The sequence below is a fragment of the Castor canadensis genome, chromosome 3 (genome assembly GCF_047511655.1).
Source record: "Castor canadensis chromosome 3, mCasCan1.hap1v2, whole genome shotgun sequence".
Taxonomy (NCBI): Eukaryota; Metazoa; Chordata; class Mammalia; order Rodentia; family Castoridae; genus Castor; species Castor canadensis.
The window spans coordinates 49,070,670-49,142,758 of record NC_133388.1 but is presented as its reverse complement, the minus strand read 5'-3'; the positions used below and the strand labels follow the sequence as shown (position 1 = coordinate 49,142,758).

Here is a 72,089-nt window from a genome sequence, read left to right as displayed (position 1 = left end):
TTATAAAGTAGAATACAGAGTAAGTAAAAGTTAGAAAACTCCTTGTTAAATAGTTTGCCCAGGGGAAAATAACTCCATGAGCAAGGACTACTAAAAGATAAATTTGGAGCCAGCAAAAATAATTTGTCTTTACTTAAATAGAAGGCCTTGGCCTAAAATATACATTTGTCTTCTGTCAGAGGTACCTGAAAGGGCTTGGATGTTTAGTAGCCCTGAGTAAGATCACTTCTTTAAAACCTTTTGGCTTTAGTAAACTTTGTGAGGTCTGACACAAAGATGAGTCCATCTGGATTGTGATATCTTTTCCCCTCTTGTTTTCAAACTGTCTCTGTAGAGTCTCCTCTGAAGATTTTGTCAATTAACCATTTTGGTTAATGAAAGTTCCTTGGTGCCAGAACAGCTCTTCCAGATGTTTTTGATGTTGGAAGGGAAGAACCAGGCAGGTCAGGTGAGAATCAGTGCCAATTAAGACCCAGTTGGCCAAATTATAAGCATCAAAAGAGGTTTAGAAGAAGTGGGCTTACCTGGGATCCATTTTTAGTTTTGTCTGGACTACAGATGATATTCTGACAACTTAAAAATGCTGCAGAACGACAACAGACAACAGTTAAAAGTTTTCCAAAAGCCAACAAAAGCAAATATTTAGAAGGCTAACTCAATTGAAAAATAGGTACTTGTTGGAATCATTTTGGGGAGTTTGATTGTAAATGCTCCAGAGAAGAACCCAGACTGCTAATGACAACACTTAGAATAGTCAGGGTTAAAATACTGAAAAGTAGTTTAGGAATTGTCAGAATATCTATTATTTTTATTGTAGACAACATTTCGACTGACAGCATTAAAGAGGCAACACTAAGTGCTCCTTGGAACAATAGGAAAACATGGACACGATATAGTTGGTTGATGAAGTTTTTTGGTTTTTTTGGAGTAAAATTTAGAATTTTGCCTAGTAAGATAATAGGTATATAGCACTGACAAAAGTCAATTTGTCTTACAAGTTAGGGGGACAGTGCCTATAATTTTAAATAGTCTTATTTTTTAATATACAAGTACATTTTATATATACATTACCACTTATTTGGCTAAGACAAATACAGGCCAGGTTTTAAATAGCTGGATTGCCCAAATGGCAGGTTTGTTTATGAATGTTACTGATTATAAACAGCAGAACTGTCAAAAGTTTCATTAGCCAGTTTATATGTCAAAGGTTTAGATGGAATGCTGTTTGGATAAAACAGAGCTTTAGCTGGTCATTTTACATGTATTAATCTGATACACTTTTAACTCCGCAAATGTAAAGGTAAAGTCTAGACATATAGCGAGCTCTACATACTTTTAGTCACAAATGTATAGCATGCCAATTGTGCCAGAATTACACAAAACAACAGTTGTTTTATCCTACAGATATAAGAAAAAGTCACTTAAGAGACTTTTTCATGAACAAATACTTAAATGAACTCTGATTTAGTTCAGGTTTAGTTTTTTAGGTATTTAAAAGTTTGACAAGATCAACAGAAAACATAAGTAATTATTTTGATAAAATCTTTCTTTATGATGGTTTTTTGCAGACCTTACTTAGAGCAGAATAATGTTAAGATGGCCTTGTTATTTTACAGACATACAGAATCAGTTCTAGTTTAACATGACCCTACAAAATCTTTTAGGTAACCCTTATAGTATAGTCAACTTTAACTTTATCATACACCAAAGCTTTTATTTTACATTTTTAAGACTTACTCAGAAACTTTATATAACATTTTGAAACTTCTGATGGTTTGTCCTTACCCCTCTTTTTCATTTTTGGAACAATCTTTAGGACAAACCTTTTTATAAAATCCCTTTTTATTTAATAGCACTTTTTAAAATTTCCCTTAACTTTTTCCCAAAAAAATATTCCTAATATCTTTTTATATACTTTAGAGACCATGAAGAAAGGCAATCTTAAACTGTTATTTATACAATAAGTAATTTATAAAGACCCATTTGTTAATAGATCTAATTATAAAAGAATTGAATATAAATTACATTTACACAGGATAAAACAGGTTAAGGTTACTGTCCATAAAATAATCCTGTATTCTAGTTAGACCTGATTGGCATAAAAACGTTAAAAAAACTGGTCTGTCCTAAAAGTAGCAGCAGAAGAGGTGGGAAGAGAAGAGAACAGAAGCCTTGTATTTAACATCCTAAACATGTTTAAACACATGTATATATAAAAGCTTTTAAATTAGGCATGCCATAAATATCAATTTAAGCATGCATAGATGTAAGAGCTCAAGAATGTGTAAAAATTAACTGAGTGGCCATAAATACATTGATCAGTTATTTTTTAAATTTTTAAGAGCAGATTGAAGTGTGTCCCATTCTGTTCTTTTGGACTCGTTTTGGGTAGCTTGATAGCTGATGTAAGAGACAATTTTAGGAAAGTGTTTTAAGTCAGTCTAAATTTTTAATAAGACTGTTGTCATAGCTATTAGATTTTTGTCTCTAATAAGTTAATCTTACAATAGACATACACAAAGTTTACACAATGACACACAAAACAATTACATTAATTTTAAGTGTACTCTTAGATATTGAAGTCTTTAGATTTATCTCTAGAGGGTGTTTTTTCTTCTTTTAACAATCTCTAATAATAGTTTACCTTGGGCTACTACTGTAGCCCAACTACTTTGTTATTAGCCAAATCTTTAAAATAAATTGAGGGAGCCTAGTCTTGGTATGGTGTTGGCATCCCATATCCTTGTCTGGACAAGTGACATGGGATACACGAGGGGGTGTACAAGTTCACCCTCTTATTTTATATTAAAAATTTGTTTTTAAGTTAGAATTTGTATGACAGACTGGGAAAAGGGCAGACTATTGTGGTGAAAAGGATTACATCTCCACTGAAACTGGTGATAGTAGGCATGGAAAAAGTTAGAATGAATTAGCCCCTCAAGACTTAATTTTAGGTAAGTGGCCTAATGAAAAAAAATCTAAATGCCTTATTGAATCCATAGCAGAACTCAGGAAGGCTGTCTTTTTGCCTTTTAGCTAATGTCATAACCTGGAAAACTGAAATTTAGTTTTAAATACATGGGGCATTTTAGACAGAGAATTGAAATTTTGTCTTTGGTCACTTTAGTCTGTGCACACATGAGGCTGAGGGTTTGGGTCCATAATTCCAACCGCATGGTGCCTTGGCCAGAGAGCGAATGGGCTGGCCCAGGGTTGCCAACTGCAGTGACCTGGATATGACCTGAACCCCCTCCTGGCCTTGACATGTCTGCAGTGGGAAAACTGCCCAGCTTAAAAGCAAGACTTAATGGAGAAAACTGTTAGTAAAGTGCTTAGGGAGACTTAGAGGCTTAGCATTAGGTAGGGAAAAAAATCCAGGAGGTTGAGACAGAAAGGTATCTCAAATCTTCAGCCATACGTCATTTAGATTTTTAATTAATTTTACGTTTGTAGTCCTGGGATCATGTGAGTCACTCCAAAGGCTAAGAAAATTGACAATGTAATTTGAGTAGGGCTTTTCTCTCTCTCTCTCTCTCTCTCTCTCTCTCTTTCTCTGTTTCCTTGTCTGTCTCTGTTGTCTTCACTTGGATGGCCTGTCCAGGAGAGGAGACAGGAGCAGGCTATGGAGTAGGAAGGAAACTCCATGATGGCTGAGACAGATTCAGAGAGAAGAGTTTTAAAGTTAAAGCTTTTTTTATATGTATTGTAAGATGAGGGAAGAAGAAAGGATTACATAGAGTTGGGTGCAGTCAGAGGAGGAGGGATTTTTTAATGGAAGACATGGAACCTCAGGCAGAGTTTTGTTTAGGAGGAGAATATGATGAGGTGAACAAGATTGACAGAGGGAGAGCCTAGAGGGGAGATAAGCAAAGGCCTAGACATAGGGGCACCTCAGATCATGTCCCATAGCATTGGAGGGAGTTTTTGAGATCATGCTGAATTTGGAAATTAAAAGTATCCTGTTTTTGTCAATAGTTATTATTGTCCAACTTATATTGGTGTCAGACTGTGTTACAGTAGAAAATCAGTTTAGGCTTAAGATTTCTGTAAGACTCAGGGTCTGGAGGTTTTGGAGGGGACATCCCAGCTGACTGTCCCTCAGTGGGTTTTGACCCATTTTTGTGGAAAAAGGTGGTAAGTAGTCCCCATAGTGGTCCTACCCAGTAGGACAGACATATCAGAAAGCAGGAAAATCTTTACTACCTACTGATAGTCTATGAGATGCCTCTGAGGCAGTGCACCTGTGTAGTTCTTAGGCATCCCCAGAAAATAATAGGTGAGTCCACCCAGTTGGTGGAAGGAGGGAGTCTCTTGCCTGGCTTGTGCTTCCTTGGTCCACAGTAGGTCATCCGCAGTAGGACTAGAGAGAAACCCAGATGCAGGGGAAAACTCACCAAAATTGAAGACCAGTGTTGGATGGAGGTTCCAGCGATGCGGAGTGGTCCCTGATATAGCCATCAAAGAAAGGAAAGGAAGGAAGGGGTGGGAGGGATAGAGCAGTGAAAATGGAGGGAGAGGCAGCAGGGAACGGGGGAGGAAGACTCCAGCTCCATTTAGGGCCCCAGAGTGAACCTGAAAAGAGCTGTTGCTGTTTATTGCTTTTCGGGTTATGACAGTGGAGAGCTGGAGTCAAACCTATATGCCTCAGCAGTTTGAACAAAGGGAGGGTTAGGATCTGAGGTAGAAGAAAGCCTGGAGATAGGCCATTTGTTGTTTCTCACGATAAAGTTGTTAAGGTCTCAAAGGACATTGGGATTAAAAGATTTAAATTTGAACCATTTAGAGGAATTATCTAACTTGTATTGAGGTCAAATTTTCATAGAAAAACCGATGAGGCTTTGGTTTTTAGATCACTGTTTAGGCCCAGTTTAGTAAGGTTGTATAAAAGACACCCCGAGGAGAGTCAGAGGGAATCTTCGAGTGAGTATTGCCTATGGCCGAGGTTAAGAAGTTTTTCCTGAAGTATCCCCAGGAGAAAACTTGAAAAATCAGAAAAGTGAGCCTGGGGCAGTAGGTAGACTTCTCTAACCTACATAGCCAGGGGCCAGACTCTCCAGGGGCCAAATGGCCAGAGGGTGAGAGGGGGAGGAGAGATAGGAACACTGAAGGCGAGAATGGCTGGAGACACACTGAGGCACAGGGAGTGGAAGATGGAGATACCAGGTCTCGAACCCGTCCCTACAGAAATTGGAGCCGGTGTTGAATGTGCAGAGTAGAACCGGTGAAAGGTGCTGCAGGAGGTCACAGAGGAATGGGCAGCGTAGAGTATTAGAGTCATATAGAGGGTAGTGAGGAGGGAAAGAAGGGAGCGATTAAGAGAAATTCAGAGAGAGGTCGGGTGGTTTGGTTTGCTAGAAACTCTCTTCTGGGTTTCAGCACGAAATATTAGAAAATAAGAGGCATGGAAGAGGCAGAGAGATGTTCAAACACCAGCACAGGGTTTAGTGTTCAGGCAGGAGCCCTGTGGAGGGGACCCCAGCAAGAGAGCTAGAGCCTATTGCCACACACAGGCTTGGGCTAGATATAGGGGGCTAGTGGAAAAGTACCAGGAAGGTCACTAAGGGATACCATTGCTGGGCAACCAAGAAAGATAAGTTGTGGTTAACTCACTGACTGCTCAACTGTCCTTGGCACCCACTCAGAGATAAAGGTTAACAACTGTGCCTTTGTTGGTCTTTGGGGTTGGGTGGGGAGTTTCTAGTAAGCCACCTGCAAGAGGGGAGGGGTCTGGTTCTAACATGGCTGTCCTCCCTGTTAACCCCAACATGTGCTTTAATTATTTTTCAAATAGGGACTCACATTTTGGTTTTTGCATGTTTTTTTGTTTTGTTTTTGGTGGCACTGGGGTTTGAACTCAGAGCCTCATACTTGCTAGGCAGGCCCTCTACTACTTGAGCCATTCTGCCAGTGCAAAGGAATTGTATTTTAAACTTAAGCTGTTCCACAATACTCAATAAATGCTTATTTCCATATTAAAGACCCTTTTTCTGAAATGAAGAATTTGAACACTTAATTTTGCTCTAACATATTTTGTGTGGAAACAATGTCAGGAAAATAATGATGTATTCTCAGAGAGCTGGGAACCTGCTCATTAAAAAGTATTTATTTTTAAGTAACTATTTGAAAATTGTATTGCTTTAGAAATCTTGAAATTTTGAAAGATGCCCTCTTTGAAATAGCTGTGGTAACAGGGAGTCTTTGTTATTTCAGGCTAGAGAACAGAGCATATGAACCAAGGTCATAGCAAAGTTAACTTCTTTAAACCAGAAAAGCCAGAGAGGTTAAAAAAAAGAATGGGATTGTTCCATGAAGAACAGTCTGGAAGGATTGCATACCTAGTCATGTGAGTGATATATAGACTTGTTAAAAGAACAGATAATTCTTGGGGTGTCCAAGGGATGTTTATAAGAGTCTGATTTCAGAGAAGTGAAATTATTGGACAATCCAAGAAAACAAAAACCATGAAGCTAAGAGGTTTGTCACCAGCTTGAGATTAGCCCTCTGAGCAGGTCGGGAAATGCTGCTACAAGAGAAACCATTTTTGTCCACACATGCATGCCTCGCTTATATAAGGTTGTCAGCAAATATGTGTTCAATTGAACACGACCTTAATCAGCCAACTTCTGCTCTTTGCTACACCACGGTTCAAGCCTTAGTGGTTTAATGATTCTAGTTGCTCAAATTTAAATGTCTGCTTTAAAACCATTATAAAACCATTATAGGGATGTCCAGAAAAATGTTTTAAAGTATAGACTTACATATAATCAAGACAACTAAATGAAGCAGGTGACCAGAAATTTGGATTCTTTTACATATAGGCACTATGTCAAGTGTGCATCTTGCCAATTTTTCTAAAATTACTGCTTATTTCCATGTGTGCACAAAGACATTCTGAGAATTGGATGTTGCCTTTGGTCCTTCTCATGGGCTAGTTGCAGTCACTACCTGACATGTTCACATTTGTATAGGAGGCTTTTCTAGTCCCTGCTGACCTGTATTTAAAGCACTGAGCAGTATCACCTCTTTGCTTCTCCTGCCTCTTGCAGGAAATAAGATACCCGCCAGCAATTTCTGGTGCTGACAGATTGGGAACAAAGACCCTGACCCAAAGAGAACTGGAGACCTGATCAAATCAGGCTGCTCCTCTGGGAAGACTACTGGATACCAGACACCTGCCTAACATCACCAGGTTATTTAAAAACTTCTGCAAAGTTCAATGATCTAAATGGGAATGTTGAGGACAAGGAACTATTCATCCCTTTCAGGCTTAGGTTTTCAGAACTGCCCGTAAAAGAGAGCGCCCCTCTATTTTGAGAGCACTAAATCCTCCTTGTGACTTTGGTGAAAGAGACATGAACTAACTGATGAGGTAAATGTAAAATAATGGCTGTTGTAAGGAATGCTTGGTGAACCTCTGGTGTCCCTTTACTCTGAACATCTGTCACCTTGGGTTAATAAGTTACACCTGTTGGTCCAATCAAACTCCTTACATCCCACTGAAGGTGAAAGTACTGGTGTAGAGCTCCCACCCCCAAAGATTCCAATGTAATTTCTTGGGTTTGGCTTAACCTTCAGGGTGGTTAAAGCTCCCCAGGTGATTTTAATACACAGCCAAGATTGGGAACCACTGTGTGAGCACAAGCAGACATGAATGGATTGGGGAATGTGATTAATGCAACATACTAAACTAAAGAGCCATGAATTGTCTATCAAACTTTATGATGTGCTTAAAACACTTCAAATAATTTTATTTACATTGCTTTTTTAAAAATCAGTTTAACACTTTTGTATCAGATGTATTGAGCCCTTGTCAATTTTAGAAACACATCATGAGGTGGATGATAACCATTATGTCAATTACAAGCAACTATTAACAAGCAGAAAAATAACAAATGTCCCTATTGCTCAAATATCTGCATGAGGAAGGATTCTTCCTCATGGGGCAATCCTATGACAGGTGACATGTAGTTCAAAACAGCCTTGGGAAGCCTTTGGGTGCTTCCTTACTTTTCTTATTTTATACAAGCTCACATTGTTAAATTTTTTGTCTTTTTCATCATTGAGTAAAAATGTCTGGGCAAATGGCTTGAAAGTCTTAGTCTAGCAGGAAACAATTGAATTTATATTTGTAGAAATGTGATTTTAGAGCAATCTACATGTTCAATGCAATTCCCATCAAAATCCCAATGACATTCATTACAGAGATTGAAAAACCTACCCTAAACTTCATTTGGAAACACAAGAGACCACGAATAGCCAAGGCAATACTCAGCAAAAAGAGCAATGCTGGAAGTTTCACAATGCCTGACTTCAAACTACACTACAAAGCCATAGCAATAAAAACAGCATGGTACTGGCACAAAAACAGATATGAAGACCAGTGGAATAGAATAGAGGACCTGGATATGAATCCACACAGCTATGCCCACCTTATTTTTGACAAAGGTGACAAAAACATATGATGGAAAATAGACAGCCTCTTCAACAAATGCTGCTGGGAAAAGTGGTTATCTGCCTGCAAAAAACTGAAACTAGATCCATGTTTATCACCCTGCACTAGTACCAACTAAAAATGGATCAAAGACCCTAATATCAGACCCAAAACTCTGAAGCTAGTACAGAACAGAGCAGGGAATACTCTGGAAGTAATAGGTATAGGCAAGGACTTCCTCAATAGAAACCCAGCAGCTCAGCAACTAAGAGAAAAGATGGACAAATGGGACTTCATAAAATTAAAAAACTTTGGCACAACAAAAGAAATGGTCTCTAAACTGAAGTGACCACCCACAGATTGGGAGAAAATATTTGCTAACTATACACCAAAGGACTGATAACCAGAATATACAGGGAGCTCAAAAATCTAAACTCCCCCCAAATCAATGAACAAATAAAGAAATGGGCAACTGAACTAAACAGAACTTTTTCAAAAGTAGAAATTCAAATGGCCAAAAAACACATGAAAAAATGCTCACCATCTCTGGCCATAGAGGAAATGCAAGTCAAAACCACACTAAGATTCCACCTCACCCCTGTTAGAATAGCTATCATCAAAAACACCACCACCAACAACTGTTGGCAAGGATGTGGGGAAAAAGGAACCCTCATACACTGCTGGTGGGAATGCAAGCTAGTGCAACCATTTTGGAAAAAAATTTGGAGGCTTCTTAAAAAACTAAACAGATCTGCCATATGATCCAGCAATCCTACTCCAAGGGATATACCCAAAGGAATGTGACTCAGGTTACTCCAGAGGCACCTGCACACCCATGTTTATTGAGGCACTATTCATAATAGCCAAGCTATGGAAACAGCCAAGATGCCCCAATACCAATGAATGGATTAAGAAAATGTGGTATTTCTCACAATGGAATTTTACTCAGCCATGAAGAATGAAATCTTATCATTTGCAAGTAAATGGATGGAACTGGAGAACATCACCTTAAGCAAAGCTAGCCAGGCTCAGAAGGCCAAAAATCGTTATGTTCTCCCTCATATGCAGACTTTAGACTTAAAATAAATGCAGTAATATTATTGGACATGGGTCACAGGCTAAGGGGAGAATACATACAGGAGGAATAGGGAAAGTTAGAAAACCCTAAACTTTTGGGTTACAGTGTTTGATGTGTCCACTGTAGAGGAGCTAATATAGCTCTAACAAAAACGCTATGTCTTTCTTATGTCTTCTCTTCAACAAAATTGGAGAAGAGGGCAGAACAGGTTCTGCCTGGAAGTGAAGGGGGTGAGGGGGAGAAGGTGGGGGCAGGGGTAGGGGGGAGAAATGACCCAAACAATGTATGCACATATGAATAAATGAATAAATTTTTAATGTGATTTTAGAAAATCTGTTGTCTTTATCCATTTGTGCTGCCATAACAAAAGACCTCAGACTGAGTAATTTATAAAAAATCGAAATTCATTGCTCACAGTTCTGGGGACTCAGAGGTCCAAGACCAAGTCTTCAGAAGATTCAGGTTTTGGCGAGGGCCCAATCTCTGCTTCCAAGGTGATGCCTTGTTGCCATCCCTCACCTAGTGGAAGTGACAGAAAGGAGTCAACGCCCTCCCTCAAGTCCTTTGTAAGGGTACTAAGCCCATGTTCTCAGGTGGAACTCTCATAATCTAATCATCTCCCAAGGTATTCACCTCTTAGTACCATCACCTTGGGAGTTAAATTCTAAGTTTTAGAGAGTTACCAATATTCAGACCATAACAGTCACCATGATGAGATTTCTTCTTAATTACTATCATAAATAGAAAATTTAATATAGCTCGAATATAGTGCAGTAAAGGTGTTCCTGATTCTGTTCCATGTGAAAGTAAATAGTTCCTGATGACCTTCTATTTTCGGGGTGGAAAAGAAGGCATTACCAGGGCAATATTAAGTTCAACCACTATATCTTATTCTTCTCCAGCTGACTGAACCTTCTTTTATTACAGTTATGGCACTCAGTCCAAGGTAAATTAATAGTTCCCAGCTAACATTTGCAGGGCCAAACTGAGCTAATGCACAAACAGTACTATCTACTAATACCCATTTCTTCATTTTATCTTTAACTGAGAGTCCCTACTTCATACTACTTCCTGAGAGTTTGAACTATTTTAAGTTTATCACATCTTTCAACCTTAGTAAATCCAGAGATTTGATAAATCCAAAGATTCCAGTTCAGCATGGCTAATTAAAATAGGGGAAAGGGCATATTTATTTTGGACCCTAATCACCTAGATGATAGTAGTGGCAAGAAGATTTCCTTTCACTCATGATAGCCACTCTAATTAAATATTTAGATATCAGTGTAATCACCACATAACAAAAGTGGTTTAGGTTTCTTGGGTTTTTTTTTTTTTTTTGAGACAGGTCTCCCTAAGTTGCCCAGGTAGAATTTAAACTTGGAATCCTCCTGCCTCGGCTTTCTGAATAGCTTGGATTACAGAATACACCACTATGCCTGGTTAGAATTCTTGTTACCAAATCTTCTATTGAGGCATGGAGATGTAGTTCAAGTGGTAGAGCACCTGCTTTGCAAGCATGAAGCCCTGAGTTCAAACCCCACTACCACCACCAAAAAAAGTTTCTATTGATTGATCTTATGCTTCTTTTCCACTGCATCCCCAAATTCCCTGAGATAAGCTTACTTTAAGCACTTCTCCAAGATTTGGGAATTTCTTTGCCTATTGCAAATGTATCCATCAGTCCCATTTGTGCTGCTTGAGCTCCCTCTATTGGCTCAATTATTTTTATCAGAGCAATAAACAACAGTAAGGCACTGCTAGTTTTGCACTCCTTAAAAAAATTTTTTTTCTCTATTTTACATTCGTGGGTCAGATCCAGAAATATAATCACAGCCACTTCATCCTGATACAGATAGCTCTCAGCTCTTCAATCCACAGATTTTCAGCTGATCAATCTAATGCTATGAAATCAGCCAGGTCCCTTTATCTGTAATGGTCTGGAGTAATACTAATCCTACCTCTGCTTCTAATCTGCGATGTAACTATATGGGCGATGTCAACAGCCAACTTGGATTGAATGGAAAGACATGGCTCAGACATCATTTGGACAAAGCAGACAATATTGCAGTTAGGATAAACAATTGAATTATCAGGCGGAAAGAGATTTAAATGTTCAGATCCCCAAATCCTCACAAAGGAGAATATATAGTTGGACTAAAAATATCCTCGTAACTGAGCATCACAGGAGGAGGAAATACCCTGCTGTACAAACCAGTCTAAATTCACACCAGTCACATGTATTCATCTGGGTCTGATGTGTCAACAATCTCAGGATTATTCAATATACTGTATGACTACAGAGATCATACCATGTGGTATGGCCCACTCAGACATGAACTCAGCTCTTGGTTTCTCAAGGATAACCATGGAGTTTCACTCCTAAACCACAGAGCTGCAATGAGTCAGTCACTTGAGCATCCCTGAATTATGTTATCAAGCCCTTGGATTTGCCACGGGATCTATTTTACAATTTTTGACCTCCTAGATTTCATTTTTGGAAAAGGCCTAACCTTCACCTGCTTTCTATGCTCAGCTTCACAGTCTTTAGCTCTGCTGATTTAATGGGGTATAACTGGCTACTCAAGACTGCCATGTGAATCCTCTCTAACGTTGTGGGGATATCTACTGTCTACCAGTCTCAGCTTCCAGCTTCACAAACAAATCTTCTGCTAGTTCACATATGCTTTTCCTTTTTCTTCTATTTTGTCCTTTAGTGTCATAGTACAATGTTATGCTAGGTATAAAAATGGTGACCCATTCTCTGTATCCCCAGGACTACAAGTGAGGTCATGCCTGTGTAAGCCATTGCCCTAATGTCCTAGTGAAGAGAAGCTAATAAAGGGGAACATGGACTTGGAGGGAAGGTAGATAGACAGGTGTCAGTATCTGTGCTTTTTCACTACAGAGATTAATGACGTGATCTTGGGCAAATCACTTAACTTTTCTATGTCTTAGTCTCATCTTAAAAATGGAAATAATAATAGATTACAAATTCATTGTGAGGATTAAGCCAGAGAATGTGTTTGAAACACTGGAAAACATTTAGTAAAGGTAGCTACATCATCGTCGTCATCATTGCCCCCATCATCACCATCTGTCATCATCATTACCGTCATCATTCCCAAAACTAGTTCTGCTTTACCAAGAGAATTTCCTTGGCTGCTTCATAGAAGCATTGCAATCTGGCTTGCCCCAGTGTGTCTGGGTGGGAGAACAGAATGTTAAAACTCTCAAAAAGAGTTGCTCAAATTAGCTTCATTTTCCCTCTCATTTTCAAAACTCTTTAGCACAACATTGTATGGATTCCAGAGCACTAGAACCTGAGACTTCTCAGTCTTCCCAGCTCTGCCACAGTTCATTTGTACGGCCTTTGGCTTCTCAGAGTTTCACCTTTCTTAGCTGGAAGATGGGGATTTTTTCATATTTTGCAAGATTGTGCAGAGAAATGGTGAGGTAAGGTGTGTGATGTTCCTCATATGGTGCCTGGCACATTGTGGGATTGCCACACATGATGGTGCCCCTTCCACTCCCAGGGCTTCACCTCCTTTACTGTGAAAGAAGGTAGTTGGACCCGTTTTTTCCTCCAGAGTCCTTAACCTCTGATATCTTATCACTCTCACACCACTCTGACATGGCACATGTTAGTCCCCACAACACAGAAAAGGAACTTGGAGAAAAGTAACTCAGAAGGTTTCAGTGCTCCGTGCTTTTAGACCATGCTGTTTTGGGTCACCTCACAGCCTCACACTGCAAGCTGGGAGCTACTCCTAATTCTTTTTTTTTTTTTTTTGGTGCTGGGATCAGACCCAGGGCCTCACACATGTTAGACAAGCAACTCAGTCCCTCCTAATTCTATTAAGCTCTAAGCCCTCTTGCATGACCTGATATGTATTTCTATTCATTAGTCCATCATCCCTGCCTAACACATTCTTCAAAATGTTGGTCTGCATTTTGTACTCAACCCATCAAGGGCATGACCTGATCTGCTCCCCAAACCCACTCCTCCTCAGCCATTCTTCTTTATCTTGGTATGCATTCAGCTACCCAATTAAAAATTGAGGGTCATTTTGTGTGTGTGTGATTGTAGTAGGACTGGGATTTGAGCTTATGTCTTCACACTTACAAAGCAGGTACTCTACCAGTTAAAAAACACCTCCAGTCCATTTTACTCTGGTTATTTTAGAGATGGGGGTCTCATGAACTATTTGCCTAGGCTGGCCTCAAACTGTGATCTTCTTGATCTCAGACTCCCAAGTAGCTAGGATTACAGGTGTAAGCCACCAGTGCTTGTAGCTTGAGTGTCATTCTTGAGTCCTCTCTTACTTAACCACCCATCCAAACCATTCAACAAATCTTGTCATTCTACTTCCAAAACATATCAAGATGTGTCACCTCTCTCAATTTCTACCAATGCTACACTAGGTCAAGCCTCCATCACTTCTGATGGAGGATTACTTATATCAGCCCATAACTAGCTTCCTCCGTTGTACCCCTATGGTTTGTTATCCACTCAGTAACCAGACTGAGCTTTTAAAGAATGTGAATCATATTTTTATTGAATCACATGTTGTTCCCCTGCTTGATATCCTCCAACTTTGTTTTCCCATGACTCTATATGATCTGACCATTGCCAGGCTTTCACCCTCATCTGTGTCATTCTCCCCGCTACTAAGCTCCAACCACTCTGACCATCTTCCTCATCCTAGTACACCCCAAACTCATTTCTGTCTTAATACTCTTACTCTGTTTCCTCTGCCTGTAATGTTCTTTCTCACGGTCCTCATGTGGCTGGTTGTCTTGGACTTCAGCTGTCAAGGTAAATATCACCTGCTTAGGGAGGCCATTCTAGACAGTCCAAAGCATAGTACCTGCTCAATCACTGTCACAGCACTATTTCAATCATCACGATCCGAGATCTCTTATTTAATTTTCTGCCTCTCCCACCACCCGCCGTAAGAGTATAATTCCTTAAAGTCAGGATCCTGGTTTATCTTCTTTGTTGATATATCTGCAGAGGCTAGAACTGTACATGGCACAGAGTAGGTGTTCAATAAATAATTGGCTAAATGGAGTCAAAATTAATCCAACTTTGCTTTACACCAAAATTTAGCCTATCACACCACTAGAGGGCAATGAATCACCTAATTAGAATGAGAAAATCAGTTGGTTTATATATATATATACACAAACATACATATACATATACATACATGTATATATCATATTATTGTACTGGGGTACATTGTGAAATTTACAAAAGTCCTTAAAATATATCATAGTTGAATTCACCCCCTCCATCATTCTCCTTTTTTTTTTTTAATTTTTATTCAATTCATATGTGCATACAATGATTGGGTCAATTCTCCCCCCTTCCCCCAACTCCCTCCCTTATACCCCATCCCCAGCTCCCTCCCTTACCCTCCCTTATCCCTCCCTACCCGGCAGAAACTATTTTGTCCTTATTTCTAATTTTGTTGAAGAGAGAGTATAAGCAATAATAGGAAGGAACAAGGGTTTTTGCTAGTTGAGATAAGGATACTACTATACAGGGAGTTGACTCGCATTGATTTCCTGTACATGTGTGTTACCTTCTAGGTTAATTCTTTTTGATCTAACCTTATCTCTAGTTCCTGGTCCCCTTCTCCTATTGGCCTCAGTTGCTTTAAAGTATCTGCTTTAGTTTCTCTGCGTTGAGGGCAACAAATGCTATCTAGTTTTTTAGGTGTCTTACCTATCCTCACACCTCCCTTGTGTGCTCTCACTTTATCATGTGCTCAAAGTCCAATCCCCTTGCTGTGTTTGCCCTGGATCTAATGTCCACATATGAGGGAGAACATACGACTTTTGGTCTTTTGGGCCAGGCTAACCTCGCTCAGAATGATGTTCTCCAATTCCATCCATTTACCAGTGAATGATAACATTTCGTTCTTCTTCATGGCTGCATAAAATTCCATTGTGTATAGATACCACATTTTCTTAATCCATTCATCAGCAGTGGGGCATCTTGGCTGTTTCCATAACTTGGCTATTGTGAATAGTGCTGCAATAAACATGGGTGCTCAGGTGCCTCTGGAGTAATCTGAGTCACATTCTTTTAGGTATATCCCCAAGAGTGGTATTGCTGGATCATATGGTAGATCAATGTTTAGCTTTTTAAGTAGCCTCCAAATTTTTTTCCAGAGTGGTTGTACTAGTTTATATTCCCACCAACAGTGTAAGAGGGTTCCTTTTTCCCGCATCCTCGCCAACACCTGTTGTTGGTGGTGTTGCTAAAGATGGCTATTCTAACAGGGTGAGGTGGAATCTTAGTGTGGTATTAATTTGCATTTCCTTTATTGCTAGAGATGGTGAGCATTTTTTCATGTGTTTTTCGGCTATTTAAATTTCTTCTTTTGAGAAAGTTCTGTTTAGTTCACTTGCCCATTTCTTTATTGGTTCATTAATTTTGGGAGAATTTAGTTTTTAAGTTCCCTGCATATTCTGGTTATCAGTTCTTTGTCTGATGTGTAGCTGGCAAATATTTTCTCCCACTCTGTGGGTGGTCTCTTCAGTTTAGAGCCCATTTCTTTTGTTGAGCTGAAGCTTTTTAGTTTTATGAAGTCCCATTTATCTATGCTATTTCTTAGTTGCTGTGCTACTGGGGTTCCATTGAGAAAGTTCTTGCCTATACCTATTAATTCCAGAGTAGTTCCTACTCTTTCCTCTACCAACTTTAGAGTTTGGGGTCTGATAGTAAGATCCTTGATCCACTGGTCTTCATGTCTGTTTTTGTGCCAGTACCATGCTGCTTTTATTGTTATTGCTTTGTAATATAGTTTGAAGTCAGGTATTGTGATGCCTCCAGCATTGTTCTTTTGACTGAGTATTGCCTTGGCTATTCGTGGCCTCTTGTGTTTCCATATAAATTTCACAGTAGATTTTTCAATCTCTTTAATGAATGTCATTGGAATTTTGATGGGAATTGCACTAAACATGTAGATTACTTTTGGGAGTATAGACATTTTTACTATGTTGATTCTACCAATCCATGAGCGTGGGAGATCTCTCCACTTTCTATAGTCTTCTTCAATCTCTTTCTTCAGAAGTTTATAGTTTTCCTTGTAGAGGTCATTCACATCTTTTGTTAGGTTTATACCTAGGTATTTGATTTTTTTTGAGGCCATTATAAATGGAATTGTTTTCATATATTGTTTCTCAGTTTTTCATTGTTAGTGTATAGAAATGCTAATGATTTTTCTATGTTGATTTTATATCCTGCTACCTTGCTATAGCTATTGATGGTGTCTAGACTTTTGAGTAGAGTTTTTTTGGTCTTTAAAGTACAGGATCATATCATCGGCAAATAGGGATATTTTGACAGTTTCTTTACCTATTTGTATTCTTTTTATTCCTTCTTCTTGCCTAATTGCTCTGGCTAGGAATTCCAGTACTATGTTGAATAGGAGTGGAGATAGTGGGCATCCTTGTCTGGTTCCTGATTTTAGAGGGAATGGTTTCAGTTTTTCTCCGTTAAGTATAATGCTGGTTGTAGGTTTGTCATATATAGCTTTTATAATGTTGAGGTACTTTCCTTCTATTCCTAGTTTTCTTAGAGCTTTATCATGAAATGGTGTTTGATCTTATCAAAGGCTTTTTCTGCATCTATTGAAATGATCAAGTGGTTTTTGTCTTTGCTTCTGTTAATGTGGTTTATTACATTTATTGATTTTCATATGTTGAATCACCCCTGCATTCTTGGGATGCAGACTACTTGGTCATGGTGAATGATCTTTTTGATGTGTTGTTGAATTCGGTTTGCCATTATTTTGTTGAGGATTTTTGCGTCAATGTTCATTAAGGAGATTGGCCTATAGTTCTCCTTTTTGGAGGTGTCTTTGCCTGGTTTTGGGATAAGTGCAATACTGGCTTCATAAAATGTGTTTGGCAGTTTTCCTTCCCTTTCTATTTCATGGAACAGTTGAAGGAGGGTTGGTATCAGTTCTTCTTTAAAGGTCTGATAGAATTCAGCAGAGAACCCATCAGGTCCTGGACTTTTCTTTTTGGGGAGACTCTTGATTGCTGCTTCAATTTCATTTTGTGTTATAGATCTATTCAGGTGATTAATTTCCTCTTGGTTCAGTTTTGGATGATCATATATATCTAGAAATCTGTCCATTTCTTTAAGATTTTTGAATTTATTTGAATATAGGTTCTCAAAGTAGTCTCTGATGATCTCCTGGACTTCCATGGTGTTTGTTGTTATCTCCCCTTTTGCATTCCTGATTCTACTAATTTGGGTTTTTTTCTCTCCTCATTTTAGTCAGATTTGCCAGGGGTGTGTCGAGCTTGTTTATTTTTTCAAAGAACCAACTTTTTTTTCAATAATTCTTTGTATGGTTTTTTTGGTATCCAGTTCATTGATTTCAGCTCTTATTTTTATTATTTCTCCTCTTCTATTTGTTTTGGGATTTGCTTGTTCTTGTTTTTCTAGGAGTTTGAGATGTATCATTAGGTCATTGATCTGGGATCTTTCAGTCTTTTTAATATATGCACTCATGGCTATAAACTTTCCTCTCAGGACTGCCTTTGCTGTGTCCCATTGGTTCCAGTAGGTTGTGTTTTCATTTTCATTGACTTCCAGGAACTTTTTAATTCCCTCTTTTATTTCATCAATGACCCATTTTCATTAAGCAATGAGTTATTCAGTTTCCAGCTGTTTGCATTTTTTTTGTCTTTACTATTGTTGTTGAGTTCTAGTTTTATTGCATTGTGATCAGATAGAATGCATGGTATAATTTCTATTTTCTTATATTTGCTGAGGCTTGCTTTGTGCCCTAGGATAAGATCTATTTTGGAGAAGGTTCCATGGGCTGCTGAGAAGAATGTATATTGTGTAGAAGTTGGATGAAATGTTCTGTAGACATCAACTAGGTCCATTTGATCTATTGTATATTTTAGATCTAGGATTTCTTTATTGATTTTTTTGTTTGGATGACCTATCTATTGATGATAATGGGGTGTTAAAGTCTCCCATAACCACTGTGTTGGTGTTAATATATGCTTTTACCTCTTACAGGGTATGTTTGATGAAATTGGGTACATTGACATTGGGTGCATATAGGTTGATAATTGTCATTTCCTTTTGGTCTATTTCCCCTTTTATTAGTATGGAATGTCCTTCTTTATCTCATTTGATTAATGTAGGTTTGAAGTCTACTTTGTCAGAGATAAGTATTGCTACTCCTGCTTGGTTTTGGGGGCCATTGGCTTGGTAAATCTTCTTCCAGCCTTTCATCCTAAGCCTATCCTTATTTCTGTCAGTGAAATGGGTCTCTTGTAAGCAACAAATTGTTGGATCTTCCTTTTTAATCCAGTTCGCCAAATGGTGCCTTTTGATGGGGGAATTAAGTCCATTAACATTAAGCGTTAGTACTGATTGGTATGTGGTGATTCCTGTCATTTAGTTGTCTTAGTTATTCGAAGGTTTGGTTGTATGTACCTAAGTTGAGGTTACTCTCTATTTTCTTGCTTTTTTTTTTTTCTGTATTTTGGTGCTACCTGCCCTTTCATGGTTATGTTGGGTTTCACTTTTTGTGTGCAGTATCCCTTGAAGAATCTTTTGTAGTGGTGGCTTTGTGGTCACATGTTGTTTTAGTTTCTGCTTATCATGGAAATCTTTTATTGCTCCATCTATTTTCAATGATAGTTTTGCTGGGTAGAGTATCCTAGGGTTGAATTTATTTTCGTTCAGTGCCCAGAAGATCTCACCCCAATCTCTTCTTGCTTTTAATATTTCTGTTGAGAAGTCTGCTGTGATTTTGATGGGTTTACCTTTGTATGTTATTTGTTTTTTCTCTCTTACAGCCTTCAATATTCTTTCTCAGGTCTCTGTATTTGTTGTTTTAATGATAATATGCTGTGGGGTAGTTCTATTTTGGTCTGGTCTGTTTGGTGTTCTGGAGGTCTCTTGCATCTGTATGGGAATAGATTTCTCTAGGTTTGGGAAATTTTCTGTTATTATTTTGTGCATTCCCTTTGTTTGCACCTCTTCTCCTTCTTCAATGCCCATGATTCTCAGGTTTGGTCTTTTGATGGAGTCAGTGAGTTCTTGCATTTTCTTTTCACAGGTCTTGAATTGTTTAACTAATAGTTCTTTGGTTTTTCCTTTAATTACCATTTCATCTTTGAGTTCTGAGATTCTGTCTTCTGTTTGTTCTGTTCTGCTGGATTGGCCTTCCATTTTGTTTCATAATTCTGTTTTGTTCTTTTTTCTTAGGTTTTCCATATCCTGAGTCATTTACTCTTTAAAGTTGTCTATTTTCATCCTGAATTCATTTATCTCTTTATTAATTGTGTTCTTTGTTTCACTTTGGTGTTTATACAGTGCTTCTATGGTTTCTTTTATTTCTTCTTGTGCTTTCTCAAATTCTCTATTTTTGTTGTCTTGGAATTTCTTGAGTTTCTCCTGTACATTTTAGTTGACCATATCCAGTATCAGCTCTATAAAATTCTCATTGATTACCTGTAGTATTTCTTCTTTTAGATTATTCTTGTGGGCTCTGTTGGGTTCTTTGGCATAGTTTATCTTCATTTTGTTAGAGTCTGGATCTGAGTATCTGTTTTCTTCATTTCCCTCTGGTTTTTCTACTAATTTTTTGCTGTGGGGAAACTTGTTTCCCTGTTTTCTTCTGTCTTCCCATCATTGCCTTTGGTGTTATTGTCCCTGTACTGTGTGCAATTAAGTATTTTCTAGCTTGTAATATTAACAATGGTGATATTTAGGATGGAAGGGTGAGAGGAGAGGGAAAGCAAAGAAGTTAAAGAAAAAGGGAAAAACAAACAAACAAGTAAAACAAAACAAAACAAATAAACAGAAAAAAGTTTCAAAGATGTAAACAGGGAAAGATAGTGTACTAATCAACAGTAAGCTAAACAGGCATTAGAGAGACAGAGAGAGGATTGAAAATAAAATAAAATAAAATCTCCAAGTTCAAATGCAGTAAAGTTTCAGTCTTAATATTTTTGGTGTTAGTCCCTCAGCCTCCAATCCTGGAGATGGTGTCTCAGAAGTAGTTCTGTCGTTGTCTCATCAAAGGGGAAAAAAACCAACCAATCAAACAAACAAACAAACAAAAAAAACACCACAAAGTGTTCCAAGTTTAAATGCAATACAGTTTCAGTAAGTTTTTCAGCATGCAGGTGTAGTTCGGTGGTTGTTGTCTCATCAAAGGAAGGAGGAAAAAAAAGAGTCTGGAGACAGTTCTGTGAATGACTATCTGAGGCTGTGGCTCACCTACTTGCTGCTGATAGCCTGCTGTTGCTGGAGGCTTTATTTATGCAGATCTCAGGAGTGAGCTTAACACTCACCTGGCCCCTCAGACTTTGTTTACTTAGAGTTCTCCTGGGTGCGACCACCACTGCTACAACTTTCCCCTTTCCAAGCTCACTGGGGGAGGTGACACTGCACCCACTTTCTCAGGCCAGCATGTTTATTTACAGTTCACGTGGGAAGTGGGCCTTCCCCCCTCTCCTGTGGAGTTTTCCTCCCACTGCCACTTTTACAAGCTTTCCTGCTTCTGATTGTTGGGCAGGTGCCACCGCTCCTGCCTTCTCTGGCCAGCTTATTTATTTACACTTCACGTGGGAAGAGGGCCTTCCCCACTCTCCTCTGAGTTTTCCTCCCACCGCCACTATTACAAGCTTTCCTGCTCCTGGTTGCTGGGCATGTGCTGCCTCTCCTGCCTTCTCCAGCCAGCTTGTTTATTTACAGTTCCATGAGGGATTTCCCCTTCCCCCTCCTTCAGTGCTCAAGGCACCCCGCCCTCTTTGCAACATGTCTTTTTTGTTATTGCTTATTATTCAGTTTCTCTTTTTTCCCTGAGTGGGTGTTGGTCTGTCCAGGGGCTATGCTGATGTGGCCCAGGGTTGTCTGTGGGAGTACCACGTACCGCTTAGCTGACCTTGTGGTCTGTGTCTTCCCAAGCAGTCTGGGCACTGGCATCTGGCAGTGGCTCAGGAGCCCTCCTGGCTTCTCCGTTTAACATGAATTGGGAATGCTATGTGTGTGCTGGGGGTATGGAGGAGTCAAAGTTTTGCCTCTTCTCAGTGTTTTTCCTGTAAGGTGTGTCTCCAGCATCTCTCCAAGATTTTACTTTAGGAAGCATGCTTTCTGCTTCTTCCCTCTAGCCACCATCTTGGAATCTCCCCATCATTCTCCTTTATCCCTCCTCTCTCCCCGTTCCTGGAATAGTTTCAACAGGTTTCATTTTTCCATTTTCATACATTACATGAGTACATAATATTTCCACCATATTCACCCTCCTATACTCTTTCCTTATATCCTCCCCCCTTCCCCCTTCCACTGGTGCCAATCCCAGACAGGACCTGTTTTACTTTCCTGTTCTCCATTTTTGAAAAAGACATTTTTGTTTGTATAAGATATCTCTACAGAGAGTTTTGCTGTAACATTTCCATGTATATATGTATTATAACCTGAATTGGTTCATCTATTTTCCTCCTTTCTACCTTAGCACACTTCTTATGGTGATTTCAACAGTTTTAAAAATTCTATATTCATTCTTGTGTAGATAGTACATCAACCAATTCACCTTCTTAACTTCTTTCTTTTACCTCCCAACATTGACCTTAATTCATTTTAATCATCAATGCAACAGACATTTATTTAAGAAAAACACCTCCTTGCAAAAGAAGAAAAAAGAAACGACAAGGCAAGGCAGCCCCTAGATTTTCAAACTGGTTACCAGGTACAAGCCCACGAGAAAAAGTTTATTCCAGTGTTATAAATAGCAGAATCATTTTAAGCATATTTCCTGTTTAATGATGCTATTGGGTAAACAAAAAGCTCATTACATAGAGTGATACATTTACTTGTGTGATATGGAATTGTTTAGGAAGTCAGAGGAAAAATCCAATATCCCATTTCATCCATCTTTTATACATACACACAAATATCTTTCTTCATCACTCCTTATTTTTGTCTTTAAAAATTGGAACTCTGGTTGCTGTCATGGGAGTGCAGATTCTGAAAGGAATTTTCTTTTCCATACTTCTATAATTTCACTTCTTTCCAAGGTTTATTTCTATGCTTTTCTCTTAAAGAAAGCCCCATGGTGTATGCAGGATATGTCAGCAGGCAATAAGCCACCACATGTTTCCATTGACAAATCGGCCTTGTGGCAAGAACAGCTGGAGGGACTAAGTCCCAGTGATAAGGACAACACTGTTTCTTGAGCCGGCTGCATCACCTGTCATTTGTTCAAGGAGAACAGGGAGGATGCACTGTTTCTATTGAACTCAAGGTGGCAGTGCAGAAATACTTGAAATAAATTTCCCCCGCTCTTGGACCAAAGCATCCAGGAAAGGTCACCTGTGAAGATTGGTCCATTATGAGTATTGTTCCCAACACTACATTGGTTTAGTTGCCATGACAACAAGAAGACTGTCCTAGAACATAAAAGTTTCTACTTACCTGTCTCTAGAGGTGAGAAGTGATATAAAGGAAAATTTAAGGCTAGATAGAAAAACTTTGTCTTTAAAGTTTGTTGGCGAGGATGCGGGGCAGGGGGAAGGAATCCTCTTACGCTGCTGGTGGGAATGTAAACTAGTACAATCACTCTGGAAAAAAATTTGGAGGCTACTTAAAAAGCTAAACATTGATCTACCATATGATCCAGCAATACCACTCTTGGGGATATACCTAAAAGAATGTGACTCAGGTTACTCCAGAGGCACCTGCACACCCATATTTATTGCGGCACTATTCACAATAGCCAAGTTATGGAAACAGCCAAGATGCCCCACTGCTGATGAATGGATTAAGAAAATGTGGTATCTATACACAATGGAATTTTATGCAGCCATGAAGAAGAATGAAATGTTATCATTCACTGGTAAATGGATGGAATTGGAGAACATCATTCTGAGCGAGGTTAGCCTGGCCCAAAAGACCAAAATCATATGTTCTCCCTCATATGTGGACATTAGATCAAGGGCAAACACAACAATGGGATTAGACTATGAGCACATGATAAAAGCGAGAGCACAAAGGGAGATATGAGGATAGGTAAGACACCTAAAAAATTAGCTAGCATTTGTTGTCCTTAAAGCAGAGAAACTAAAGCAGATACCTTAAAAGCAACTGAGGCCAATAGGAAAAGGGGAACAGGTACTAGAGAAAAGGTTAGATCAAAAAGAATTAACCTAGAAGGTAACACCCATGCACAGGAAATCAATGTGAGTCAATGCCCTGTATAGCTATCCTTATCTCAACCAGCAAAAACCCTTGTTCCTTTCTGTTATTGCTTATACTCTCTCTACAACAAAATTAGAAATAAGGGCAAAATAGTTTCTGCTGGGTATTGAGGGGGGGGAGCGGGAGGGGGTGGAGTGGGTGGTAAGGGAGGGGGTGGGGGCAGGGGGGAGAAATGAACCAAGCCTTGTATGCACATATGAATAATAAAAGAAAAATGAAAAAATAAAAATAAAAATAAAAACTTCTGATGTGACTTACTGTGGCAGAATGACAGGGTGTCAATGTGAGTGCTGACAGCTGTGTCAACTGGATTGGTCAGTTGAGACTAGGACTTAAGTATATCCAGGGATCAGCTGGAATAGGGGAGTGACCTAAATTTTTCTAGTTACTTAGTGAAATGAGAGTAGTGTTGGCCACCCACATGGGAGCTGAGAAAGGGAATAATTCAGATGGACTTTCTTGTTTTTCTTCTTTTAAGGCTCTATTGAACTCTCAGATCTATACATTACCAGTAACTTAGCACGAAGGATGCAAAAAACATAAGAATGAGCTCCCTGTGGCCTTCTTCCCCAAGGAGAGAAAACACCTTCTATTCCCATGCTCCAATTTCAACTGTACAAGGTGCATTCATATATTCACTTAGGAAGCACTGATTTGCTAAGCACCTACAGAACAGTCATATGCCACGAGTCAAATGGAAATGGGGAATTAAGTTATGAGAAAAAAACCACAAAATGTTGAGAGTTCAAAGGAAAAAGATGTAAAACTTCCACCAGGAGGAAATTGATAATATTTTATGGAGCAATGATTTGGGATTTAAAAAATGAGTAGGATTTTGGAAGGCAGAGTTAGATGGTAAAAGAAGGGCATCCCAAACCAGACAGAAAGAATAGCCATGATTGGAAGGAGAGAGAAGTCAGGGTGTGTTGGCAAAGCATGAGGAAGAAGAGTGATAAGAGTTTCGATTTTTGTCACCCAGGAGACATTTTGCAATGTCTGGAGACATTTTCAAAATTGGATGGAGGCATCAACTGGCCAGGGATACAGCTAAATGACCTACAATGCCTGGGGATAGCTTGCCACAGCAAAACCTATTCAACCCCAGATGGCAATACTGCTAATATTGGGAAGTCCTGCTTTTTAAAGATTGGTCAGGTGAAGGGGATGGGATTTATTAGGTAGGCAAAGAAAAGCAGAAGGTTTTTAAGAGGGAGGATAAAATTATCAATGTTATGATTATAGTAAATAGCAATTTAAATGAAGATTAGGATTTATTGATAAATAAATGTATCGATATTATGATTCTTAGACCATGACCTAAAAATGGCCATAGCCTTTCCTCCTCCGTCATATATTAAAGAGAAATTTTGCTGGCACTACTTCACGAGACAGCCTGTGTTGTGCCTACATGGCTATAGTTGGAGTGCAGAATTGGAGAAAAGTAGATAAATTAGTTCATTTTTGGCTTAGTTCATTTTTGGTTGCCCATAACACAATACCACAGATTGGGTAAGTTACAAAGAAAAGAGGTGTCTTTGGCTCACAGTTCCATTCTGAGGTTGAAGGGCTGCATCTGGTGATACCCTTCTGGCTGGCAGAATTCCAAAGTGGTATCACTTGGCAAGAGAAAGGAGAGTGTGTGTGTCTCCTCTGATTTCCTTTCCTCTTCTTATAAAGCCACCAAGATTCAATCAGGGGGCTCTACCCGGATCACCTTATCTGGCCCTCATTCCTTCTCAAAGGCCCCACTCTAAAAACATTGTTGAATTAAGTTTCTATCCTTGTAATACCTCACAATGGAGATTAAACTACAACATGAGTTTTGGATAGTCAGACCATAGCAGTCTCCTTATGTAAGAATAGGGAGCTTCTCCAAGAGAAGGAAAAATCCAAGAGGTAGGGATGAGAGATGCAAGGGAGAAGATGCAGCATAAGCTGGAGTTATGAGGAGGAAGCCCTACATCAGGTACTTAAATCAAGACTACACTTCTGCCCTTGATGAATTTAAAATTTCCTAAAGATCATATATTGGCTGTGGGGTGTGGTGACCCAAATCTGTAATTCCAGCCCTTGGGAAGCTGAGGCAGGAGAATCATGAGTTTGGGGTTAGCTTGGGTTACATAGCAAGACCCTGTCTCAAAAAAAAATTACATTAACTAAGTCTCTGTTATTCATGGGAAAGAGTATATGCATTTTGACAAGGCTTTGTCATTTCTTAGAACTTTCACTGATGAAGAAGATCTAGGTGTCTTTAGCTTGGGTAAATTCACCTTGGGCTGCTTTTCTTATAGGTTTTTCTGAACATTGAACATGAAAAAAGAACTAGGCAAATCTATTCAAGTCTAGTCTTAAATTATTTCTGTCTTTTGGGCTAGGGATGGATGACTAGCCTCTTGTTACAGGGGGTTATCATAAATTCTGCCAATACAAAGTTGCAGTGTAGACACTGTTAGGACTGCAAGAATATGGGTTCTTTGTGTCACAGGCGGCTGCTCTGGTCCATACACGTCTTCCAACTTCCAGTGGCTAATAAGCTTTTGGCCCAGTAATGGAAGCAGTGGTGCCAATGACAAAGATAAACAATGTCTTCTGCCAGGAGCAAAAGCTGAAATCTTTCTGGTAATTGCAACCTGACATGTGCATGGCCACAGGATCATGGGCTATCTCCACTGCTACCATTTTACCATCTGTTGTGGCTCTAGTGACCTTACACAATATGATGGCCGCCATGGATGCTGCATGACGGTGAGTGCACCAGAGCAGAATGGGCATATTCTTTTTGTAACTTCCCAGAGCAAGTGGAGTTGGAATAGATGGACATTAGGAAGGATACTCACAGAACTGGTCAGTTAGGAATGAAGTCTATGCCCCAAACTGAGAAAAGGTGTGGATGGGACAATTCTAAAGGGGGATGGGGGAAGACTTTGTTTCTCTGGTATTGGCAGGAAGAAAGGTTTTTGGAGGGGGGTGATGAGGTTTGAACTCTAAGCCTTATGCAGGCACTCTACCACTTAAGCCATGCCCCAGTACTATAGGAAGGCTTTTGATGCCAAGTCCACTAGTGATGGTTTAAAAACAGGGATTACTTTATTGTATGACTAGAAGTCCTACATGGATAGGTTTTGTGGTTAAAACAAATTTCTGTAATGGACTAAGAATGGGGATAATTTCTCTTTTCTGTCCCTCATTCTTTTTTTCTGTGGGACTGGGGTTTGAATTCAAAGCTTCATGCTTGCAAAGCAAGTGCTCTACCTCTTGAGCCACACCTCCTGCCCATTTTGCTCTGCTTATTTTGGAGATGGAGTCTGATGAACTATTTGCCCAGGCTAGCCTTGAACTACAATCCTCCCGATCTCAGCCTCTCAAGCAGCTAGGATTACAGACATGAGCAACCTGCGCCCAGCTGTCCTCATTCTTAACATCTTAGCTTTTAGTTTTTTGTTTGTTCTTTTGGTGGTATCATGTCCAAGGTCAAGGCAAGAGGAAAGGGGAAGAGATAGTGCCAGTCACTTTAACCCCCTTTATTGGTAGAGGAAAAACTCTCCCCAATACAGATCATGGGTCATCTGGTTCCCCAAAGCTTTAAGAGAAGCTAGGAAAAATGAGAATCTGTCTAAGAGGAAGAAGATTGTCATGACTAAGTGTAGACCAGCCATGATTCATCACTAAGGGCAGACTGTTATCACAAACAAAACTAGGGTTCCATTAGCAAGAAAAGAAAGGAGCTATTGGGTAAACAACTAGCAGTGTCTGTCACAACCCTTTGCTATGCTGACATGGTGCCTGAACATGTGGTCTTTGGCTGATTTGGGATGGAAACACAACAGGCTCCATCACTCTTTGCAGATGTCCCCTCTACCTTGAATGCCTTTTTCAACTTCCCTTCCTTTTCTGAACCAACCTCTCCTTATACACATGACTAGATTCCCAGTGAATTCCTGCTCATACCCCAGCTTCTACTGAAAACATCTTCCTGAGGTCTTTCTTGGTCTCAACTCTTAGTGCCCATCCCTGTTCTCACAGAAAACTGCACTCTAGCATGTGTCACACTGAATTGTGTCTGTCTATCTGGTTTTTTATTTTTGCTCACCACCAGATTGGGCATCTTGAGGAGTCTCATTCATCTGTATACTATTCATAGTCACATCCCCAAGACTAAATACTAAGTGAATGTACAGGAGTTCCAAAGGAGTTTTGTGTCTTCTGTATGGGGTTTCTGGATAAAACATGCCCAGAACATTTCATCATTTGGGGATTGAAAAGGGCAGACTTTTCAAAGCAGTGCTTGCTGCTCTCTCTCAGGTGATCCTGTCTGGCTTCTTTACCTTTGTCTGCTGGCTTCCACACCAGTGGGTCTTTCAGCACTCCCTTACCTACCCAGCTCCCCAAGTGTGCATGGTAGAGTGAGATCATCTTCATTGGTGGGCATCTGTGGGAAGGCAGTGGTTCATAGGGAAAAGGAACCTGAACTTTGGAGGCTTTGCCAGTATCATATTCTAGTAAAATAAGAAACATGAGCTAACCTGTGAACTAACCTCAGTAAGCTTCAGTTTGCTCATGAGCACAACGTGATTATAATAGTCACTTCATAGATACAACATGTGGAAAGTGTTCGGCACATGGCAGGTGCTCAAAAAAGTAGATTATTATTAGTGACTAAATCTTGGATCTTCTGTTTCTATACCACCAATAAAATTGCCCCCATCCCACCTCTTTCACCAAGCAATACCCTATAAAAGGTGGTCATGATGACATTGCTTTGTGTGTCCAGAGATTACTTGAGGAGGACGTTATTGAAAGTTATTATTTAACTGTAATAGCCCACTATGGCCAGTAAAGAAACCTAGTGGAACTTATAGATTCACAGTTGATTACAAGATGATTAATGAGCTAACACCCCAAATGCCAGGTAACCTACCAGAAGTTGCCGAGTTATTTAATAAACTGCAGGCCAGGGCATATACATGGTTTTCAACTATAGACCTCTTGGACATGTTTTTTTGCTATCCCACTAGATGAGGAATTGAGAGAGCTTAGCACATTCACGTGGGATAATAAACAATATCAATTTAAACGGGTCCCACAAGGATATAAAAACAGTCCTATCATTGCTCACGTAACATTGCAGTGGTCTATTGACCAATATAAACTGATCCCAAAACATTAGTATTGTCATATGTGGATGATATAATTATAGCTGGTAATGAGGCTGAAGAGGTTGAATTATCATTGAATGTGCTGGTAGAAACTCTAACCAAAAATGGCTGGACTATTAATCCTGATAAAATCCAAAAACCTGCCCAACAGTTTAAATTTTTAGGTATTATCTGGACATCGACTGGTCCTAAGGTTCCGGAGCCAGTAATAAATAAAATTGCTAACTTAAAACCACCAGAAAATAAGACCCAGATGCAACACTTAATTGCTTTGTTTGAATGTTGGAGAATGCATATTTCAAATTATCCTACAATCTTTATATAAGGTAACTAGGAAGGCCTCAGACTTTGTATGGGGCGAAGAACAAAAATTAGTCTTCCAAACTGCTACAAAATTTATTTCAGAATTTAATCAATTATATGTTATTGGTCCATCAGACACAGTAAGTTTATTTATTTTTTTTTGTGGACAAATTTTTTAATCACTTTTCAAAAAAAAAAGTAAAACAACATTTCCTATAAATCTTTCAGGTGAAAATGAAAGGGAATATTTCAGCACTAGGAAAACTAGTATAGTGAATTGCTTGATTGCCTCTGTGGATAAGGCTTAGGAGTGTGGACTTGGAGCTATGCAGTATTAGAACTTTATTTTTTTTTTCATCATTGTCTTTTTTTTTTTTTCTTTTATTATTCATATGTGCATACAAGGCTTGGTTCATTTCTCCCCCCTGCCCCCGCCCCCTCCCTTACCACCCACTCCAGTCCCCTCCCTCTCCCCCCCACCTCCTCAATACCCAGCAGAAACTATTTTGCTCTTATCTCTAATTTTGTTGTAGAGAGAGTATAAGCAATAATAGGAAGGAACAAGGGGTTTTGCTGGTTGAGATAAGGATAGCTATACAGGGCATTGACTCACATTGATTTCCTGTGCATGGGTGTTACCTTCTAGGTTAATTCTTTTTGATCTAACCTTTTCTCTAGTTCCTGGTCCCCTTTTCCTATTGGCCTCAGTTGCTTTAAGGTATCTGCTTTAGTTTCTCTGCATTAAGGGCAACAAATGCTAGCTAGTAGACACAGTAAGTTTAGACATCTTATTTGTCAACGGGTATGGTAACTGGTCAGTTTTTGCCAAACCACCAGGTGGCGCTAATAGACCTGTGGCATTCTATTGCAAACGCTTCCCTTACTCTCAGGAAAAATATAGCTTATTTGAAAAACTGACATGGACTTTGTATGAAGCGCTGAAGACTATATGCCTAATACTGCAGGATCAATGCATTATCATCCAAAGCCCACTACCCCTCCTAGATTGGATCAACATGCCAGGTGAACAGTTAGTGGGCACACCCACAGAACCAAAGGTTCTGAAGTGGAAGTGGTACCTACAAGAGCAATTTAAGAACCACAGGGCATCAGCTAAGGGGCAGACACCTGCATGGATCCAGGACATAGCTAATGCTCCAATTGTTCCATGTCCTGTTACTATTGCTCCTCCCTGAAAGGTGTCACCTATTGGAAGTTGGGGGACAGCCCTCTGGTTGCCCACACAAACAAATGCTTAGTTCACCGATGGCTCATCGGCTGTTAAAGGAGGCAAGCTGCAGTGGAAATCAGCAGCCTGGAGACCCTGGCACGGCCATATCCTGCAGGACCAAGGCACGTAGTAAATCTGCGCAACATGCCGAGGTCCATGCAGCTAGATTAACTACATGCCATTCTTTGAAAGAGGGCCATAAAATTGTCAGAATCTACTCTGATTCTTGGTGCCTTTACAATGGTATTGCCATTTGGTTCCCTAAGTGACAACAATCAGATTGGAAAGTTAATGGTAAAGATATTTGGTCAAGGGAAGATTGCATGGCCATAGCAGAAGCCTCCAAAAACATTATAATTTATGTTACTCAATGTGGATGATCACACGTCCAGAACTGACCCTACCCACGCCCATAATGACAAAGCTGATAAATTGGCTGCATTAATGACTTCAAAATTGACAATTTCTAATAAGGCCCCATGGAAAGTGACCAATACTTCTGATACTAAGGTCACATTACAATGTGAGCCTGCTTGGCAAATCTGCACTCCAATACCTAAAACTAAATTAGTGAATAAACACCCATGGTCTGTTAAGAACCGGGAGGATACTAAAGTTACATTACATCACAAGCCCATATGGCATTCTCCTAAACCCTCACTGAGTTCTAACATCTCCAATAGTGAAATCCTAGACCTACACAGAATGTTAGGCCATGCAGGCACGCATGCCTTATTTTCTTGGGCAACCTTTAGGAACATACCAATAATTTGACATCAATGTAAAGAGCAATCTCCAAATGTCCTGACTGCCCACAATAACCAGATTTAAATTTCACCCTCCCAGCTCTTCCTATAAGCCAGATTCCTTTAATTACTTAGTTCAGATTGATTTTATTGGCCCATTAAAAACTCATAAGGATTATTATGTATGTACCATTGTGGATACCCATACAGGTCTCCTCTTAGCAAAAGCACATAAAGCACCAAATCAAATAGCTACCATCTATTCTCTTTGGTGTTGGATAGCTAGATATGGCACACTGGTAATTATTGAATCAGATCAAGGTACTCATTTTACTGGTGCAGTCATTCAGAAATGGGCTAGTACTATGGATATACAGTGGAATTACCACCTACCTTATAACCCCACTGCAGCAGGGAACATTGAAAGACATAATGGATTACTCAAATTAAAACTGGCACACTTAAGTGACACACCAATTCACAAGGCATTGGAGATAGCATGCTTTGAACTTAATTCAAGATATAGACTATACAGAAGAATATAGACTATACAGATTTCTCCACAGGAAATCATCTGCCATAACCAGGGCAACACTGCCTGGACCACAAATGGTAAAGTCATCCTGAACCTTACCAAACTGGATCAGATATCACCATGATGACATCTCATATGTTATCATCTGAAAATGATGTGGAAATTAGATTTCTTCACAAATTTATCTTGTCAAGTCCATTATCCTTTCTCTGTTCATAATTTGGATCCTTACAACCAGTTTTGCACTACACCATCTGCCATACAAGAGACTGCGGTGGGAGTGGTAGCCTCAGTACCAAAAATACCACGACCTTGATTTGCAAGAAATTCACCAGCTATACCATCTGTCTTATGAACCAGTTCTTCTAAATGTTGTGGATACCATTACCAACCATTTTTCAAATTGGTACATGGAGAACCTTTTTCCAACATGTTGCTAAACTCATTGGACTCCTCATACAAGCCCGAGCGACTTGTCCAAAGACAACAACAATAAAGACCCCAACTATACTTACAATTTTGCTGACCACAACTAAAACCATCCATACAAATACTACTACTCCAACTGTCATGACCAGAGGAAGACCAGCTAACATCACCTTTGCTCATAATGACAGTAGACAACACTTTGATCCTATCAACGTGAGTACAATCATTGGGTATTGGAAATCTTCAATTCCTGGACACTTCACCTATGCCAAAAACTCCTTCTTTGCTCATTATGCCTTTTGCCATGCCCTCAATAAGTTCATCCAGATGACAGCGTATGAAGAATATTATACATTGGTATGATGTTACAGTCATCAATTGTGGTAAGCTTCAAGAACACCAGCGACACCACAACTGATCTAATCCTCAAGAACATACCTACGTTCTCTTGCCAAAAAGCAGCTACTTCAACCTTCTTGAACTTGTACTTCTACCCATGGATCTATCAGGAATTGCAATGTGAAGGGAAATACAATATGACCACACAGATATGTGAAGAAGAAGACTATGATGACTACGAGGGTGACTACGAGGTGGTTGAGGATGAGGAGGAGGAGGAAGTAGAGAAAACCCCTTCTTCTTCTTCTTTAGCTTCTGCTACCTCTCCTTCTTCTTCTACTCCTACTCTTGCTACTAACCCTGTCCCCATAGATCTAAGTAAACCATTCTTTCAATTTCATACAATTAAACCACCATCCCGCCCTTCTGGTGATATGTGCCCATTCAAGCACTTGTATGGCCTATACTCAGAACTTAACAATACTAAGTACTCATTATTTGTGTTGCAGACTTTCCCAATTTACCAGTTTATGGTGCCTTGTCCTATTGGAATACATGCAGGCATGATTATTGGATTAGGAATATCTCCTTTCCACCAGTACCCACTTGGCTAGAAATGTTACCATTGGGGATGAAATATCATAGATTCTCAATCATCCTCACTTACCCATTGCCACAACCTTGGGCTACTATTGATTCTAGACGTCCAGATAGGAATATACCTGACCCTCCCTTTTTAAAAGGTCAGTCTTATTTTTGTGAATATCCTCCAGCCATATAATTCCACCAACAACTCATTGAACCCTACTCACTTTGACAACACCCACCTTACTGGTACCACATGAGTACAAGCCAGTAGTAAATTTGCCTTTATTTGCACCATCAATGTTACTTTCATTAATGTTACTTCCTTAAAGTGAGAGCACACAAGGGAGGTATGAGGATAGGTAAGACACCCAAAAAACTAGATAACATTTGTTGCCCTCAATGCAGAGAAACTAAAGCAGATACTTTAAAGCAACTGAGGCCAATAGGAGAAGGGGACCAGGAATTAGAGAAAAGGTTAGTTCGAGAAGAATTAATTTAGAAGGTAACACACATGCACAGGAAATCAGTGCAAGTCAACTCCCTGTATAGCTATCCTTATCTCAACCAGCAAAAACCCTTGCTCCTTCCTATTATTGCTTATACGCTCTCTTCAACAAAATTAGAGATAAGGGCAAAATAGTTTCTGCTGGGTATTGAGGGAGTGGGGGGAGATGGGGGGGTAAGGGAAGGGGCAAGGGGAAGGGGGAAGAAATGACCCAAACATTGTATGCACATATGAATAAAAGAAAAAATTTTTAAAAATTTAAAAATTTAAAAAGTTACTTCCTTTGGCCATACAATTACCATCCCTAATTCTTCTGCCTCAAATTGGATTGGCCTCCACAATAACTTTACCATTGCCTTCCAACAACTAGATTATGATGCCACCAATGAGACTGTAAACTGGGGTAGTATAATAAGGAAGGAACCCAAACTTTATTGGCTGATCAATGGTACTTATGAACCCAATATGGCCATCCCAGGTAATATTCCAATCTTTATAAATGACTCATGGCACATAATGGTGCACATGAGTCCTAAGTACTATCAGCTAAGGAAACTATATTATTATTTTAGTATGTACAATACATTCCTCCCTAAAGTAGAATATATGAATATGTTGTTTCATTATGAACAGGTCAATATGACCATGTATGCCTGGGCACCTCATGGTGATAAATACAGACATATTGGTGATATCGTGGGCCATGAGGACTCAGACTGTGAATTAGAAGTGATATCATCAGGGTGCATATATACCCTCCCAGATCATTGACCATACTTCTTTTCAGGAATTCCCTCTTCCCCTTAATATACATGTCAACTCTACCAGTCCTCTTAAGTATAACTATACTTCTCTTTTACAAAGTAGAGCCAATAGGACTGAATACTACTGGAATGGAACTGCAATTACAGATTACATACTACCCATTTTGAAGACCCATTTTGAAGGCTTCATCATGACCCATTGCAAGGACATCACCAACAATATCAAACCTCTCTACAACATCTTGGAGGCATCCAATAGAACCATACGCTGGTGGCATACCGCTAGAATGCAGTTTGGTGAGGGCAGCCATATCCACACCCACACTGGTGTACCTTACAATTTCTATATGCTATTACCAACTAATGAGCAATGGGGCATTGTGGATTTTACAACACAGAGGACATATTTTGGTGAAAATCCCAAAGATGGCCACTATCCCATTGATTGGGATCAAATGCACATATTTCCAGCCTCTTTTCATAGCTGTCATATTTGTGACTTCTCAGATACACCATGCATTATGGACCTAGGAGGCTTTATTGAAACTCATAGATTCCTTTCAGTACATTACAGACCATAAGTACTCTTTGCTCCTAAGATGAATGCATCCAAGGTAGAGATATTACATCCACTGTTGGTATACCCTATCTTCTCCACAGGTTTTAGTGTTCTACCCAACCCCAGAATTAGGGAAATTACCATGACCCTTAATCTTCAAGCACTGGCACCATCGCCTTTTATCTGCCCCAACGTTAAGATTCCTGCCTTTATTTATGGAACTAGTGTTCATGCCAGGAAACTGTTACAACTAGCAGCCAGGGCAGCATTTTTCCTAGGTGTCACTCTTGCATCTACCATCACCGCATCCCTGACAGCACCTCTCTATGTTGCCATTGAGGATTTCAAAAAAGTGACAGTCAAGCAGATACAAACCATCCATGCTCTATCAGATGGACTTACTATTCTTAACTACATTGTTCAGAATATGCATTTGGAAATGCTTGCAATTGAAAAATGCATTGGTAAGATAGAGCAGCATAACTTAGAAACGTTCCAGAAAATGTATACCGAGACCTTGAAAAATGCACAAGCTATCCAGTGCCTTCACACTGCACAAACCCTAGACACTGCAATGAATGACCTTCATACCCTATTCATCACTGGTCAAGGTTGGGAAACACGAACATTGAAGACCATCATGGACAATAGATATCACTCTGAATGCTCTAGTGGTATCTGCATTATATATCTCCTGCAAATATTCCTCAACAATGCTAAGACAGCTCACTTCACTACCACTATCCCAAGGAAGTTGGGCGATATTTATGTAACTTCACATACCCAGCTACTCTACATCAGTGACACCAAGGCTTTCTATTATCCACAGGACAGAATGATACCAATCACTCAAGGACTGTATGTTTTGACTGAGCCATTAAAACATGAACTTAATGAATGTTTTATGATGAATGAACTCATCCCAACAAGATTGGCTGACACTGTACAGGCTTTGGGTCACAACAACTTTGTAGTATGTTCAGCAGACAACATGACAGTTGAAGTTTTCTTTAAAAATTGGAATTTTTCCAACTGGGGACTCATAGGCTTTGATTCCTTCAAAGTAAGACTAAACAATGGATGTTCTCTCATTCGTAGCCCATACAAACTAAATGTCACCTTTACCCATATGCTGAACAGGTATTTCAATACAACTTCTTATTCTAGACAAGTTTGGGACAAAATTCACTATGAAGCACGACATTACTTTTCAATATCCAAGCGCATCACTCCAGACATCATAAGCAGAGACCTACTTGCAGCAGAACAAGCTGAAGAACAATTGAACACACCAGACTGATACATCCAAGAAAATGCACAAGTTTTCCAGTCTATGCACGCACAGATTCAGAAGCAATTTAAACACATGGATGCCAAACTGGAAACTCTACATAAGATAGTCCATATTGTGGAAACAGATACCTTTGCATTAGCTCATTCCAATTACAAACCCATGCACTGTGGAATACACTGCACTCTTATGAAATTGTACGCTTGAATGTGATTTGAATTTGGCATTTTAATCTTTGGCATTGGCTTCAAGATCTGTGGCACCATGCAATTTTGTTGCTAGTGTTAATAATTGCTATTAAACTCCTACTTGCATATTGCAGGTTCAGAGAAAAGAAAGTCTTAAAGGAAACCACGTGGAAGATTCATACAACAGATTGTGGCCTCTCGCTTCCACTACCTTCAAACTAGGAAATTCAATAATAGATACCATTGGAACCCAGAACTTCTTGGCAGAAACTTCTTCAAGGACATCTTCTTCTATACTATTAAACACCAACAAATTGATCCTGATGCCCTCTTTTGTGTTATGTCGCCTTTTAGGTCTAGATAGACATATCTCTAATTGTCATTTCTGCACTGCTAAATTCTCCATCTATATGGGAATAAATAGGAAATACCCAGAACCATTATACATAACATTCTGGAGACATTTACTGTGCCATGACCTGGGCATAACTACCAGGCCAAACACTGTTTTGTTATGGTGGGTGCACTACTAGCTTATTTGGCAGCTTTGACTGTCAATAACAGAGTTCATTTGTACCCAACCTTCTTTTCTTTCCTAATGCATACCATGCCCAAAGATGTCCTAAAAATAATTGATTCATCTCATACCCAACTGGAACCCACTGCTCAAAATCCACGCATGCCAGTTTGCTCCCTGGAAGAACACGCATTGCGTGCCATTTTTCGACCAGTGGTACACAAATGTATTTGGAAATATGTGGCATTCATCAATTGGAAGGCCAGATATGACCTGTACAGATTCTTTAAAAAACATCACAGGCCACCTGTATATTTTCCAAAGGAATATGTTTATTCTTTTTGTAACAGGACCCATGGAGCTGCTACCAGGGAATGCAGAAGATGGGACTGATTAATATCCTTATTTCTGCAGCCACATCACTTTGTTTCACTATTTTCATCATTACCTTTTTCATTCTTGCCCTACACTTCTATCCTAGATGTCCTCGTCACCAGTATGTCAAACTCTGATGATTTTAACTCTGTGTATCTTACCCTTGCTAAGGCAACAATAGCATCATGTGCTATCAGTCTCGCTGCATATTTCTTATACTTAATTTCACATCAACAATACTACTATTCTTACTTTATTTTCACACCTTTCCCCATGCCTCCAACCCCCATGCACCAGGATTACTTGTTGCCCATCCTCAGTAAGACTAATTGGACACCACTGCTGAACAATGGAGATGGGATAGGTACCATATTGCAGCATTTCCACCAACATGGATGGGGTCACCTACCTTCTACTATCAACATATCAACAGCTGACAGGATCACATCACTTCCCATTGACCTGTGCTGTAGTTTCTTCCGCAGGTACCCTAAAGGACTCCAGATTGGGACGTTGGATTGACTCCCATGACATCGTCATCTGCCTGAACAACACTCCTACATTGGGACATCAGCTGGACATCAGCTCACATACTGACGTTCACCTTAATGAACAGGCTACTTCTCTTATGGATGAGACTCTCACCATCTTCTGGCAGCCCATACCACCTGATAATACCATGTGGCCTCCTAACCACCTTTGAGATAAGAATTATTATATACTTCACCATCATTTCCCCTGGTCCATGAGGAATTTTCTCCAATGCCATTTTAATATACGCACCACTCCCCACCCACCTTCTTCAGGGTTTTTGGCCATCATACTGGCATCTCACTGGTGTGCATCTGTTTCTGCTATCCATTTCCACCTCACCTGGAATCATAAGACTCCTTGCTATTACTTTGGACATTTTTCATCTTACTCCCAATGTTATACAGGTCATTACCACCCACTCTTGTTTGAGAAGACATTTTTGAAATCTGTGCATAATGCTCTTTGAGCATGGCTGATAAACGAATAACCCTTATTAATTCTACCACTCTCTTACAATTGTGGAACAAAAAAATTTAAGTGTGCTGTGAATGTAAACATTTATTTTTGAGGTATGCATTAACAAAAAGATTTAGGTGTGCTGTGAATGTGATTGTTTTGATGTGAACATTTATTTTGAAGTATGTATTTTTTCTGAATAACATTTGACTCTCCTTCACCCCACTAGGCAACCGGGGTGGTTTGAAGAATCGGGGTGGACTGTTACGAGTATTATGTTTGCTGTGAATTAAACATATTGAAAGTGTATAAAAATATGATACATTGTAAAACCTATATAAAAACAATATTGTGTGCACTTCAAGCCCTATGAAGTAAACAAATACCATATGGTGACTGATATGCAAATCAGCCAACTCCCAGCTGGTGCTGATATGCTAATCAGTCAAACCTCAGCTGGTACCAATATGCAGATCTGCTAACCCTAAGCTGGTGCTGATAAACAGACCTGCTATGAATATTTAAACTCCACTAGCCAGGAGACCAACGCCACTTCCTTCCGACCAGCAACATGCATCACGCTGATCGGGAGCATCCCAGACAAGGTGGACTGGACACTCCGCCCGTCCCGACGGATTCCCTGGGCGTCCTGGAGGTGTATCGAGACTGGGAACTAGCTAGGACTGGTTCGGAGCCAGCTGCAGGAGGACTAAGATTCACATCACAAGGTGAGCACAGCTTGGGGAAGGCTGAGGCACTATCGGGAATTAGGTTGTAACCCCCCCCTCCCCCCGCCCCAATGAGGTGTGTGTATGAGCAACTTAGTTCCTGCCTAAGTTAATTCATTTAGCGCCTGATGGATGGTCAATTTGATACCATTGCCTGCTCGAAACAGGAACTATAATCCCAGCATTTGGAAAGTGGAGGCAGGAGGACCATAAATTCAGGGCCAGCCTGGACTGCGTAGTATGACCCTTTCTATCTATCTAGCTAGCTAGCTAGCCAAATAAATAAATTTAAAAGGAGAAAAAGGAAATAAATTTTTAAAAAAGCATAACAAATTTAACCTAAGTTTTATATTACATGAGATCCTTCAGAAATGAAGCCCCAATAAGCCAGGGTAGCCTGTGTTTTTATGGACAGTCATGCAGAAGTATGATTAGAGAACAAAAAGATATGATCTAATGTTAATACATGGGGGAACTCAGCGTGGACTGTTTGTTTAGATTCTTCTGTTTGTCTTTGTGTCTCTGTTACTATCCTCCAGAAATAGGGAGGTCCTCTCTGGAATGAAGATCTTGTAACTCCTTTAGAGGAAGATCAGAGATTCTTTTATGAACTTTAGGGGAGAATGACAGGAGAAAGAGAAACTTTCCTGTTTCTGCTGTTTTCTCACAGAATAAAGTGTCAGATTACGGAGTAATGTTACATGCCAGTGTGAAATGTGGGCCAGTGTGGACAGTCCTTGCCTTCACAGGCTATAGAATTGGCTCGTGAGGCAGCTGATTGATTTGTGAGGCAAGGCCAGTATAAAAGTAGGATTTATTAGGGAGAAAGGAAAGGCTATAGCTACAGCAGTGTACCGGGGCCCAAAAACCAGTGACTCCCTGCTCAGGTGAAGGCTGGGGCTTTCTGTGGATGCTTTAACTCTGGGTTAGGGTATCTATTAGGAGAGTTTTTTTTCTATTGGCTGTGGATTTGCCCACACAGGCTCTCTTAGATGAGCTGGTCTGTTTGCCCCTTATTGGGGGGTGGGGAGGAACAACCTTGAGAGCATTTTTTTTAATCAACCCCATTGCAGATTTATGAGACCCTGTATCTACTCCTCAGGGTGCAGGAATGCAGCTGTACAGCTCCTTCTCAGTGTGCAGGGCTCATAGTGCTCTCCATGGGGGATGGGATACGCACTCATTTGTCCTCTAGGTTCCCAGACCCAACAGTAGCATGCCCTGAACCCAGTCATTTCTCCAGATCACTTCATGTATTTCCTTATCTCACGCAAGCAGCATTATCTTCTGTGTGAAAGACTATAATGAAAAAAGTGTCATGTGAATAGTGGATTAATATGGCATCTAGTAAGTAATTTCAATGCTCAAATACCATATAACTTAAATAATACTTCTCTCCCCTGTTAAAAAGAAAAAGTAGCACATTCCACAATCTTTATTTAATGTGACAATACATATCATAGTTTCTCCTTCTTTGGGAAGGGACGCCCACTGTACACTCACAATAAGTTCACTTGATTACCCATCAACCTATTTTGAAACTTTACCAAGCCCTGGTACCTGAGAAGTGCCTTGGGCTGGAGAGATAAATGAGCACAGTTTCTGAGCAAACCCAACCAGCCAAGAGGAAGTGACCAACTATCAAATGTGCATTCCATCCTCTGTTGATTGGGCTATTTTCTGGCTATTCTTATGTAGCTGGCTGCTTTTTTTTTTTTTTTTTTTTTTTGGTAGGGGTTCTATACTGGGGATTGAACTCAGTGACTATGCTCGTGCTCTACCATTTAAGCCATGACCCCAAGTCCTTTTGTTTTGTTGTTGTTGCTTTTAGTTTGTTTTTCAGATAGAGTCTCCTACTTTTGCCCCAGCTGGTCACAGACCACAATCTTCCTACCTCTACCTCCTGAGTAGCTGGGATTAGTAGGCATGAACCACCTGGACTGTACTTGGATTTTTCATAGATGCACCAGGCTTGTGAGAAGGAGCCATGATCATTGAGAAGGAGCCATGATCATTGCAGCCTGTTCCATCCCTCCTTCCTGCTCAGCCCTTCTCTATTCTGGAAAGGATTCTTAGCACTTGAGCAACCTGAAGAGATTTGAAAACAAAGGATATTGTTAAGAACCAGTTAATGGCCACTAGCCTAGAAAGATACTTTATTAGCAAATAAGTCCTTTTGAGACTTACTCTGAGGACTCCTAACCTTCGCTTGTTCCTGCTTTAAGAATTCTTTAAGGAATGGAGCTGAATGCTCTTCTTGAGGTCAAAGAAACTGGGCTGTGTTTTACAAACTGGCTTTCTTTCTTGTTCAATAATTGGATGCCTGTGAGAGCTATGAAACTGAGATACTTTGGCTTGTGTCGTGATTGAGACGCTAAGTGTATTGGACTGCTGGAAAAATTTATACTTGCACCCAGAGTTGATGTGGGATCTAGGAGATAAAGTGGTCCTTGATTCTTAATTGAAGACATATACACTGCATGTTGAGGATGGAGTCTCTCATTCCACTGTGTGAATAAGAGTCAGTTGTGAAAGGACCATTGAAAACCCAGCTCCAGAAGCACATACCAAATCTGCTTAACAATGCTTGTTGTGGTTGTGCACAGGGACCCTTCAATTTCCAAAGTAAAGGTGGTCTGGGGATGTTGATTATTCTTAAGATTGTCAAACCACTGAGCAGAACCTGTCCCACCTCCCCACCCCCTGGCCAGTTTAAAATCAGTATGAGTGCTGTGTAATCTAACCAACAGGATTGATGGAGGTCAGGCATTAAGGGCTAAAATGGATTAAACAAAAGACATTCCACTTGTAACAAGAAGGAAAAACTTCAAAGGTGGGATTTGTTCTTGTTATGACAAAGGAAGTGGATTTACAAATGCCTTGAGGCAAACCCCTTTGTGACTTTCAATTTGCTCTCCTCTGTATGGAGATCTTTTTTCTCCTTCTTCTTCTTTTCTCCTGTCTCCCACCCCACTCTCAGCTCCTAGTGTCCTCCCTAGGTTAAGAATTTCAGGTTTAGAGGATCTGATTGAAAATGCTTTTTCTAGTTTGTTTTTTTAAAGACCAGGACAACAGGCATCACCCCCAACAAATGATCAAATTACATTACCAGGTCTCATCATTCAGAAGTGTAGCAGTAACGATCTATGAGCAAGGGAGGGGGAGGGCTATTTAGATCCCTCCATCAGGGAGAGTGGAACACATATCCAGGTGCTTGCATTTGGCCTGAAAATTCCAAAGAGAGAAACATATTTCAACATATTGAAAATAACTCCTTTTCAATATTTCAACATATTGAAAATAACTCCTTTCCATTAACGCACCTCACTACACAGACTTACAGGGTCAGGATTTGACACATTGGGGTTATTTTCAATACCCTGATGCAATGTTATAAAATAACTTCTGTTACACTAAAGCTGGTAAACATAACTCGTCTTCTAGAATTGAAAGCATTTTGTAGTTTTGGGTGATATGTGTATTCATATATTCATACGCAAACATAAATAATCTATATATCAGCTATCACAGTCAAAATATCCTTAAAATACTGCAGTTCTCTGAGGCGGAAATGGAAACAGAGCTGGTATGTAATTGTGGCACCAGAGCTCCTCAAACTTGAGGGCTGTACAAACCCTTTTAAAAAGAAGAGGAAAAAAGCCCACCTCTTACTGCTCTCCAGATGCTGACTTCAATTATGTCTAAAATAATATTACTTGAATATGTGTGCATATAAAACTAGTAATGAACTCCTTATATTATAGCTTTTATTCAATTATAAAACCAAAGTTTAAAAAAACAAAGTTAATGCATTAATTACAAACAAATTGCAAAACCAATAAAATTCAAATTAACAACATTAAATTAATGTGGCACAACATGTTTTATTGTGATTGAATCACCAATTACAACATGAACAAAGTGCTGGCAGTCCCTCTCACATTCTTCTCAGGTGGACATGCCAACTGAGAAGCCTTTTTCAAATCAAATACCATAAATCATTTGACCCTGTGTATTATTATTTTCTTTGAATAATTGTCATCATGATAATCTTTTCAACTGTAAAGTATACCATTTCATTTTTCCAATGCAGTTGTAAAAAACCTGTGTATTGAATCTGCCTATGATCTCACTCCTTCATGTGGAACAGAGAAAGAACTTCAAGTTCCAGTAAACTGCCACCAACCATGGGCCTTGGTGCTGAAATCAGGCGGCAGGGCTGTAATATGTTGTGACCCAGTGGATTCAGATTGTGATTATATTACTTTTTTTAAAAGTCTGTCATCTATATAAAAATAAAAAGAAATAGATGTTTGTAGAGAACATGTCCTTAAATCATTTTGTTTTGTGGTAGTGGGGATTTAACCCCATATCCAGTGCCAAGTTCTCATCACTTGAGCCATACCCCAACTGTGCTTGCATCTCTATTTGAGAGCTATAAATAAGTTTTAGAAGTAAGCAGTGTATGTCCCCCAAAATTTATTCTCTTGCTACAGGATTGAGCATCTGAGTTAAAGAACAAAGATAATTCTTCCTTTATTTGAGGCAAGAGTTCAGGTCCCAATCAAAAAACTTTTTCATTACCTAGCTAATTAGTGTTCCTAGCTAATAAACCAGTCAGCAAGCCAGCTAATAGATAAGATGCCTCTCCATAAGGAGCTTGCTACTTGGGATAGATGGACAGAGACACACACACACAAATACTTAAGTGTTCAAAGTTTGCTCATAAAACATCCATATTTCTTAATTTACACACAAAAGGTTTAAATTAGACTTTCAAAACATTTGTCATTTACATTCGAATACTTCACAAAACTTCAATCATATTACATCCTTCTGTGTGGTGAAAAATGCCATTTCTGTATGATGCCTCAGTTGTTTGAAATGAGGAAACTTGATAGCATTCAGGTTTTGATATTCTAGAAAGACGCCTGCCATTAGAATGACTGTGAAAGCTCTGACCATCACAACCAAGCAAAGCCTGAGATATCTTACAATTGAATTGGGTATTAATATATTTTTGTCAAAGTTGTGTGAGTGTTAGAAATAAAAAGTATATGGATAAATGCACACTTCAGATACATTTCAACATCTTTAAAATCAGAAAGAAATTTACATACAATGAAAAACCAAAAATATGTAGAATCCAATCTTGTGACTTTCCTGTGCGTGGATGAGGTGTTCAGACTCAGTGATAATAGGAGAATTATAGACTAATGTTTAACTCGACTCCAAGGCAATGGACTATTTGAGATCATTCCTCCTGTGGGTGTTTAAATATAATTTTTCTAAAGCAGGAGCAGTGTGTTCTATTGGGATTGCTGGCAAAAATCCAGTCTCTGTCCTGCCTGGACCATCTGTCCATCAAGCAATCTCCATCCTCAGCCTAGCTAGAGATAATTCAAGTCTTTCAACTCTGAAAGACTCAGAATTAAGTGCAGAAGGAGGCTTAAACTTGCAATTTCAGTAAAAATAAATCTGTACATATTTGGTATTTTAGCTTAGAGTATTTAGGAGAATTTGTCCCATTAGAATATGTGATTAGTCTTATCATTCCAGTAAGAAAATGTGTGATTTGGTAATTGATTTAGACTTGTGATTTTAAGATGAACTCTAACAAAGGTTATAAATAGCATTGGACTGAGTAAGAGAACTTAGAATCACCACATATGTATTTTTGAGGTAATATCTTTTTATGTAGCCCAGGCTAGCCTCAAGCTCATGATCCTTCTGTCTCAGCCCCCTGAGTGCTGGGATTATAGGCATGCTCCACTGTTCCTGGTATAAATTTAATTTCTTGAATTTATATGAATAATTTGAGAACTTTGAAAAGTTCGATCGGTTAGACCAATTTATCAAATTAGCTAAACAGATAAATAAAATAATAAAAATTGTAAGCCAAACATAAAAGCTATAGAAGAACTAGGTTTTTGAATTTATAATTTTAACATAACAAACAGCACAGTTTTAAAACTGAAGTTAACTGACTAGAATCTTCTGCACCAGATAAAATCTTCATAGGCAACAAGAAATTCACAACTGATACAATACTTCTTTTATTGTTTCACATGAAAATATATGAACAATTGTAACCTTCTTAATCAGCTCTGCAAACGAAGTATAAACCGAGTTTAATTTTTATGATGACGTGGTTGACAAAAGAATGTTTGTAATCTATGTCAAAAAATAAGACTACTGCCTGTTACATCCACTACTGCCATCACTGTCACTGTTTACATCCTCTTGGGATTATCAGGGCAATAATGTTCATCTTGCCAAATCTTATACAATATGGCTGCCCTCTGGATGCATGCCTGTATCATGGCATGGGTAAGTCTGAAGCTCTACTCATAGTAACAAGCTCTTACTAGCAATGTACCCCATACCCTCTCCTTCCTACCTTTTTTTACAATCCCTCTCACCCCATCTCTATCCCAACCTATATCCCATTTTTAGCAGTAGAGATATCACTGTTATGGAACTCTCCAACAAACTAAGGAATTGAATGGGTAATAGCTACTGCTATGGAATGAACAGTACTGTTTCCCCAACACACCCCACCCAAACTTTTATGTTGAAGTCCTACTCCTCAATGTGATAGCATTTTGAGACGGGGCTTTGGGAGATAATTGTGGCTAGATGAAGTCATAGGGTAGAGCTCTTGTCATTGGATTAGTGCCTTTATTAGAAAAAACATGGAGAGTTTGCTTCCTTTCTCACTCCGCAGTGTGAAGACAACCAGAAGCCAGGCATCTTCAAGTCAGGAAGAATCCTCACCAGGGACCTAAATTGGTCTGTGTCTTGATCTTGGCCCTCCCAGCTGCCAGAACTGTAAGAGACAAATTCCTGTTGTGTAAACTACCCAGTCTATGGTATTTTGATATAGTAACCTATGACAGATAGGCTTAAGGAATAGTGCTTGATTAATAAAGATACAAATGTAAGATATCAATTGCAACCAAGATTGTTCCTTCTAGTCAGCAATTTCAATAACTGCCTAAAGGAGTCAGAAAATGAAGATACTACATACTTTTTTCTAAACCTACTCCTGTAGGAGGTGACCAATCAGATAATTCAATAATAACTAAAAGATCTTTCCCAGATTAGACAAAAGAAAACTCTCAAAATGGCTAATTGGACCATGCATGCCTCCCTGTATCCCTGTATCCTTGCTCATGTATTTTGGCCTTCTCACCATGGACAAGTTAGCCTGTAAATTAACTCCCGGTACCTTAACAACTGGGATTAGCCATGCCTAGCAACTTGCTTTGGCAAATGCAGTGTTGGTTGATAGGCTAGAAGCAGAGGGTGAAGTGGGCTTGTGTGTTGGGTTTGCTCTCTGCTGCAATTCTGCCATTACTATGGGGCACATGGAGACTAGCCTTAGGTGGGACAAGAGCTGAGTCACCCAGTGCTACCAGCCTGGATCAGCCTGAAACCATCCTCATTCCACATAGGTGAGTGAATCCCTCTAAGGTCAGCAGAGCTACCTAGCTGATCTCAAATGGTACAGTTGCATGGGCTGTCAACATGAACTGACACAGACTGCAAATAGGGAAGCTGTGTGCTCTTATCTGGTCATTTCCACTAGAAGAAGCAATGGGTGATATTTCTTGGCATGCCCTGATCGAAACACTTTCACAAAGAGGGTTGGAATGGGACTGGAAGCATGGATCAAGTGGTTGAGCACCTGCCAAGCAAGTGTGAGGACCTGAGTTCAAACTCTAATACCTCAAAAAAAAAAAAAAAGTATCACTAAATCACCAGGAGGGTTGTTGCTGGTGTTAAACAACTATGAAAACAATATCTGCGGTTTGACTTGCAAAAATGGCATCTTGGTTATTTGTCAAACCCAATAATGATGGTTTTCATCAACAGTATTTAAAAGTCCCCTTTCCATGATGATAGTCCTGTTTCTGTTCTACCTGAGACATTTTCAACATAAGCTAATTATCATTCTGGCAGGAACATGGCCCTGTTAACCCTCTGTACCTTGACAAACAAATGTGTCCTCAGATCTTTATCATAGGACCTGTGAGACCATAGTAAGGCTGTGTCTTCCAGGGGCTGGCAGAAAGACTCATCCCAACAGTGTGTTACTTCTGAGAAGGGATTTTTGTTATGTAAATTTGACCTAACCAAATCCAGAACAGTGTCTGATGAGTGCTCTTCTCCTGCCCCAGATAGGAGAGAGATTTTTGGATCCAGTAATGAAAGAAGTTCTGTGAATCTAAGCCTTTTTTCTGAAGAAACAACCCTAAGGAGTTAATGTCACTAGAGCTCCATTGCTTAGCAAAAAAAAAAAAAAAGAGTCTACACCAAAGGCAGGTTATTTTTATTAGAAAATGAAACCATGACATTGTACAGTTCTAAGGCTACTAAATTTGTATTTAATTATCCAGGTAATGTAATTATACAATCAGTTCTAATCTGATATCAAGAGGAAAAGTTCTTGGGTTTTTTTCCCACAAGGTTTCATGAAAAGGCCATACAATTAATATAACACACTTAATTACTGACATGTAATGCAAGAATATATCCTCATCCAAGCATGTACACTATGTTAGCTGCTTAGATCTTTGCCATTACTAATGTATTGAGTGCTTCTTATCTTATAACGACCTGTGGTAATAATTAGGTATTATTTGATAGAACAAAGACCTTAGCTCTGTATTCCTCAGTTTGATACATTATCCCCACAGGACCACTGAGAAGCAATGAGGATTCAGGAGAGAATCTAGATTCTCTTAAATTCTCATAAGAAATTTTTTAAACATCTATCCAAATCATGAAAATCTTCTTGAGGAGCACACTTGCAAACAATTTATAAGTGTCACTAAGATAAAATTCTTATAACTTTTTTTGGGTCTGGAGACCTAAGGCAGATGAGTGAGTATCCCATCGCCCCCATGTGATTCCTGCATCCTGAGAAGGAATTATAAACCTGCATTCCTGCTTCCTCAGAAGGAGCTGTAAACCTGCATTCCTGCACCCTAAAGAGGAGATTCAGGGTCTCTAGATCTGCCACAGGGCTGATGAGCAAAATGCTCTCAAAATTGTTTCCCCTCGCCCAATAAGGGGCAAACAGACCAGTTCATCTAAGAAAGCCTGCGAATCCATGGCCAATGGAAAAAGCCCACCTAACCCTTACCCAAACCCACAGTTAAAATGTCCATAAAAATCCCAGCCTTCACCTGAGCAGTGAGCTACTGGTTTCCAGGCTCTGCTGCACTTCTCTAGCTGTAGCCTTTCCTTTCTCTCTAATAAATCCCACTTCATATACCAGCTTTCGCTCATCAATCAGCTGCCTCACGAGCCAGTGCTCTGGCTTGTAAAGGCAAAGACCCTTGACACCAGCCCGAAACACCTCAAACCGGCACATAACATTTTTGGCAACCACAAAGGGATTTTTCTTCTGCACCAAGGTCGGTATGACTTGAGTGCCAAACCAACAGGGACATGCCTAACGTAGGACCATGAGTGTCTGGCACCCTGCTGGATGCTCCTGCTGGGAACCCTCTGCTGAGGACTAGCCAAGAGCAGACTTCCTTGCACTGATTGCCCTGTCTCTCTCTCTGTTCCTGTCTTCCTGAGGGACTTTCCTGTCATGGTATCAAACCAACATCTCCCAGCCAATTTTGGCCTCATGGAGATTCCGGCTCTGGGGATGCTTTTGCTCCCCTGCTGTGGGCTGAGACTGAGCCCGGGGTTTATTCAGGTATGCCTTATGCTACATTGGAGGACACCAGATTGGTTGTGGCACCTGACAATTTTCTTTTTTTTGTCATTTTCCCATCTGTCAAATACTCCTTCTGCCTGAGACAGTGACCTGAGAGTGGAGATTTTGTATTGCTGGCAGTGTTCCAGTACAACCTAGTGGGAGCGACCTGCAAGCACACTTAATCATTTATCCCTCAGGCGTGTGTCTTTGCCTCCAGGCTCTGCCTTCCCTGGTCCCAAGCCTTGTCCTTCATCGCTATCTGCTTTCCCCTCCCTGGGCTTACTGGGACCCCAGCCTCCCATGGAAAACTCATATCATGGTACCTTATGACTTTATTAAGTTATTTCCAAACCTAGTTTGTCAGGTCCATTGGTCCAAAGCAGCTTTAAATCAGCTGCTAGGTGCCGGTGGAGGCAAAGGCACCTACAGAAAACTGCAGTAGTGCCACATATGCCCTCACTCTGCCCCCACAAGGGGAGGAGGGAGCCCCTGGGCACAGTGGTAACAGCTGCCATAGCTAAGAGAATCCATAGAAAGGATTACACATCCAAAGCTGCCAGCCATACATGGCAGTGGCTGCGACCTGCCACCACTCCCCCTAAAAGGGATGAGAGGAAAAATAAATGCACACAGGCACGTGTACATGGTGGGAGGAGGGGTCGTGGGCTGCAGGTTTGGGCCCCTGCAGACAGAATTGCTTGTCCTGGGAATAGGGGAGGGTGGCTGCACTTTGAGCAGGCCCCGTTCCCAGCCCCACCTCACACCCGGGGCCTGATTGACCCAGTCCTTGGAAGCCAATTGTTATCTCAAGGTTAGGTCCCATAAAGCACTAATGTAACCTTCCAGGAACAGCAAAATGGGCATTGTTATGGTCTCTAAACTTCTCATTTAAAATTTCCTGTACTTTTGATCTCACATAAAAAATTTTCCCTCCAAAGATTAGCATTAGCCATCCTTTGTGGTACTGTGATTGCCCTGGGACCCCCTTTGAATACACTTCTCTAACCTTACAGCATCCCTTTAAAGAGGCTGCCTGCTTCTGGCTAAAAGTCAGGATCCTAGAGTTTTCCTTTCACTGTGCTGGTCAGGTGGCCTAATCTGATGCAGTCACTTTCTCCAGTCCTGGTCACAGATGGTGAAGACAGTCATGAGACAGAGATGCCTGCTCTTGTTAGGTCAATTCCCAGTCAGAATGCTGACAAGAGGGAAACTGACCCAGTCCTTTGTTGTTATGTTGTTGTTCTTATAGATGGGACCAGCCCCCTCCTGTCTTCCAGCCTCAGTACCCAAGAGGTCTCCACTGGCCTGTCTACTGAAATGTTGGAAAGACCATGACCCTAATCTCAAGAAAAAAAACCCTCAACTTTCTTTGTACTGAGGCTTGGCCTCAGTATCCCTTAGGTGACCAAGAGAAGTGGACTTCACAGGGTTCTTTAAATTACAATACCATACTCCAATTAGACTTTTTCTATAAAAGGGAAAAAAAGTGGACTGAGCTTCCCTATATACAGCTTTTCTTTTATCTCAGAGATCACCCAGAATGGCTCCATAATTACTATCTAGATATTCAAACACTGGCCATTCTTTGTAAGCCACAGGATAAACATGAGGAAGGAGGACCAGAAAAGCCCCTTACCAATGACAAGTTCCCCATCCCTACTTCCCCACCCTCTGCCCTACCTTCTAAGCCACCCCAATATTCAGAACCTCCTAATGAATGCTTCCCCTTTCAACAGGCAATGGTAGAAAGAAGGCAAGTCTATGTTGCCTTCCAGTTATCAGATCTAAGGGAGATTAAAAAAGATCTGGATGGCTATACTGATGCCCCAGAACAATACATCCAAGCCTTTATCTCTGTTGGATCTGGAGACCTAAGGCAGATGAGTGAGTAACCCATCTCTGCATGGAGAGCACTGTGATTCCTGCATCCTGAGAAGGAGTTGTAAACCTGCATTACTGCACACTGAAGAGGAGCTGCAGGGTCTCTAGATCTGCCACAGGGCTGATGAGCAAAATGCTCTGAAGAATGTTTCCCCTCCAGCAACTAGAGAAAAGGGTAGATCAAAAAGAATTAACCTAGAAGGTAACACCCACGCACAGCAAATCAATGTGAGTCAATGCCCTGTATAGCTATTCTTATCTCAACCAGCAAAAACCCTTGTTCCTTCCTATTATTGCTTATACTCTCTCTACAACAAAATTAGAGATAAGGCCAAAATAGGTTCTTCCTGATAGCAAGGGGTTGGGAGGGTCTTGGAGGGGGTGGGAGAAGGGAGGAGAAATGACCCAAACATTGTATGCCCATATGAATAAAATAAAAAAATAATAAATTTTAAAAAAAGAATGTTTCCCCTCCCCCAATAAGGGGCAAACAGACCAGTTCATCTAAGAAATCCTGCGAATCCATGGCCAATGAAAAGAGCCCACCTAACTCTTACCCAAACCCAGAGTTAAAATGTCCATAAAAACCCCAGTCTTAGAAATGACCCAAACAATGTACGCACATGTGAATAAATGAATTAAAAAAAAAAAAAAAACAGCCTTCACCTGAGCAGTGAGTTACTGGTTTCCGGGCTCCACTGCACTGCTTAGCTGTAGCCTTTCCTTTCTGTCTAATAAATCCCACTTCATACACTGGCTTTGGCCCATCAATCAGCTGCCTCGCGAGCCAGTGCTCTGGCCTGTGAAGGCAAGGACCCTCGACAAGGTCCGCAACATCTCAAACTGGCATGTAACACTTTCAACCCCTTATTGAAGGTTGTTGAACAGTAAGCTGAATTTTTAGGGCTAAATCTGTTCTACTTTACCAAAATAGTTATTTAAATTCTTTTTTTTTTTTAGTGGTGGTACTGGGGTTTGAACTCAGAGCCTTTCAATTGCTATGCAGGTGCTCTACCGCTTGAGCCATGCCCTCAGCCCTTTTTTGCTTATATTTCTGATAGGGTCTTACATTTTTGCCACTGGGGTTGGCCTCAAACTACAAACCTCCTACCTACACCACCCATGTAGCTGAGATTACAGTCATATGCCACTACATCTTAGCTTATTTGTTGAGATGGAAGTGTCCTTTCTAACTATGTGCCCGGGCTGGCCTTGATCAGTGATCCCCCCCAATCTCCATCTCCTGAGTACTGGGGATTACAGGCATGCACCACCACATCTGGCCTTAAATTTTATACCCCCATCCCAGGCACACTTCTACTACATAGACAATGTTCTCTACATGATTCATTTTATCCCAGCACTTGGGAGGCTGAGGCAGGAGGATCACAAGTTCAAGGTCAGCCTGTATTGCATAGGGAAACCCTGTGACAAATAACCAAAGTAAAAAAAACTTAAAAATATACTTGCTTGTTTCTTTAAGATTGGTAGTTTTGGCCCCATGATCCCTTGAGAAGAGATCATGGTAGCTTAAAGACACAGGTAGCACTGACAAGACCATTCATGCTGGTACATTCACCTCTTGACAGGCTTTTTTTTTTCCTATCTCACACTGTGAAACTTCCCAAAGTCTTCCATTATTACTTTGAAAACTAAGTGGGCCTACTAAAAATATCACTGGAAGTCAGAAACAATTCTGTATTGTTCTTCCTCACTTGTTTATCATTTTGGCCAAGAGTTGTTCAGACCACTTTGTGTCCCAGCATGGGCAGAAACTGGATGTGGGGTTTTTATTATTGAATGTTGTTTGAAATCTTATTCCTGGAGGGTGAATAATCAAGATAAGTGAGCTGGAAATGCAGGGGTAGGGATGTCATTTGCTGATGGGAACTCACAGAAAAGAAGCAATTCTGTGACTGAGTTGGGACCAGAGTGCATCTTCCTTAAAGTCAGAATAAGAACTTGCTAGCATAGTGTTGGGAAATGAATTTGTTGTCTGTTGCTGTGAAACGAACAATCACCAACTTAGTGTTTTAAAACAACAGAAATTTATTATCTCATAGTTTATGTAGGTGAGGGTCCATTGAACCAAAAACCAGTGTCAGCTGAAACTATAGTTGTTTCTTATTGGGAGCTCAGGATCCTCTCCAAGCTCACTGGTTGCTGAACAAATTCATTTCCTGTGGTCTTTTTTTCCTGCCTGCTGTTGGCTGGGGATCACTCTCAGCAATGCTGTGAGAAGTGCTATTGTCCCCACTTTATAAATAGGGAAACTTGCTAGGAGCATATCTCAAGTGGTAGAGCACCTGCCAAGTAAAGGTAAGGTCCTGAGTTCAAACCGAGTACTGCCAGACATAAATGGGGAAACTGAGTATCAGTGAGACAGGGAAATTTGCTCAGAGTTATACATTGATGGATGGGGTTGCTGTCAGGGCTGTCTGACACCAAAATGCTTATTTTTCTCCTTATACTATGTTACCTGTCTGTATTGGTCGGTATCCCAACAAAAACATTGAAAGAGGTATAATGAAAAAGAGCTTAATTAAGAGATTGTTTGTAGATGTGTGGGTAGGGTTAAGGAAATTAGCAGGAGGATAGAGTATTTGAGGGCCAGGACTGGCAGGAAACCATGACCTCCTGTAGGCCTGGAGGGAGAAAGAGAGGGAACAGAGATAACAGAATGTAGACAAGGCTGTAGCCAGGGAGGGACCCAGACATTGACAGAATCTGGCCCTTCATGGACACAGATTGAGATCACTCACTCAATTTCTTCTTGGACCTCTAATCTCCCACTACTGCTTTCTATTGGACAAACCCATCTGGAAGGCAGAGAGCAAGAGTCTAAGCGATCCAGCTCTCTGGGTCAGCTCCTAGAGCACTGAAAAGGCAGAGTAGGATAAAGAGTGGGTCTAGAAAGACAAGGGAGAAACAACCAGAATACGCCCTTAAAATTCAGGAGCATTACTCAGGAAGCTTCTTAAGGCCAAAGCCTCTGTTTTCTATTTCTTAACAATATAATTTAGAGGCAAATACTTAACACTTGATTTATCAGTAGTTGACATCTTAACAGTTGCGTTAGGTTGCTTGCTATGGTTGCTATAACAGAATATCACAGACTGGGGCCTTAAACAACAGAAATTTATTTGCTAACAGTTCTGAAAGCTAGAAATCCAAGATCAAGATGTCAGCAGTTTGGTTTTCCCTAAGGCCTCTCTCCTTGGCTTATCCATAGCTGCCTTCTCACCATGTTCTCTTAAGGTCTTTTTCTGTGTACCTTCATCCCTACTGTCTCTGCCTGTCCAGATTTTCTTTTATAAGGACACCAGTCATATTGGATTAGGGCCCACCCTAATGTGTCTTTCTAACTTCATCATTTCTTTAAATGTTTTATCTCCACATTCTGGTCTCATTTTGAGGTACTAGGGGTTAGGGGTTCAGCATATAATTCAGGAGTGGGGGCAAAATCTATCCCATAACAGCAGAGTTGGCTTATGAGACTAGTTTCTAAATAGTTAAAAGGAAATGGAAAAGATAAGTTGGAATTGGAAGAAGAAGGAAATAACCATTGTGTTTTGCCCATGAGGACACTTCTAAGGTATGCATTGCTCTTAGGGGACTCTCCCTGCCCTGGGACAGTCTTGAGTGCTGGGGGGGAAAGAAGAGAGAAGATGAGGAACCATTATGGAGAAGGATTCTAAAAGGAGGGAATGTTTATTTTATAATTTTGCCTAGTGGTTCACTCCCTAGACCCCACAGGACTATAAAGTCTCCTAAAACAAAAATGCCTTCTGACATAGGATGGACCCAGAAATCATAAAAATTGAGTAATACTGGATCCACTTTTGATCATGAAAACAGCATCATGTGCCCTGCAGTGGTTCTCACCCCTCCCTACACATCTGCTCTGTGATAGAACTTGAAAAAATAAACATAGTCTTGGGCTCAGTCCCTGGAGATACTGATAATGGAGAAAGTCTTGAGTGGGTCTTGGATATGTTTGCAAGTTCCATAGAAGAAACCAGTAAGCGACAGTGGAGACTTGCTGGCTGGTCTTCACACAGTGGAGTTGTCTAAAAGTGTAAAGTAACACAGGTGAATTCAACTCTAAGAACTCAGAGAGAGATAAATAATGATTGAAAAGCACAGGCCTTTTCATGCCACCCATTGCACAAAAGCCTTGGAGGACCTGTCACCAGAGGACTGATGCTAGGAGTCTACCTTCCTGTCACTGCCACCTACTTCTCAGAGCATGTGAGTACTGCTGTGCCAAGTGTGGGAGGCTGGTTTTTAAAGTATTCATTTTTGTGCATCCTGGTTCCTAAATCAAGCTGACAGTTCATCTAGTGCTTAACCAAAGAAATAGTAATTCTTGTTCTAGTTTCAATGGGAGAGACTTATTCTGATTCTAGGTTGGCCTTATTTCTGAAATTGATATGTTGGAAACTAAAAGATAATTTAAGGCTGATTTTTTACTATATGAGATTTTCTCCTTCAAAGCTGACTTTAGAGACTAATCTCTATGTAAGATAGAATCCCACTATATCATTGTCAAATACTCTAAAAAAGAGTATTCGAGCTGGCGGTATGGCTCAACTGGTAGAGCACCTGCCTGGCAAATGTGAAGCCCTGAGTTCAAACCCCAGTAGCACCAAAAGAAAAAAAAATGCATCCCTGCATTGTTTTCCTCCAACATTGCATCAATACTGTGTTTAATAAGAGCCTACCCTATAACTGGACCACATGAGCAAACACAGAATTCCCTGCCCTCACAGGGATTGTATTCTAGTTGTGAAGAGGTGATAAGCAAGTAATGTAGTAAAGATGAGGTGGTGATAAGTATGATAAGACACAGCATTAAAAGGTGGCCAGGGAGTGACTGGGAGGCAGAAGGAAAAGAGAAGGAAGGTGTGACCTTCTAGAAGCCAGTTGCCTCAAAGGTTTCACAGAGGAAAGAGAGATGGGCTGTATCAGACATCGACTAACAGTAGGACCAGGAGCTGATCACTGGATTTGCCTATGTGAAAGTCATAATGACCTTGACAAAGGCAGTTCTGAAGAAATATGGGGGTGGGAGACCCTGAGGATAGACAACTCAAGAAGAAGACTGCCTAGTTTTAGTTCAAGGTTGGGCAATGACCCATGGTGAGATGATGTATGAAAGGAGAGGTCAGATTGCTGATTTCAAAAGGGAGGGCTGGGTCTAGGCCAAAGCCTTCTGACCTTGTGTTCCATCTCCCCACTCTCCCTGTCTCGTGCTCTTTCCCCACTGTTCCTTCCTCTTCTCTGTCTAGTGATCCCTGCCTTCAAATCCAGCTTGACAGTCACCAGCAAAGCACAAGTTAACCCCCCTTTCCTCTTGGGGAGACAGAGAGGTATTGTGTTGTTACCTTATTTCAAAATAAGACAAAGGAGACTTTGTCTTTTTGCAGGAGTGTCTCACATTTGCAGTGAGGAGGCCAGCTTTCCTGGATTGAGAAACAGTCTCACTGACTCCTAAATTCAATGGTCCCCACAGCTCCTGCTCGGCCTTCTAAGACCAGGCCTGATAAAGCAAGTCTTCAGTGTTTCTAGAAAAAGGAAAACCAAAATGAACCCAAACAGAGAGGGACAATCTGAATGGTTTCTTGCTTGAGTGGCAGGGAGGAGGTTGTAGGCCTGGCTTACCTTTTCTCCTCTGAGAGGCAGTATGCTTTAGGACCTCAAAGAATGCCCCAATTTATACAACTCACTTCTACAGCATTCTAAGCCTGAATGGCATTTGGTAGCAGATAAAGCCTCTCTGTGTCACACAGCAGAGGGCTGTGCAGTCAGATCTTGTTTAGAATTACATTTAAAACCTGGAAATCAAATGATGTGTCCAGATAACTTCTGTGGTAAACCCCAAACCAGTTATGCTTCAGGTTAAGCCTCTGCATTTCTAAACAACATGCCTTTATTCTCTTCAGGCCAATACTTGGACCTTCCTGCCAGCAATATCAAATAGCAAGATGCTGAATGCACCTTCTGTGTGAGCATTAGGGATCAGTGGCCGAAGAAGGCAGTCCCTCTCCGCTGAGAAAATCTCCATCTTTGATATATTCCCTCAACACACATTCAATTGGTGCCTTCTCTCTTGGTTTCTTAAGTTATTTTTTCATATCTAAAATTTTACAAACAAATAAAAATTAAACAAATCTAAAATATTGATCATCCTGCAAAAATAGAACTCCTAGTTTTCCAAATTTCTTTTATTTATCCCTCTCCCTTGAGCAGGTCTCTGCAGGTCATTAAATGGTGTCCTCTGGTACCATTTTTCTTCTTAGAAACTCCAAGAGTGTCAATGCACTAGGAAAGTTGACAGACTTGCACTTTGGGGCAAGAAAATAATCCAATCCTGGCAACAAAGATAGAAAAGGGATAAAATGTATTTATCTTATTTAATTCTCATTTTTTGTTGAGAAAACCAGGTCCTACAAGGCAATGCCATGTCTTAAGCAAGCTTGAAGGATATGCCCATAAATGTTGACAGGATCTGCATCGATGCACTCCTTGGGAGTGAATCCTGTTTCCTCCAGAAGTTGATCTGGCCTTCTCTTCCGCCTCCCATAAAGGAGCCTATTTGTTAGGTAAATGAGCTTATGGTCACATCAAGCACCAAGAGATGCCTTTAAGCATCTGCCTTGATATCCTCTGGGGAGTGGAATAGGGTTTATTTAAAACCTCATAAAAGAAATGCTAAGACTTTCTTCTTTGTGTGTTTCCCAAAGCAACATCTGATGTAGAGAGGGAGACATTCTATTGAGGCAGAGCCCTACTATCTACAGAAGTTCTCTAGGTATCATTTTTTTTTTTTTTTTTTTTTTTACTTTAGAAGTAAGGGAAGGATTTTTTTTCATGCAAAAAAAGTGCTGTAGTAGATTCCTTTGCTAAAAGAGTCATTTAAATATTACTGGTCACGTCACATTGTAGTTGTTTGGAAATAATTATATCCATATCACAGATAGTAAATAATAGATGTGCATTCACTAACGTTTTATTCATGTTCTGTTTTAATATGGCAAACTTAGAAGTAATTTAATCTCCCAGTAAATTGAAGTGGTAGGGGGTTCTTCACACAGAAGACTGCAAGTTATTAATTCTGGACAGTCTTCATCTTGTACAATTAGTCACTGTTTGCAGCTGGAAATGTTTTATTAATTTTCCATAGCAGTTGATTTTCCACAGTTTTCTCAGTTTAAATTAAGCAGTAAGAGCTGCTGTTTCTTCTTAAATAAATTTTCTTTCCACAAAAATACATGACTCTGGCTATGTCAATTTTCCCATTTGATTAAAGTGCCAGCAGGCAATTAATAACTTAATGCATTTTAAAGTACTTTTGGAAAAAGTAATTTGAATAGCCAAACTTGTGTATTTGGACTGATTGTTGCAGAAGTTTTAATAGGCATTGGAAAATCCTAGAACCATGGAAAGGACAAATGGGACCCAACAACCACATTTGGGGGACCGTGGGGTAGTTCCCATAAAAGGCCCACATCTGGCACTCACACTTGGGTGGAGGTTGATTGCCACTTTGCATGAGGCTAAAGGATGAAAAGCCACCTCAAAATGGCCTCCTAATGGACGTTAAGCTACAGTGGCATGGTCTGAGTAGGAAAGCAGTCTAGGAAAATCATTTAAAAAGCAAGGAGAGAGCATGGATAACCCTTGAAGACATTGTGCTAAATGTAAACAGTCATAACTATCATAGGATTCCACTTATATGAGGTACCTAGAGTAGTTCAGTTCAGTCAAATGGTGGTCACCAGGGGCTAAGAGGAGAGGAGAAAAGGGAGTTATTTTTTTAGTGGATATAGAGTTTCAGTTTGGGACAATAAAGTTCTAGAGGTGGATACCGATGAATAGTAAATAAGTAAAAATGACTTATTTAATGTCTGAATTATACACTCACAAAAGGTTAAAATGAAAAGTCTTATGCAATGTATATTTACCATCATTTTTAAAAAAAATTTTAAGATAACAAAGCCTTTTTCCCAAGTTCAAAATATCTTCAGTGATGACAATGTGAGTTTTCTGTTGCAAAGTTCTGGATTTCCCTGGGACTTCCAGGGAAATCAACTGTGCTAACAACACAGGAGCTAAAGTTCTGTGCAACAGTTCACCAAGAAGATGAAGGACCAGCTAAACAGGCTTCCTGCTGCTGTATGTGTGGTGTGGTAATGGCCACATTCAAGAAAGGCAAGCAAAAACTCAGATAGAAGGTACATCCAACAATGCTAATTCATCCTGGAAAGTCATCCCAGAGGAAGGCAGTGTGTTCCTTTATTGTTGGAGATGACTGGGAGATCATATAGTAAGCATAGTAAACAACAGAGGTGATATGCAAGGGTCTGCCACACAGGGTCAGTTGCAAGGCTGTGTGGGACTTGTGGCCCAGGATTGCATCCAATGCTGACAGCATTTCATGGTTCCCCAGTGCATTTGTAAAACAAACACAGAACCCACCCTATTACAAATATTTGTTCAAAAAAATATAGTATGAGAACATTCAGAGCTAATTGGTTTTCTTTTCTTAAGGAAACATGCACTAGAACCAGAGGACATTGTATTAAGTGAAATAAGTCAGGCACAGAGTCAAACACTGTACATTCTCACTTATATGTGAAAACTGAAACAAGTAGAATAGTGGTTACCAGAGGCTAGGAAGAGAAGAGAGGGAGATTGGTTAATGGGCACAGGGATGCAGTTAGATACAAGGAATATCTACTAATGTGCAATACACCGTAGAGTAACTGTGATTGACAACAGTTAATTGTAGCTTTCAAAATAGCACAGTAGGACAATTTTGAATGTCTCAAGCACAAAGAAATGACAAACATCTGAGATGATGGACATGCCAGTTAACCTGATTTGATCACTACATGTATTGACAAAACACACTGTATCCCATAAATATGTACAATTAGTATGTCAATTCAAAATATATATGTACATAAAACATGCCTGCAAAAAAAGGAAAACATGCCATAGCACTATCTATAGTGAAAATTGGGGCCCCTGTTTTGCAGTGGCCTGCATTTAACTGAACCAGAGGATAAGTCATCGCCCTCTTCTTTCTGCAGAACATTTTGCCTGAAGGTCAGGTGAAAAACACACAACAGCTGGACCTCTGCATTCTGCTCCCACTGAGCTTGTTGTACGCCCTTGAAATTCTGTTAGGATCATTCCCAAATTTATTTACATCATGTTATTTTAATTATGCAATTTAATTAACTATCATGTAAGCTGATGAAATGTGAGCTTACAGAGTTGTTGCTTCTAGGAAAACTAAGTCAAATGTCTTAGTAAAACATGGTAAAGGTCATCCCTGAAGACATATTACAGATGGACTAGGTACAAAGTGCAGCATAGAGCCAGTGGGGAAGATTGGAAAAATAAAATAAGGATTCTGAGCTTAGATTGCTTGACAGATGTCTTTAGGTTTCATTTCACTTGAAAGAGATTGAAACGGAAATCATAGAGGAGATTCTGTGCTGTGTTTTAAGCCAATAAAAGTGAAGTGGAAGCTTCCAGAGATTCACATGCAGTGGAAAGGCCTTGGCTCACTGCTCAACAGTGCTGGATAAAATAACTTTCACCAAACTTGCAAGCATCCAGCAGGAATAACCAATAACATTCTTTTGGAAAAGCCAATTTATTGGTAGTAGCTGCTTAGTGTGCTGTGTTAAGAAGTAACCTGAGTCACATCTGAACTCGGTAAGCAGGAGTCCAAAATCGATGTTTCCCAGAGGTGTGAGAGAGAAGCAGTGAGTATCTCATGTTCACCAGGACTAATCTAGGAAAAGCTTGTTGTGCATAAATTTAAAACCAAACATTTTAACTGCTACTTTAAAAACTTTTCTCAATCTAAACCCAAATCTTCTTTTATTCTCATAAAATGGCAGGAGTTGACCATGGCATCCTTTCTGCTTCAGCCCGAGAGCCATGATGAGTTGTCCTTTGCCTTGTAGAGGAACAAGATAGGCTTTGAAGTCTACTGACCAACACCATGGCTCCCGATGGAGAATGGTATCCTAGTCACTGATTGTCTTTCTAAGAAAAGGCAGCCATATTGACAATTTTGTGGGATTTCTTCTAAGGAGTGTACTCTTAGGGGCTCACCAACTTATTATTCCATTCCCCACTTGCTTGAAGAAAATGTAAAATGTTTTTTAAAATGCTTTTCAGAATGATATCTTGTCATTCTGGGAGGTGGTATTGGATGATTTTCTTAACACTGAGCTGGCGTGTTCCTGACAGCCCTAATATGGATGTGAATCGTAGGCCCGGGAGAGAAAGCAATGGTGACTTCTGTCGTGGGTATCAGTCTTTCATACATCTAATGGGATGATGGGCACCAGCTGAGGACTGTACTTCACTTAGTGCAAGAGAAATAGCAGCTGGGTTGCACTGATTAAAAAAGTCTTGACATAATAGGATTAATGCCAACATGGAGCTAAGCTCCAGGCTCAGTGCGGGCCATATTTACCACCCAGCCCCAGAGATCAGAATGGGCTATCTTCTACAAGTCTTCTAAGAAAGGAAGGGGAATTTAAAACCCAAATTATTTACCTCTTCAGAGGCTTTCGAAGATTTTTTCTCATTCTATGCCTAATTTCTTTGGCCATTGGGGTGGGCATGTTTTTTTGTCATTTTCTAGAATTTTGTACAAAGTGGGGGAAGGGCACTTAGATATTAGATATAGCACATGTTTCTATGTACTAGGTCTTTGAGAAAATCTGTTCCAGCTTTCCCCATCTTGCAAAAAAAAATTGTGTGTAATTTAATAGATAATAGAACCATAATAAACCATAAAAAGGAGATCCATTTGCTGAGTTTAGCTTTGGCTGCATGACCAAAATGAACAACCAACCAACAAAGGCCCAAATGAAGAGGAAGACTCACATAAGAGAAGAGAAGGCTATATTATCATGTTATACACATCACAAGTTATCTGAAAAGAAAAAGCTAAAGAATGCAATCCAGCATTGGGATAGCAAGTACTCTAGGTTACGGTTCTGCCATCATTCATGCTGTGCTCTAAAATGACTACTCGGATTCCAGCCATCATGTCCACCTTCCAGGCAGAAGGAAGACTGGTGTGCCCCTCCCATTGATGACACTTCATAGAAGTTGCACACATTTTTTCCACATGTCATTGGCCAAATTTCAATCATAGGGCTACAACTCATTTGCAGGGGGGGCAGATTGATTTGACTAGATGGTGATGTGTCGAGTCAGGATTGTATTATTGTCATTACTAAAGAAGGAGAGAATGAATACTGGAGGTAAACGGCATTCTTGCCCAAAGAGACTTCCATAATCTCTGAGGACAATTTTAGAAAATACCATTTTTGTATTTACCTTCAAAACTCCTTCTAGATATTGGGAGAAAACAGATCAAGATGGATGGATCCTGGAGGATGCTGTCTGGGGTTTCTTCCCTACAATTTTGTTTGCATGGGGCTAAATGCAGCTCTTACGACTACCGGATTCCTACCACACATGAGATATTTTGTCTGTTTTGAAGAGGCAATGTCAGGGGCTGGTGCAGTGGCTCAAGCAATAAGAACTCCTGCTTAGCAAGCATGAGGCCCTGAGTTCAAACCCCAGTGCCACCAAAATTTTAAAACGTATTCAGATGAAGAGGCAATGACAAGTGTCCTCACCCTGCTTTCTTGGGGAGCCCCAACCATCCTGTCTCCTACTGTTTCAGCCCCAGAATATTGCTAGATAAAGAACCAATGATCATTTATCTTTCAAACACTAAGAAAAAAAGAATACAAATTGCTATTTATTTGTTGAAAAAGTTTATGTCATTAAAGATAATATGAAGTCATTTCTTTCTGCCGTCTTTTAGTGTTTGTTTTTCTTTTTTGAATATTCCCCCTTCCTCCCTCCCTCTCTAGTTCCCTGTCTCCCTCCCTTCCTCCAATGCTCCAGCCTCTTTGGCTCCCTTCCTCTCTTCTTTTTCTTTCCTTCCTTTCTTCTCTAAATCATCAAAAATTAAATTCACTGGAGTTAGGCTGGAGGAGTGTTGCAGGAATTTGCTAGCTGCAATACAGGACTTTTGAAGCAATTAGCAGAAAGCATCATTTTATTGTGCCAGCACAGACTCAGCAGACTCATGACCAAAGGCTAAGCCCTGAGAACAAAGTGGTCTCATCTTAAAAAACCCTTATAAGCAGGTTACAGAAGCAAAAAAGCAAGGTCTAATCCATATATGGTTACATTTAATTTTATTGGCTATTTTATCCTAGTGCTATGTGCTTTCCTCATGTTTAGATTCCTCAGGTTTTATCTCTCTGCTATGCCGTCCCTACCTCCCTGCTACTTTCTCAGGACTTAGGCCTACACTGTTTTCTTCTGATCCTCCTCCCTGTGACAGTAGTGGTTCAAGTGGTAGATCATGAAGACCTGAGTCCAAACCCCAGTACTGCCAAAGAAAGAAAGAAAGAAAGAAAAAAGAAGTAAATTCATCAGGATTAGCATATGAATCCTGACAAATGCAAAAACTCCAAATCATACTTCTTTGGTTGCTGAAGCAGCAGATGCTGTGCTCTGGGCAGCAGGAGACCACTGCCTGCTATAGACTTGGGCACTAGGCCTCCTATCCAGGCATCTTCCTCTGCCTCTGTCCCTATTCAACTGCCAGCCAAGGCTAATTGGGATTTTTTTTCTGCTATGTTGCACCCCTGCCAGTTTCCCCCTGAGCTCCTTTGCATTGATTCCTGAAGAAATCATCAATATCTAAGCTTTTTTCTTTATTCTACTGCTTGCAAATGTTAAGCATGGGGTAACTTTTCTAAAATGTTGAAAAGGTGAGTTAGCAGGCTATTGGATGTATAATGCCCTTTACTCTTGGTTGGGGAAACAGCATTCTAAGCAATAATTTTAAATCCTTTTCCATGAGTACCTTGAAGCAATGAAAAGAGTAGGAAAAAAAGCAAGCTTGGTGGAGAGCATTAAAGCAATTATCACTGAAAATTATTTAAGCTTAAATGACTAAAATGATTTATTTCATAAAATCATACGAAGTACTGGCAAAGATTTTGCATGGTCAATTTGCTTTCTTACGTAGTAGTTGAAGAGGTAAGCAAAAAATGTTGCATTCTAAACGTCTCAACTTAGTGAATTAATATAGATTTGAGGATGGCATTAAATACCTGAAGATGATGATGAGTCATTGCTGAAATGGATTGGCAAATGGGATTAAATGATTTCCAGTGACCCAAAAGTGTAACAAAATGAAAACATTGAGTCTTGCACAAATGATGACCTTCTCCCCCACTCTGCCACAAAATGAACACTTTCCAGTATCTATAGAGGACCCCTAGAGCACAGTGGCTAAGAACTTAGACCCTGGAGCCAGACCACCCAAGGACAAATCACAGTTCTGCCACTTCTAGCTGTGTGCCTCTGGGTAAGTCATCTAAGCACTCTGGGCCTCAGTTTCCTCATCTTTAAATAGGACACTATGTGGGTTGCTTGTGTGTTTAGAATAGGGCCTTGCATATAGAGACCTCTACATGTAGCTATTTCTATTTGTTCTACTTGCATTCTTTGCTTGTTGCCTGGCTCTCTCCTTCTCCCACTTTGGACTGTGAGATCTGGAGGAACCACATCCACCAGCTCTCTAGATGCAGTGGTTTCAAGTGGGATGCTCATATCCCATTGTTCCTCACCATCTGTTCTCATGTGGGGAATATTCTGTACATCTTTGCTGCAGGAGGGAAAGTGTTGTCTCATTTCATTCCCACTGCCTGGGATGCTCCATCTTTGTGAAGGATGGTTGCCTGTTCCTGCCCCTAGGAACCCATTCCACACAGATCAGTTGAGCACTTGCCACATGTCAGCCCTTGGCAAGGCGTTGCTGGTACTGAGATTGGCAGACCCTGTCTGCTGTGGAGGCCATGGTGAGACACACAGTGTGAGACAAGAAGATAGAGCAGGCACAAAATGTCAGAGAGCCCAAGGGATGCACCAATTGGGCTTTGGGGGCATCAGGAAAGACTTTGTCCAGACATATTTAATTGGATGTTGAAGAGTTGATGGAATTCTACTTCAGAGACAAAAAAGGATAGGGCAGAAGAAACCCAGCATCAAAGTACCTAGAATGTGACTTGTTTGGGAACAGCAAGTCACATTCTGTGAATCCTACCCTGGTTTGGAGTTAACCTTCTGTCAAGGCCATGGCTAGTCCATATGGTACCTTTTTAGTTATAATGACAGAGTACAAACTTGTGAATGGGGCATGGACTGGACCAGACCCTACTGGCTCCCAAAGAGGGTGCCATATGCTTTGGTCTTGCTCTTTGGTTCCCACAGCTCTTTGTTACATATTGTTGTCTATCTCCTCAAGGGCAAGGACTCCAGGAGACTTTCTCTCTCTCTCTCTCTCTCTCTCTCTCTCTCTCTCTCTCTCTCTCTCTCTCTCTCTCTCTCTTTTCCCTCCCTCCACTTTGGGACAACATCTCAAAGTAAGGTTTTCAGGCTACTTGCATTATAATCATATGAGGGACATGTTTACAACACAGATTTCCACTTCCAACCAGCTTAATTGAGTCAAATGTACTAAAAAAAGGTGCTAAAAATGTTCATTTTTAATATCAAAAGGGCCTGTGGTAGAAACATACTTTTGAAAACATTCCCCAAATAATTCTGATGTACATGATAATAAGAATTATTATTATACACCAGTGTAAGGCCTAGTAGAGAACCTGGCATATCATAAGTGCTCAATAAAAGTTTAATAATTGAGGGCCAGGTGTGGTTGTATACACCTGTAATCCCAGCTACTTGGGAGGCAGAGATCAGGAAGATGATGGTTCTAGGTTAGCCCAGGCAAAAAGTTCACAAGAAAAGTTCCCATCTTGTTGAGCTGGTAGCTTGTGCCTGTCATCCCAGCTACACTGGAGTCTTAAATACAAAGATCTCAGACCAGACCAGCCCCTGACCAAAATGAGAGATCCTATTCAAAAAATAACTGAAGTAAGAAGAAAAGGGAGGGGGATGGTAGTGGAAAGGCCTGAGGGGTGTGTAGCTTAAGTTCTGGAACACTTACTTAGCAAGCTAACAAGCATGAGGCCCTGAGTTCAAATGCCAGTACTTGAAAAAAAAAAAGAAAGAAAGAATAAAGAATATCAGTTTGAAAAGGACCCAAGTTATTATCTCTGGACCTGACCACCAGCTTATCTATGACCTGGTGAAGACAACACTGGTCCAGGCCCTGCCTCCTGGGTTCACAGGAGCATCCAGCCCAGGCCACCTCTTGGGGATGAAGGGGAAGCTCAGAGCCTGGGCCTTCTGAAACAGCAGTTTGGTTATAATGATTCTAAAAGAAAATCTCAAGCCTACTTAAGATTAGTTTTTCAGTTAGGCAGTTATAAAATATTTTTTGCCAACATGTTTTAGTTTTTTAGAATTCTTCCTACTGCTGTTATTTAATAAGGATTTTAAAATTTTTTTGCTTCTTCCTCTTCTTCTTCTTTTTTTTTTTTTTTCATTTTTTAAGTCTTAACCCTTTCTTAACAAATACATAAGTGAGAGGACAGATTACCTGAAAAGGAATCTCGAGCAGAAAGCATCATCCTCCTGATGAGGCAATAAACACCTAGAGTCCACAGTGGAGGCCATCAGAGCCCTGTAATTGCTCCCCAAAGTCAGCCTGGAGCCTGGGTACAGCACACAGCTAGTGTCCTTGCCATGTCATCACCCATTTGCTTTTTGCTTGGGTTGGTCACTCCAAAGGGGCTTCTTCTGTCCACATAGCATAATCCACTAGTAGTAACCTAAGTCAACAGACATTTATTTAAGAGCAAGTGTCAGGTAGGTGTGGCAGATGTGGTCTTTCCCCTCTACAAACTTATAACTTTAACAGGGAGAAAGTACATTTCCCATAGGTAACAGTTATCTGGCAAACTATATCTCAGCATAGATTTGTATAGCCTCGAACATGTACCTATGTTTTAATTCAGTTCTCTTGTAAAATATATCCCCCACAGAGTTGTCATTGAAGCAATTATATATCATTGAAATAACATACTTATACGCGTGAGCATATAGTAACAGTTCAAGAAAGCTTACTACCGTTCCATCATCAATCAATGGGATCAAAGGACATCCAGTGGAGTAGCTTCATTTTAGAGACAAGGAGCCAGAACCAGAGAGGTCAAATGATTGCCCAGAGTCAGAGAGCGGGTAAACGGCAGAGCTAATAACTAAAGGAAGGAACTGTATTTTTCTTTGGACTTCTCAGAAAGTGATTGCCAGATCTCTTCAAAATTCCACATTGCCCTCTAAAATGAGTGCCCCAGAACAGTAACCTGAGGTCATTTAAATGACAAAACACAAGTCCCCTATCTAAGATTAAAGCCATGTTCATCTGTGTTTCAGTTGTGAAAGCTGCTAATGGCTCTTCCCATGCCTTTCCCAGTTGAAGCAGAGAACCAAAACATTTGCAGCCCGAGGAGTCCCTCCCACTGTTTGTAGATCAAACACAAACAGAAACTGTGGGAGGCTGGGCCATCTCTAACTGAGAGAATCAATATCAATGAAACAGACAAAATCCCAAAATCTCAAAATAATGAAAACAAAGATATCCAAGTAATAAAATCTGTTAGAATCACAAAGACAACACAACTCCGATCTCAGCTGGCTCAAAGAAAGTGTGCATTAACAAGGGATTAACACAAGGGAAGTACACAACCAGTCAATAGGAAATGAAAACATTTCACACAGCCTGGTCGCATTTGAGCCCACCCTAGGATTATGGATGAGGGTGTGTTGAGATGATGTGGTTATGACTACAGAAAGGAGTCTCCAGAAACCATTGGCCATATTTCGACTTAAAGAGACACCCCCAACTGGTATATATTGAATTGAAAGTTGGGAATTGATAAAGCAAGAAGATGAGACAAAATACTGATTAACTGTTGTCCTTTTAAATCTTGTACCTTGTAATCTTCAGCAGACCCTTAGGGAAAAAGCAGGTACACTCACAGAATCTTGTTAAGTATGGATTTTAGTCAAAGTTCTCAAATACCAGAACTTTGGGAGAGGGGAACAGAAAAAAAAGTAATAATAAATAAAATAAAACAGTGGAATACAGTTTTATTAGCATATCATAAAATAATTAAAATGGCATTTTTTTCTATACCCCATATGAAGACAATGTGGGTACAAAGATTTGACTGTTTCTGTCCCTCCAAACTTGATGTTGAAACTTAGGCCCCAAGATAAAGCCTTTTAGAAAGTGAGTAAGTCACAAGGACTCCCTTCTTGTGAATGAAAGTAATAAAAGAAGCTTCTGAATACTGTCTAGACCTTCTGTCTCCTTTACCATGTGAGACTGCAATCGGTAGGTGCCATCTTGTATGCACAAAGAGCAAGCCCTTACAAGATACTGAATCTGCTAGTGTCTCCATCTTGGGCTTCCCAACCTCTAGAGCTGTGGGAAATAAGTTTCTATTACTTACATATTACCTGTCTAAAAGAAGTTTAGTATAGCCCCAGGAAGAGACTGAGGCAGTGAGTATTTTTTAACTTAAAATTTTTTTGTTTAGATGAGGTCAGAAGCAAATACAAAAATAAATATAGTTAACCAATGGGCATAAACTAGTATAGTAATTATATTCTTATAATTATAATTCCTAGTTAGTAGCCAAGCAACCTATGGAGTTGAATTAAATGCATGCTTTCTATATAAAAACTCAAATGAAACTCAAATATTTTTCATATGAAACTCAAATCTTTTTACAAGGGTTAATACTTTAAAATAACAACCTTTCATGTTTTTTTGCTTGTTTTATTTTAGTACAAAGCTATAACTATAATCACTTGATGATCATATCTATAAGCAGAAAGAATTATTTCCAATGGAATGGGTTTTTTAGCAACTCCAAAAGAGTCTCAATTTAAAAACTGTCTGGCCTCATGAGCATACCACATTCTGTGGTCTGAACTACAGGTGTGCCTTGGCCTGAAGTGTGAGTTTCACCCCTGGAAACATAGAGAACAGAGAAGAAGGAATGAGTAAACTATGAGTCACTCCCAGGCATTGAATCCAAAGAGATTCAGACAACTGTAGTAGAAAAATGTTGCTATGAGGCTCATGTCACATAGCTAAAGGGCCATATTCCACATGTGACAGGTCAGGACCCATAATCAAACATATGGCCTGTAATGGAACAGAATATTTAAAACTGGAACTACCCTGAAAAGTCTGAGTCATCCACAAGGGTTTCCTTTTGTTGGGTCCTGTCACTGTCCTAGAAGAAAGTCATGTTTGCAGTAGTTTCCCTGGCTCTTTCCCGAGTTCTGCCATCTAGGGTCTACCTCATCAAAACACCTTTCTTCCATAGCTGTCCTGTCTATGTGTGTATATATTCAAGCTCACACACAGCACACATGATTTCCAAATACGGAAATCATCCTCACTTTGTCTATGAGCATTCCATGTCTCTTAAGACACGGGATTTGCTAAAGATGCTATGATTTAGTAAAGATGCAAAGCTTAGTCTCCAACTTACTACTTAAAGGCAAAGGATTAAAATCCGATTGGGGGGAAGCTAAAAACATATTATTAAAGCTTAGATAAAGAGTCAAGAGTAGTTTGGGAGTTGTTTTCTATACCTAGCCGTGGGAGAAATCTTCTCATATAAATGTCTTAAAACCTTTTAAGAGCATCACTTAGCAAAGTGGTAAGGCTTAACATCTCTGCCCTTTCCCCTGCCTTGCCCCCCATTTTCCTAAGCAGAGACTATTTTAATGGCACACAGTTAAATTGCAGCCAATTGTGCTCCATTCGCCATCATCCATGAGGAGTAGTTGCAAGGCAGTGCTCACACGAACAGCTTCCCAAACTTCTCTGTTCAGTGGGATTTCAACCTGGTCACCTTGAGTTAACAAACCTCCAGTGCATACCATTGGTGATATGATAGATGAGATAGGGTCCTTAGGAGGCAGCAAGGCATTTAAGACATGAGCATGGGTTTTGGAATCAGAAGCCCTGGAATCCAGTTTCAAAGTGGTAGACCCTATAGTTACTTGCCTGACCATTCTCCCCTTACACCTGGATTTGGGTGCTTTGTTCAGATAAAAACACTGCTTCTTAGTTTTTCCCTGCAGAGATAGCCTTGAGACATGTTCTAGTCTATACCCATACCACCCTGAACGTGCCCAATCTCGTCTGATCTCAGAAGCTATGCAGGGTTGGGCCTGGTTAGTACTTGGATGGAAGACATGTTCTAGCCAATGAGCTGCTTGCTGCGTGGGATTCTGGGAAACTTTTAATTAAGAGGAGCACCCTGAGTTGTGTGGCTCCTTTGCCCTGCTGCTCTCCTTTCTTCCTCTTGAGGTGTGGCAGCCAGATGACAATAATGCCCTTCTACTATGAAGGGCAGAGTGGAAACAGAGAGCCTGGGTTTCTGAGGTTTTTGATTCAATACAGCAAGCCTAGAGTGCCTCCCCCTTACAGTCTTGTTGCATAAGTCAAATAAAGTCCAACTTGCTTATGCCACCAATTGCCAGGTATTCTATTCTTTGAAGCTAAAGGATTTCTGAATGATAAACCCTGAAGTCTTGGCTTCATTTTTCTCATCTGCAAAACAGGGATCTCATCTTTACTAACTTTGAACCTTTGTTGTAAAGCCTAGGCATGCATAGTTCCTAACCCGATGGGAACGGTTTTTCTTAATAATTATTGAGCATTTGTGTTTCTTTGGGAAAACTTGAAGGAGCAGAGCCAAGTTTTCCCCAGCGGGGGCGGGGTGGGGGGTGAGGGATTGTCTTCTGGGCAAGGAACAAAGTCCACATGGGGGTGGAAACTAGCTGTCTGTGTCCTGCTCTAGAAGGACCCTTACTGCAACATGATGGTCTATACATAGTCAATATCTAATGACTGTGTCCCTCTGTCCTGACTGTGGGAGATTTCTCTGCCTTATTTCTAATGTATGCTAGTTGTTCCTAACACTTGAAGAGCAAGCTGTTGCTTTGTTTTAGTGAAACCAAATCCCTTGGCTATATTTCATTCTTGAGCATCAATCACGACAGCATCTACAAGACTATTTCAATTTAAAAAAAACAGAATAAGACTGGATACACAGAGTTTTGCCTCCAAACACTGAGTTTCCCCCCACCACACACACACACACACACACACACACTTTTTGACTATTTTTTCTCTGAGTATGTAAAATGATCATATTTCTGACTCACATGGTGTTATATGCATTTGGCCTTCAATTTTGTGAATAAAGTGATTAACTATTGCTCATTTTTATCCTATAAGTTAGTTTTAATAGAAGCCTCTTGATGTTTTGGTTCAGCACAATCAACACAAAGGAGCTTAAAAATATATCCTGTGTAATGATTACAGCATCCTCTGCCATATACATCACAGCCCAAGACAGACCCTGCTGCTGCTTTGCTATAACACCGTTCAATAAGGAAAATGCAGTGCATATTCACAACGGAGTATTATTCAGCCATAGAAGAATGAAATCTGCCATTTGTGGCAACCTGGATGAGCCTGAGGCTATTATGCTATGTGAAACAAGCCAGGCACAGAAAAGTAAATAAAGCCTGTTCTCATTCATATGTGGAATCTTTTTTGTTGTTATTTATTTATTTATTTTTATTATTGTTGTACTGGGGATACATTGTGACATTTACAAAATTCTTACAATATATCATAGTTGAATTCACCCCCTCCATCTTTCTTCATCTCCCCCTCCCCGCCATTCTTAGAACAGTTTCAACAGGTCTCATTTTCCGTTTTCATACATGAGTACGTAATATTTCTGCCATATTCACCCTCCCACACCCTTTCCTTATATTCTCCCCACTGCTACTGGTACAAGGTACAATCCCCCCAAGCAGGACCTGTTCTGCCTGCCTGTTCTCCATTTTCGTAAAAACAAAAATGACATTTTTATTTGTTTAAGATAGCTATTCAGGAAGTTTCCTCGTGACATTTCCATGTATATATGTATTATAGCCTGAATAGTTTATCTTCCCGATTTTTCTCCTTTTGACCTTAGTCCCCTTCTTATGGTGATTTCAACAGGTTTAAAAATTCTATATTCATTCTTATATAGGAAGTACATCCACCATATTCACCTTCTTCACTTCCTCCTTTTGCTGTTCTGCTCTCATAGGTGACTTCCCCTTAGTGTGACCTGTTGTTCATGATATTGTTTGTATTTGTATTAGGTCTATTGTGGAATCTTTTTCAGCTGATTTCATGGATGTAGAGACCGAATAGTGTTTATCAGTGCCTGAGAAGGGTGGAACAGAGAGGTCGCAGAAAGAGGTCGGTTAATGGGTGTAAAATTACAGTTAGAGAGGAGGAATAAGTTCTACTGTTATTTAACACAGTAATGTGACATGAGATAATAATATCTCATATGTTTCAAAATAATTTCAGAGAAGATTTGAGTATTCCCAGCACAAAGAAAAAAATATCAA

General features: G+C 40.1%; 1 long non-coding RNA gene across 3 annotated transcripts; it reads left to right on the top strand.

Moving 5' to 3' along the window:
* Positions 1–38,820: 38,820 nt before the first annotated feature.
* LOC109700683 (uncharacterized) lies at positions 38,821–71,217 on the top strand. Of its 3 annotated transcripts, none has more exons than XR_012445893.1 (3): positions 38,821–39,004; positions 45,732–45,835; positions 70,999–71,217. It is a non-coding gene; the product is annotated as an uncharacterized lncRNA (long non-coding RNA). The 3 variants fall into 3 exon arrangements; XR_002213716.2 differs by lacking the exon at positions 70,999–71,217 and adding an exon at positions 56,552–56,786; XR_012445894.1 differs by lacking the exon at positions 70,999–71,217 and adding an exon at positions 49,975–51,221.
* The last annotated feature ends 872 nt before the right edge of the window (positions 71,218–72,089 follow it).